At 50.5% G+C, this 71762-nt stretch overlaps 1 protein-coding gene across 6 annotated transcripts; it reads right to left on the reverse strand.

Annotated features, from left to right (window-relative positions):
• Positions 1 to 19547: 19547 nt before the first annotated feature.
• Positions 19548 to 38961, reverse strand: rnf220a (ring finger protein 220a). Of its 6 annotated transcripts, none has more exons than XM_067253016.1 (12): positions 38756 to 38961; positions 38555 to 38597; positions 37707 to 37814; positions 36800 to 36843; positions 35566 to 35698; positions 30852 to 31035; positions 30525 to 30580; positions 30303 to 30414; positions 24108 to 24216; positions 22434 to 22616; positions 22020 to 22094; positions 19548 to 20678 (listed from the first exon to the last, which is right to left on the reverse strand). In XM_067253016.1, exons 1-12 carry the CDS (start codon positions 38783 to 38785, stop codon positions 20607 to 20609), a joined length of 1149 nt encoding a protein of 382 aa, XP_067109117.1. In that variant the 5' UTR covers positions 38786 to 38961; the 3' UTR covers positions 19548 to 20606. The 6 variants fall into 6 exon arrangements, with proteins under 6 accessions (XP_067109117.1, XP_067109116.1, XP_067109120.1 ...); XM_067253015.1 differs by having other exon boundaries at positions 36722 to 36843; XM_067253019.1 differs by lacking the exon at positions 37707 to 37814.
• Positions 38962 to 71762: the final 32801 nt, after the last annotated feature.

Genomic DNA, 71762 nt, shown 5'->3' on the forward strand with positions numbered 1-71762 from the left:
AGTCTTACATTACCTACAATTCAGTTAATGAACCGAATGAATGCAAGAAGAATGTATTCTTGAGTGATCACCTTAGTCCACGGCCAGCAGCACTGGCAGCTTAGTAATTTAGGGCCTGAGTATTAAATTACAGGCCACAGTGTTTTGGCGTGGCCCCGGTTCTACCTGCCCACAGGTGCGTATGCGTGTGAGGGTGTGTAGTGGACGTGGCCCCTGTGGAGCAGACATGGGCCTTGGGCCCAGAGCCAGACTTGGGAGGGAGATACCCTGCTGGGGGTTGTGAGTAGACCCCCTCCTCTCTCCACAGGCTCCCTTTGTCTCTCCCCCTGGCCCCCCGCAGACTGCCCTCAGAAGGCCCCGGATGCCCCAGCACTCACACACACTCTCAGAGACACAGGTGAGGGTCTCTCTCCAGGCGCTCTGAACCCAACCCATGTTCTTTTATACTTGCAGTAAAAAGGGAAACTTCATGTGATTATTGTAAAACATGTCTTTAGACAAGTACAGAGTAAGGTTTTCGGGGAATGAATATTGCTGGAAGTGCATTTGATAACTGTTTGTAAGGGTTTTAATTGTTTTTTTTTTTCTTGTCAAGAAATTCCTTTGCAGATTTAGTTGATTTGTGCATTAGGATGAAAAGCCATTATGTTATCACAGCATAACATCTGTTCTGCCATTGTACAGCAACAAACTGATGTTGTCTCACTAGTCAACTTTAACTGTGGAACGTTTCAGTTTACTCTTATAATTACAGCATAACCCCACATACAAATCTACACATTCCCCCAGAGAATCTGAAATAACTGTCAGTAGTTCTTTTATAAAGAACCCTTTGGCAGCTACACACTGGTACATGGCTTATGCTTGTGATAAGACTTCAGAGGATAATTTGTTAATTACGGCTCAAGTTCCTGTTCGGTTCCTGGCAAAGAGGAAGTGTTTCCATGACTACTCTTCAAATGCGACAGTCCAGTGTTTAAACAACGAAAATAACTGCTGATGTTCCAGAGGATCAAATAAAGAGGTTGTGGGCCAAAAGCAACACAGGCTTTACGGCCTCGGAACAGCAATACGACTCATTTCCTTGAATGCTGCTTCCAGCACTCTGTTCTTGGGGGACCGGCGTATGACGCAAGCGTGGGCACGTGTGGAATATGTATCAGGTGCCTGGAACACAGTACCTGCCCCACTGCAACCATGGGATAAGTCAAGCACCTTGTTTCAGATAAGGCAGTATATAAGTGGTTATACTGGCCCTCTGGTTGGTCACCCTGGTCCCTCACTGCAGTGCCAGTGGGAGCTGGAGAGGGCCACTTAGGAAGTATGAAACGACCTGACCAAGCACATTTTATCCGACCATTCTGAAATGCAACATCATCTCAATGCTGCAGCTCTTACCAAGCTGATCACTGCAAACGAGTGGGAAATGGAGAAGAAGAGAACTCGCTTCTCATTACTGACTAACAAGCTTGCCATGCTGGCCTGTGGGTCTGTACATGTTCAGGTGCAGTTGGAGCTCCAGCTGAGATCTCACAGAGCGACCTGAAGTGGCCCTGAACAGCCTGCTCTCTGGGTGTGGCGGGCTGTCTGCATGTAGTCTGGCTGGAGGCTGAGTCACCATGGTGAGGCCCAGTCACACTGTTTAGAAAGGTGGCTGTTTGGGTGTTGCATGACTCGGATTAATTTAGTTTCAACCAAGATAATTACTGTATTTTTAATGTTGCATAATGAATGTGACACTTTCATATCAACTCAGACTATTCATATCGACCTTTTGTCTCGGCAATAAATCACAACACATTATTTAGGAATAATTACGGATTTATGTATTGATGGTGTGTGTATTTGGGGAGCTCCAGAGACAGGTGGCTCTTCGTACCTTGAGGTGTAGGGATGCTGGGCTGGGTTGTAAAGCCACTCGTTTGCTCCACAGGGCTGCTGGGTCTGGATCTGGAACGGGCCAGGATAGAGGGCTGAGTGAGTGTGTGTGAAGGGGCAGGGTGGTAGGTGTGTGTGTGTGTGTGTGTGTGAAGGGGCAGGGTGGTAGGTGTGTGTGTGTGTGTGTGAAGGGGCAGGGTGATAGGTGTGTGTGTGTGTGTGTGTGTGTGAAGGGGCAGGGTGGTAGGTGTGTGTGTGTGTGTGTGGGGGGGGGGGTGATTGGAGCCAGCTAGCTAGCCAACTGAGGAATGTTGTTGCTATTTAAGAGACCATTACTACCTGCTGACAGTCTTTCTCCCGGGCCTCTTTTGCCTGGGGATCCAATTGGATTGGAGCCGTAAAGCCTTGTGTTTCACGGGGCAGGGCCCAGTGTGTAATTGGAGGAAGACAGGCCCCTCATTCTCTCTCGCTGGGGGGCTACAATCGCAGGCCTGCCCTAGCCTTTGGGCTGCCCAGCCAGAAGCTAAAGAGGGCACCACAGGGGTCCATATCAAACAGCCTCAGCTTGCATCAGCTACCTCAAACATACCCAGCAGGAGCCTCCCACACTTGAATGACTTACTCACTCACTCACTGTCACGCTAGCTATATGGCTGTCAGGGCGGGTTCATCGCAACTTCATCAGACATCAACCCTCATTTCTTGCACAATAGGGACAACATAAGCAAAACCTGTTGACTAGTTTACTTGAAACAGCTGCTGCGTTTTTGTTTTTGTTTTGTGCCGGCCATTTTGTGTTTCGCAGTTCACCTCAGCATGAGAGGCTGCTCTTTCATGTAGCCATGAACGCATGCAGCTTGTATCTGGAGGTTTTGGATGTTTGCACCATTGACATGAAGCCCGTTTAACATTAAGGCTTAGCAACACAACAGTGCACGTCTTTCAGCTGTCAGGGGCCATCTCGTACAAGCTGGAAGTAGGAGGGACTGTCAAGAATATTTGACAAGGGTGAAAAGGACAACTTAAGAAGTCTTCAACAGGGTTAGGGCTGTTTCCAGCAGTCCTGCCTCTACAGAAAGTGACACACAGCCTGGTCATGTGGCAGCAAAAACGGTAGAGGAATGACAGACTCCAAAGGGAAGTGGTATGAAGTCTGTATTGGACTTTTTTGTCAGTACAGTTGACTTACTGGTGATGAGAGCAGCAGCATCATGTTCCTGTCTTGACTCTTCCTGTGTTTTCACAGCTGCCCGCTGGTGAAAGTTGTTTCAGGCACAGGCCAACTGTGGAGGCAACAATCACCCAGACCAGACCAAACCAGTGTCGGTTCTTACATAAGCCTGAATGAGACATAGGCTGTAAAAGAAATACTGGTGTCTCCAAAGACCTGCATCGACTTGTCAAGCTAAATCCTGTGCACGGGATGTATTTGAATACAGTCTCTTAACAACCTTCTATTCTCATGTGAGTGTCATTTTGTTAGTTACCTTTTGGACAAGGCAATGATCTTTTTTGTATCTTTTCTTTGCATTTTTTGAAATGCTATTTCATGAAGTAGAGAAGCTTAGGTATTCATTGCTTTGTAGATATGAATCTACGGCATATGTGTATCTTGTATGTGTGCGTGTTTCCTGAAGGCAACCGTGGAGAGGCCCCCTTTCTGACTAGATAAGGATTGTGCCAGGTTTGGGCATATCACCTGTCTAGTAGTGTAAGCCCTGGGGGCCCAGGATGGTCTGATGGGGGAGAAACCTCTTAAAGCAGCCAATGACTGGTCCTGCAGCATTCTTCTGGGGCTGTTCTTTAAGCTCTCACCCATGAAACCTGCAGGATGTTCCAGAAGAAGCTTGGTGTTTTTGTGTCTGGTTGTAGATCCCTGTCAGAGTTAACATGGAGGAATGCTCCTGTGCACGGGCTCTCACGAGCGGGAGTCACCCACCAACAGACGTTGTGAGATGAGGAGCTTGTGGAGAGCATGGCCAGCCTTCCTGTACTTCTCCTTTACCAATGTATGGATCCCCAGATATTTGTTGTGCAGAGCAGAAATGTGCTTTACGTACAATATTCCAAACGATTATGTGCACGTGGTATAGTATATAATATAGCATATATGGCATTGCTAAGCAGATTACATCTACATAGCTAGGGAGTCAGGTGGCTGAGCGGTTAGAGAATCGGGCTAGTAATCAGAAGGTCGCTGGTTCGATTCCCGGCCGTGTCAAATGACGTTGTGTCCTTGGGCAAGGCACTTCACCCTACTTGCCTCGGGGGGAATGTCCCTGTACTTACTGTAAGTCGCTCTGGATAAGAGCGTCTGCTAAATGACTAAATGTAAAATGACTAAATGTATACAGCTAACTCAGAACACCCTACACCCCCACAGCATCTGGGCCAGCTGCCCTCCTGGTGGGACACACTGCATTCTTGCTCCCCTCAGTTCCCGAGCCACCCGACGCACGTCCCTCACGCCCCGGCAGGTAATTACAACGTTGACCCAGAGGAGGGGAGGTGAGGCCTGGCCCCTTACACACCTCCACACACCTCAGATATCTGCCTCGACCGGATCCGTGACCCCTGGCTGCTCTCTGGGTCTCGTCTCGTCCATCCTCCTCGGTGTCAGTGAACGTAGCCGCAGGCTGCGGCTTTTGACAGACCACCTCAGAGAGGTGAAGGGGTTCGCGTCGATGACACGGCCCTTCCTGTCAACCTTCCTTTCCTTGTCGTGCAAAACGGTCGCATGTGCGTAACAAGGCCTTTGTTTCCTGTGGTGGAGGAATGCGGTGTGTACGGACACTACATTCCTCTGATATCCTTGAGCCTCCAGCCATTTTTTTTTGACCGTCAGTGCACTTGTTCTTGAACATGCACCAAGACAAACGTTGTGCTTTGATGTCACGAACAGCGCCTGTAGTTCGTTTGGCAGTGATCTTGCCAGCACTCTGTCTGATTATGGACTCCAGGCAGGAGAGGGGGACAGGGGAGAGGCCGGGAGAGAGGGAGCTGGGAGGAGGTCAGCGACGAGGAGAAAGAGGAGGAGATGGTTGAGGAGGGAGGGTCGTCGGGGGGGGGGGGGGGGGGGGAGGACAGGGCAGAGGAAGGTGGAGAGGGAGAGAGGGGTTACGAGAGGGGAGGAGACAGAGAAGGACGAGTCCTGATGAGTTATTGTTGTAGCGCTGATGAGGTCCATAGGTCTACTGTGAGAGGAAATGTGTGTCTGGCGTCGCGGTTTCAACACTTGAACTTTGTCAGCTAGAACCTCTCCCTTTTCCCTCCTCTGAGACCTACTGCACGCAGCATGACACAGACTGTAGAGAGCTGCAGAGCAACTCTCGCCGTGATTCCAGCCATGCTGTTTGGAGATTCATCAGCTTTAACACACTGATTTCACGTGTTAAACTGGGAGGAGACAATGAAACCTAACTAAATGTGCCCAGCCGTGACATGTCACCACAATGTGGTAGGTCTGAAAGTGGGGGAAGCCCCTTGTCTGTGGTCCATTACCTAACTCTGATGGAGATCAAGCGTTCTGATCCCTGTAGGACGTGGAGGTGGAACAGGGAAAACCCCTGGTCCCTTTCCCACTGTCTGGCCTACAAGCCCTGGGTGGCAGACGAAGCCAGGCCAGACCAGGCCAGTCTAGACCAGGCTAGACTCTTAACAACCCCCCATGTTGTACCAGTTAAGGACCGGGGGTGTTCTGACGGGGACTGGAGGGCCCACGGTAGCCAGAGGAAGAGGACCGGGTCCCCCAGCGACCAGCCCTCGGCCTGGGGAGGAAACGGCTGTCTGCTGGGGGCCATTAGCTGGCTATGAGGGCCCATTAGGAAGGCCAGACTGCTGCCATGTGTGGCCAGCAGGGCTGGGTTCAACAAACTTTGGAACGAGCACCAATTCAGTTCCTATATCACTCGACTCCATTCAGAATTCCCCACCTTAGGTCCTGAATCTTCCAAGCCTTGTGATATGCCTCAAGCGTGGCTACGAGGAGTATCCATGCTACTCAAACAACTTTGTTCTGCTCGTCCTGGAACTGCTGTGTAATGTTGAGATTTTAGCCTGAGGACCCTAACCCAAACCAACAGAGTAGGGCTATCATGAAACATGAAACATGAAACCTTCTGCCTGGACAACAATGCTACAGCTAATTAAACAAGAGTACCATGCTTGTTTATACTGTGCAAACAGATATTAGCGGGCCTAAGAGAGAGACAGAGAGATCATGTTTCTAGATGTGTGCATGCAGTGCATACAGGGTGAGCCATTATAAAGCCATACTCAGCACTCCGGCCAAAAGGATCAGTTCACCACAAATAATACAAATCTTCTCGATGAAAGAGGCCATGTTCCACTGTTGCTGTATCCAGGAGGAGGGAGAGGGCCGAGAGACACTCTGACACTGTGGAGAGAGAGTGTGTGTGTGTGTGTGGGGGGGTACATCATTCACACAGTAGAACTCATGGGCTGTTTGTGCACTCAATTAGGGTGGGACCTTTTAAGAGTCGGTCGATCATTGTACAATGAGATGCCCAACACTGCATTCTCGATCCAACATTGTTTTATGGACCGCGAGGTGCATTTCAATAAATCACCACCTTGAGTACCTTTGAGTCTGTATTTTAGCTTCCGTGATAAAAACATATTCAAAAGGGAGAACAATCAGAGCACAGAGGTTTTCAACCTCCTGAACAGTATCCTTTCGGCATGTTGTACCACACCCACTCTGTCTGTAGAGGCACATAAAGATAAACTGCAGTGAGAAGTCGAAGCAGGTGACCCAGTGCAGTTCATTCAATATGATGCAACAGAACAGATCAACAGAACCTTTGCAGCCAGGTCAATTCATAACGGCACTGATAATGTGTGACAAACAAAGCAGTCTTCCTTGATTTGTTCAAGACCTACAGTGGATCTTACCAGACCTCCACCTTAGGACCTCCGAGCCCAACCTTATCATCACAACGCTGACTCACTCTGAAGTGAAAGTCGGCCAGGATCCCCACCCAGACAGATTAACACGCGCCCACTCTCACTCACTCACACGCACACACACGCCCGTATACCTTAACTCTCCTCGCTGTGCTTTAATGAGTCAGACCCACATGCCACTTCCTGTGAACTCACGCGTGGCCTCCGCTATCACTGACTCCGCGGAGTCAGATGGCTGAGTGGTGAGGGAGTCGGGCTAGTAATCTGAAGGTTGCCAGTTCGATTCCAAGCCGTGCAAAACGACATTGTGTCCTTGGGCAAGGCACTTCACCCTACTTGCCTCGGGGGTGAATGTACTTACTGTAAGTCGCTCTGGATAAGAGCGTCTGCTAAATGACTAAATGTCAATGTAAATCTGTCCATCTCTCAGCTCCGCCGTGACAGATTGACAGCAAGTCATGTAATCAACTGAACAAAAGAAGAAGATATCGAAGACGGTTGCTTGCGGTTTTAGCCAATCGCACATATTTTCACTCTGAAGGGAGCTTACCTGGTCGTAGACTACTTCTACAATCAGCTTGCATGCAGGCACTGCTCTGTGTGAACAGCGCGAACGATAACACCAGCGTGTTCATACTCCACCTGCATCATGTAACACTCCAAACAAGCACACCTACCCAGCTGTGCAAACGTGCTTCTATCAGGCCCTTGAATCCCCACTCCATCCCGTCTTGACACACTGCGCTGGGACTGTGAACAGCAGGGGAAAGACACCCAGCGGCACTTAGCCACACAATAAAACGTCAATCAGTCCCAACACAGGGTAAGGTGACTGGGGTGTGGATTGTGTCAGTGTATCTACGCTGCTGTGACTCACAATAGTAGGCCACTGGAGAGGCCTGCTCAAAAGGCCTGTGCTCGTAAACACACCATAACAATCAGCATAGCCTCTGTTAAACTTTGACACACTGTTAGGTGCTTATCCCCTCCTGGTGATTGAGAAAGTGTTATTTGTAGAGTATATTGGGAAATTCAAGTGTCTAGCACTTATGCTTATCAGGGCTGACTTACAGGCTATCACGACTCTATTACGGATTAAATGTAAACGATCATATTTATTTTAACACTTATCTAGAAAGGATATTAGAGATGTGATATGGTTTGCATTTGTCCAAAAGTCGTTTTTTGAAGCTTCCTAAAGGGGAAAGCCAAGATTTTGAACATGTGGTTAGTTAAAACAGATGGATTGCAGTCCCACTTTGGAGAATATTAGCTACTGCGAACTACGGATATTGCACAGGTTCTCCACAGTTCCTGGGAAACAGTCACTAACACCTGCATCCTTCTTCTACACCCCCCAGTAATTGAAAAAACAACCGAATGTTCAAAATGTAGGCGTGCCCATTTAAAGGTTTCCTTTGTCATTGTATTGATGGCTGTAGCGTGGAGTCTCCTTTGCTTGTCATCACACGGAAATCAAAAGCCTTCTCAAACTGATGTTTTCCATTTATATACAGACAACTGAGGAATACAGACAACTCTACATATAGTAGAGTTATTAAGATTCAGAGGGGGAAGAAGAGGACCAGGTAATGTTTTAAGAAAAACCGTTAATGTCGCCAGATCACACCGTAGAACCAACAGAACAAGCAGCCACCTGTTCCCCTTTTGACTTGACTCATCTGGTAAAACAAGATATGATTTGGCTGAAGTTTGTTTAGAAAAGATCACCACAGAACTGTCTAGGTTGGAGTTAATCATTTAGTTTGTTCTCAGAAAAATTAACGGCAAAAGTAATGCTGTTCTCTACGCATCAGTTCAAATGTGTGCATGGCTGCGTTTGCGTTTTGTGTTGCACATATGTGCATGTGCGTGAATGTAAGCGAGAGAGACAGGGTGAGAGACGGGAGAACATTTGGGGCTGCGGGACCCAGAGGGCACAGAGGTATATGGCTCTTCTCCCGAGCAGGCCTGGGCCTGGGCATGGGCTACAGCACGTAGCATATCACGAGTCCCCTCGGGACACAGCAATGAGCTGCTTTCAAAATGAAAAAAGGAAATTCAAGGGTTTCGCTCCTGCAAGACTTCAAAGAACTGAGTTGGGACGGCAATTCACTGTGCTTGTTTTCCATTTAGATCGCTATTGCACAAATGGCACAACAGGATGTACCTCGGATTTCCTAGGTAGGCCTACTCAGTATTACAACATCAATTCCAAGATCAATTAAGTCAATAGTGATAATGTTTGCGTAATCCTTTGTTGGTCCACACTTTACTGCTTAGTTAGAATTGTTTCGTAATAAGTGCATAGTCTTACCTTCCTACCATAAAATGTGAGTGAAGTGTTTACAATAAAAGGTCAAAAACACTGCAACATACTGCCCCCGAGTGGTAGGTTGGAATAAAACGTGAATCTAAAACGTCTTAACTATAAATCCATGGATCTTTGTGTGTCTGTCAGTGTGAGTATTGTGTAAATGGTAAATTGTTTCGCAATGTGGGCACTGTATGAAGTTGAAATGCGACAGGTTTTTGCTCAGGACCCAAGGACGTGCCGTGTTGCGTGGGAAGTTGTTAAGCAGAGCGGTTTGCGAGAAATAGCCTAGGCCTGTACACTCGTTTGCTGCCAACGGGCTCCGGCAAAAGGCACTGCATTACTGTGCCTCAAGCAAAGGACACTGCAATAGCGTTCGCCACCAACGGGCACTGGTGAATCTAAAACATCATAAATCACCAGCGATTCCACAGTACGTGAATGCATATGGAAAATTGCAACAAAAAATAAAGAAAAATAGCCAAATAAATACTTTTTGTCATTAAGTCAGGACAGGATCCGGTGTTAGTGTGCGTGTGAATGTGGCTGTGCATGGTTGTCATTCAGCAGGCCTACATGAGCTTAACACCAACACCGGCAAGTGGTTTTACACATCTGTCAGTCAACAGCATCAACTGTTCACCTGTGTGTGTGTGTGTGTGTGTGTGTGTGTGTGTGTGTGTGTGTGTGTGTGTGTGTGTGTGTGTGTGTGTGTGTGTGTGTGTGTGTGTGTGTGTGTGTGTGTGTGTGTGTGTGTGTGTGTGTGTGTGTGTGTGTGTGTGTGTGTGTGTGTGTGTGTGTGTGTGTGTGTGTGTAAGATAAAGAGAGAAAAGGAGGTGGGCTGGGTAGGGGGGACAAATTAAGGGTAGGCTATATCTTTAAAGTTTCAAACCTCGTGCAGTAGGTGCATTTATTTAGGGAAGTTAGTGAATCTACACACAACAACGATTTGAATTAAACAACTTAATTCAGTAGGACGACCTTTTGTAGTTTCCATGTCAAAAAGAAACAACAGCTGATTAATGACACCAGGACACCCAGAACCTACTTCTGTGCTGCTAGCCAGACCTGCCTTCCACCGCACCCTCCTGAAAAGGCTTCTCAAAGTTTATGTTCAACTGGTTTATCAATGACCTACCAAACCTGCGTGTCTTCCTACTGTACATAACCTTGTTATGTAACAGGAGTTAGGTGGTTGTAGAACATGCTGAGGAGATAGGATGAGTCACCAGACGTGGTTTTCTGTTTGGGAGAGATGAACAGATCATGTGGAGATCGTTTGACAGCCAGCGCTTTCGGAACACACTGAGGGGCAGTGTGGAGCAAGGACTGAAGGAGGAGAGAGAGAAAAAAAAGGAAAGAGAGGGAGAGAGTATGCACGTGTGGCGATAGAGACGGATGGAGGAGAGGAAGGAGAGAGGGAGGAGGAGAGCCGGAGAAGGTCCGGTTTCTGGATCCAGACCCCACAGCTATGTCCTCTTAGCTCTGACAGGTAGCAGCACGCTACCCAGTCAGAAATATTTGCATGTTGACGGGGTATTAACCTTTGCTTCTAGCATGCATGCGTGTGTGTGTGTGTGTACATGTGTAGGCTACCTGTATTCGATATGCCTGTGTGTGCATATTCTGTGTCCATGCATGTTTGTGTGAAAATGCATGTGCGTGAGAGATAGAGACCTCCACACCTGAACACCCTATTCTCACGCCACATATCCCTTGTGGTTGTGATGATCCTCTAAAGGCTCACCACTGTATTATGCCTTCTGGCAAGCGCTACTCCTACATCAAAGATATCAAACTGTACGTGTCAATTCTAAAATGAATAATGGTGTGTTACGGTTCCCTCTCTCTGCTCTCCCTGCCATTCACACAGGCTACATCAGAAAAAAGAGGAACACTATTATCAAACGCGCATCAAAAAGAAACAAGGCTCCTGAATCGCAGACCTTGCTTGACTGGTTCAACCTGGAACACACACACCCACACAAGGTTCTACGAGTACTGCAGAGGCACCCACATACACGTTTTCTACGTGGATCACACACACACACAATGTCACAGGAAGTCATGTCTTCCACAACATTTACACAACACACAGTTCCACAGAAATGTGTCAGAGACATCATCCATTGGATGACATCCGGCCCGCTCCAACAGTATTTCCAAACACACCGAGAGACAGTATCAGTCAAACAATGAATATATGAGCCATGAGACAATAAAGCCACCACATGGTCAAACACACACACACACACACACTATTTCTACATGCATTTAACCTTCTGTGGACAAGAGATCACTGAAGCCCCCACAATGGCTCAACTCTTCAACAGAGGTCATGTTCCCATCCCTGTCCCTCTGTCCTCTGGCTACTCTGCCTCGTAGTCTTTGATCTTCAGCCTGTTCTCCAGGCCTGGTCTATAAGGGGCCACGGCTGGTGCCGACCCCCCTGAAAGGCTGTCCTTATCGGGGGTCTCTTCTACAAAGCCTCCCCTTCTCTGGAACAGAGCCTCAGCATAGTGGGATGTAACCTGAACCTCAGCGTGCCATGAATGTGTCTGACTGAAATGTTGTGATCATACCTGCTGGTTGTGACAGGCTTGAGGGGGTGGGGGGGGGGGGGGTGGGGGGGTTGTGGAGGAAGACGATGGGGTGGGGGGGAGGTGGTTGACAGAGAAGAGGAACCCCCCCTCGTGTCTCAGGCTGGCGTTGGAGCTTTGAGTCCAACCAATCAGGAGCTGGAGATGTCTGAGTTGTTTGATCAGAGAACGTTCCCCCAATGCCCCCCTTCTCCTTCACTGTCCCTGGTATTAACATGATCATGTGACGCGCTGCAGCTGACCTGTCCTGCTGGTTGAGTGAGTTGACACTGCGGTGGTTGAGGACTTTTGCTATAGACACAAACACACACACACACACACACACGTACACACACATTATGTGCAAGCAGCCACACGGCCACAGCTGGAGCGCGCACACGCGTGCTCGAGCGAACACGCAGCACGCGCTCACGCGAACGCACGTTGCAAAGTTTCCCATGCAGGTGAGCGGACAGGCATTCCTCGCCGGGTAAGTGTGGGCATGCTGGGACTGGAAGGTGGGCAGACTCCGCTCGTGATGTTCCCTGGTTGTGACTGCAGCCTGTCACCCCGGTTCTCTTGGCTCCATGTCTGATCCTCTCATGCAGAGCACTCCCTCCTGACAGACCTCCGCAACACAACACAACACACACGTCACGTACGAACTCCACACAGGCTGAACGTACAGTGCAGGGCTCTTTCTTAAGAACTGGCTGCTTGACAGAAACCATACTGGCTTAGATGAAGTTCATGAGTCATGGCAGTTTCAATGTCCTGGTTGCTCCATTCACTGTTCAGAAGCAGACAAGAGGTATAGTAGAGTCAATGCCACTCCATAATGGGTAATCAGTGTGTCTATTAAAGCTTTGGCCTGACTTCAATACATTAATACCTTTAAAATCTCCTTCCCAAAAAATCCTGAATGGAAACGTTTGAAACTCCTCCATTATCAAACGCAACAAAAGCTATTGTCCCTCCCTGACAATGTGCACTTTCCAAGGATCCAGTAGAAGACAGGAGAGCCGTATCAGATGGGCACACACACACCCACCCACACATACACACCCACACACACGCACCCACACGCACACACACACATGAGATGGGCTGTTAGACAGTGCACACGTCAGGCAGGGTCACAGGAGACCGTCCTGGCTGTATAAATCACAGCACAAAGGCCTCGCAGGCTCGTATTCAGCAGGTGACATGAAGAACCTGTGGGAAGTATAGGTTCCAGTGTTCCTAAAGGAACACAAAGCTTTCTGGAACAGTATGGCCTGAGGACTAATCATATGACACTGGCAAACAGGAAATCTCTAAATCCTCCATTGTCCAGATACACCAACCCCCCCCCCCTCTTCCATCAACCCCCCCCACCCACAAAGGCACTGCTGAGCTGTTGGGTGGTGGGATGGGGGTGTAGGATTCCAGCTCTAAAATTAGAAATTGTTCGTGCCGCGTGTGGGTTAAAGTCAAAACGGTTAAATCTAGTATGAACTCTATTATGTGTACTAGATTATGTAAATATGATCAATCATAAGCATCAATAAAGATCATGATTAGCATTGACCTGTTATGGAACGTTTGAAGTCAGAAGTCCGTTGACATGAAAAGCATAGCATAGTGTGAGACACGACTTAAGATAACAACAAATATTTGCCAAGCAAACTACTGACATTTCTTGTAGTAGAAAGCAATGACAGCTGTTGAAATAGATTTTCCATCATCGTGCTGTAATCAGAACATTTGCATTTCAACGCTCCTCATGGAAAATATCTTCTTCTGTGCATACAAGTGGGAAATGTACAAATTTTACTTCATAAAAACAGACAGTTTTATTTAGACTTAATTTGCCTTCCCCTCAGTCACCTGTTTCTACTGACCTCCAGTGGCTGAAACCTAATTCTGCATGTAACTCACTTCAGAAGTTTAAACTTTATTTGATTTCAGCAGTTCTACTACTCTACATAAGTGAGACGTTGTCCTTGTGTGCAGGTGTGAGTGTCGCCGGTCCTCCTGGTTCCTCCTGGTTCCTCCTGGTTCCTCCTGGTTCCTCCTGGTTCCTCCTGGTTCCTCCTGGTTCCTCCTGGTTCCTCCTGGTTCCTCCTGGTTCCTCCTGGTTCCTCCTGTCACGGCCCCATGTTGGATGAGAAAGGTCCAGAGAGAGAGACAAACTCCACTGAAGAGACTGTGTCAATATTAACTCACTGATACTCCTATTGACATTCACCAACACACACGCACACACACAACATAACTAACATGAATCTTAAGCTAAAACAGGATGTTTGTTTACTAAGATCCAAGTATAAACTGACACTAGCGTTGAGCTTAGACAGCGCTCAGTGTTCTCCGGTTAAAGAACACAGTGGAGGTTTTGCCTCTTAAGCCATATTGACCAGCCATTGTGTTGCTGTTGTTCGAGCACAAGGGTTACGTTTACTTAAGTATACGAAGATGCAGACACAATACCCGTCTTGTGTGACTCTTCCCCTTAAACACACTCATCGTTGCTCCTACAAGCTCAACGCACGTATCAGTTGTCTCAATTAGTGGAATTATCATCCAATTACAGGAATCTAATCCAGCATACAACCTCCTCCAGCCAGAGCTGCTGTTGGGTTGTGGTTCCACCCTCTGTTCTGGAATAAAAGGCCTAGCAGGATTAGTTCGGGGCAAACATGTCGGCTGTAGACCCATGTGGAGTGGAGCAATCTTTTACACAAACAGTCTCAAACTAGCTTTACCAGGTTGACATTAGAAAGAAAATAAACAAGCTTGTTCAACACCGTTGAATTTACTGTTTGCAGTGCTGTGCAACGCACATGTAAATGTTGCCATATTATTTCCACAAGGATCTTGGGAACATCAAAGAAGTGAATGAGTAGAAGTGAGATTCATTACCACTGGGGGCCACCTCCTCCTCCTTCCTCCATATCTCCATTTGTCATCCCCTCCTTTCAAGGTAGAGAAGGTGGATCCTGTTGTAGGTCCCCCGACACACACAAACACACATACAGACACACACACACTCACACACACTGGCAAGCACACTCGCACACACGCACAAGCATGGATGTACGCTCAACCATACACACACACACACTCAGTCACACACACTGGCAAGCACACTCGCACACAAACACACACACGCATGCATGTATGCTCACTCATAGACACACACGCACAAACACACACACAAATCTTCACACACTCAGATGTTCAGACACTCTAACTACTTAGATGAGTTGCTGCCTTGAGCAACCTTGACTAGCCTTTCCCCACTGTCCCCGTTCTCCCTCTCCGACTAGTGCACACACACGCGCGCGCGCAGACACACACACACACACACACACACACACACAAAACGCCCAGTGTTCCCCTCGGGGTTTGGCAGAGATGAAAGGCAGCGTGTTGAAGGGCAGAGAGATGCAGAGCGGAGGTGGAGGGGAAGATGAAATGACTCTAATAATTGTGGGAGCATCTCTGTGTCTTCATGCTGGGGGCCCAGTCAAAGAACGCTGTTGTCTGTCCGCATGGAGGGGCTCCTTGATGGGGGGGCGGGGGTCCAGGGTGGCTGGCTTGGGGATTGGGGGAAGGGGGGTGGGGAGGGGTTGTGGGTAGTAATGTGAGGTTTGGGCTTCAGGGGGGGTGTACTGTAGATGTTGTAAAAGGTGACCTGGTGGAAGTAGAGTCCAGGGGTGATATAGGGTAGGTAGGAGATGGGGGATATAGGGTAGGTAGGAGATGGGGGATATAGGGTAGGTAGGAGATGGGGGATATAGGGTAGGTAGGAGATGGGTGATATAGGGTAGGTAGGTGATGGGTGATATAGGGTAGGTAGGAGATGGGGGATATAGGGTATGTAGGAGATGGGGGAGAATAGAAGGTAGGAAGGAGACAGAGATGGCTAAAGTACACACATCCTTGACTCAAGTAAGAGTACAGATATGTTGCAATGTTACAAAATAAACTTTTTTTACACATACAACATAACACAAAAATGTGAATTGTTTGTTCAACCTTTCAAATCTTTCTTTCGGTGGAGGGGGCTAGTCAATCGAGTCAAGATCTCAAGTTCCAGGTATAAAAAAACACATCACACTCAGTGACCTAATAGTCTTGCTTTTGGCGCCCTCATGTGGATTTTGAGAATATTGGCTAAACTGGAGAAGAATCGGATGAATCTAAAATATATGCTATGTCAAAGATATAATCAAATGTAATTACTGTGACAAAACACACAAGATGGTTGAACCACTGACATATAGTTGAAAGTGAATCTTAAACACACAGCCCCAACTCTGGCATGAACTCAGTGTTCCTGCTGTCTGCCAGAGACAAGCCACATGAGCTGGCTTACCTGCCAATAAAACATCCCACTAACCACAACCTCCAGGATCAGAGAGATAAGACATACTTCCACACTGTTCTTGTATTGCACTTCTGGCTTAGTGCCAATGTCTCCTTAAGCAGGCATCTGTCAAACCCCATTCCTGTTCTCTCCTCTCTTAGTTTTTTTGCACAAAAAATACATCTTTGCTCAGCCCAGCCTAATGTCATTCTCCAGTCTCTAGTAAGCCATGAATTAAGAGGTGTAAAAGTTTGTTGCGGCTCAGCTACAAGATTAGTGAGAACAAACCGACCAAGAGAGGACAGGAGAAGCCTGTGAAAGGCCTGCCCTGCTCTCAGCTGGGAGAAACCAGTAATGCTGCCAGGCTACAAATGGTCAAACTCTTAACAAATGAGTTACCTTTATGAAGATCCCTATCACAAATAAAGTTCCAGCCAATCAGCACTCAGCAGCAGTACTCAGGCCGACGCTTGAATCAGAAACAGGAAGTGTGCAGCACACATTGGCATCAAGACTTGTGATGAAAGAGGCGTTCCCAACCATCTCAAAGTTTCTCAGGCAGCGGTGGGGCCTGTTACCTTCAGCCCTGTCTCCAAACACCTCGCCCCCTCCCTGAAACTGCTCCTCCAATCAGACGCCTCCCGTTTCAGCACCTCAGGCGGATCGATCGTGTGAGAGGGTCAGGACGGTGAGAGGAGCCCTAATTGAATGAGTTGTACCACCAATATGCTGAGTGCAGGGGAAGATGGGAATTCTAGGGAGGGATGGAGGGAGGGATAGAGGGATGGAGGGAGGGGAGTTCGGAGTCAAATCCCCATGTGAAGGTGTAAATTACCATGACTACAGACAGACGAGGAGGTGGAGGAATTATCCAACGCAGCACTGAGATGCTTATCGATCTGTCTGTGGGATGTTTGTAAACTGGTAATAATGGCTCTAACACACACACACACACACACACACACACTCACTGCCTCTGACCACACACACACACACAGAACCACACACCCATAAGAAGTCCCTCAACAGGCCTCCCGTTTTGACCTCCAAATGCAATTCCTATAGATCTGCTTGGACTGGGGCAGGTTCGTGCCCACCCTGCTTCCTGGGTGGGGCTCCAGGGCCCAGAGCCCAGCTGTAACTCGAGCCCAGCCACAGGCCTCCTAATGGGGCAGCTATGGATTGGCTGGCTGGCTGGCCTGGTCCTACAGCTTCTGACAGGCAGGCTGGGCCTGGGGGGCCTGAGGGGGGGGGGAAACTGTACCTGGCTCATGCCCTCTTATTCAACCATAAAGGAACACTTAATCTGTCCATCCCTCCCTCCTCTTTCACACCTCTCTTTCAGGGTCACGCCTTCCATCTGACCTCCACATTTCACGCCACGGAGAGACTCGGAGGGTTAAACAAGTTTGTGTGTGTGTGCGTGTACACTGCTCAATACTAATCTGGTTGACCCTCTGCCCTTTTGACTAGCTGGTAGTGGAAGATTGAGTGCTGTGTTCAGACTTCATTTCCCAGAGTCCAAAGCTGACCTCTTTTCTGAGGCTAACCATTCCTGGCTTATTGGTCAGGTCAGCTTCTCTAGTCCAGGGTCAGACCAATCACACAGGTCTCTGGTTCAGTATGGGGCCCTGATAGAATCCTTTAGAAACGCAACCTTTCTTCCTGCCTCTATAAGATCTCTGATCTGAGATAACTGGACAGGTGGCTACATGAGCCTGTCTACAGCTGTTATCAATCCACTCATCTAAAATCAGTGATTTTGAAGGAAGAAAGGAAGGAGGAAACGTTGCTATTCTAACTCACGGCTCATTCTATGCCTTTATGGGTTCATTTAATGAAAATTGTCACAAAACTTTGAACGTTTCATTTCCCTCAGGAGTGACAGTTCGCAGAAACCAGCACGGAAAACTCAGAGATGAAGGCAAGACCTGGGTATCCTAGGCTATAACAAGCACCCTGCCGGCTGGTAAATGGACTCCATGCGTGACATCGAAAACAAGAGAAACGCTACTACTACAATATATGTACCTACTTTATAGTTCGTCTGGGACATGGTAAAAAACTGGTTGTGTCATATGCAGTATATTGCATGTATGATACATGCAATATACTGCATTATTCAGTTGGTATTCAAATAAGTATATCTCACAGTTTGGCCCCTGACGGTCATAAAATGTTCCGAAACTCAGCGATGCTTTCATGGCGAGCATTTCTACAACGGGCTCCACGCGCATCATGACGAAGCCCTGGAACACCGAGCGGGAACTTTATACGAGGACACTAGAACACGAAGCCACGAAGTTCCAGAACCTTCCGTGGTTCCAGGTCCTCGGGGGGAGTTCCGTCAGTCGGACGGTACTGAGTCAGGAGTCCTGCTGGTCCCCCCCCCTTGTTACTGCGGCTCCTTTATGAGCACCTGAGAACACTTAGGCGAGGCTGACTGCCCTCGGCCCAGCGGCTCCTTCAGTCAGCAGCCTTCTGCAGCTCCTACTGACGAGGGGATGCACTAGATGACACTCCCTCCAGGGGGCAATGCAGGCTGCTACAACTGGGCTGGGGTCTCTGTAAGGAACCAACTCATGTAAATTCTGTAATTAGAGCTAGGTAGGTATGGATACAACGACAATGGCCGGGTTTCCCAGATTCGTTAAGAAGCTCTTAACGCTAAGAGCTTCTTAGGAGCGTTCTAGAACGCTCTTAGAACACTCCTAAGAAGCCCTTGGCGTTAAGAGCTTCTTAACGAATCTGGGAAACCCGGCCAATGTCAGCATGTAGACGTGAACTTATAAAGCCACTGTTGAGGCAGATGGAAATATCAGCTAAATACATTCTGCTTCTTAACCCCCCCCACCTCGAAGGTACAGCTTCTTCTGTACGTGTTGATACAGGACACAGCCCGAGTCGGCAAGGATCTCCAGTCTTCCACTCAGTTCTTTCCTTGTGTTTATTTTTTGTCTCTTACATCAATACAGACATCACAGGATACATAGTTTTACAAATACAAAGCACACCACCACCTCGCTGTGGGTCCAAATGTCCCCCCCCTCCCCCCCACAGAGCTATAGGAAGGACCTGTCCTTGCGGTTGCCAGGTTGAAGTTTTAGTCTGCGTAGCAGTGCAACACTCAACAATATTTCTTCAAAAGCATCTTACGCCGGGGCGTCGACACAGAGAGAGAAGGGCAGAACAGAACCATACGTGTTCCCATATGAACAAGCGTGTTGCCATGACAACGTAGAACAAGCAAAAGTGGGGTTAACAACAGCAGGTTTGTGGGGGTTTAAAGATGGTGGTGTCGTTTGGCTAGCACTGCAGTTACAGAACAAGTCAATGCCTTCGTTGTTCCTCTTGAAGGGTTAGGGCAACTTCAACCAGACCATTACAGAAAACAACAGAATAGAAAACCCCCAAAAACAAACAGGTCTTCTTTCTTAAAGGTACAGTGTTTACTGTAAACTGTAGCTGAATGAAAAATGTACACCGCCTAAACCTGGAAATTTCTAGTTTGGAGTAGTTTATTATTATTACTTACATTTATTCCTGTACAATGAAATACAACTTCAACCTCAAGACATCAACATCTGTTCAAAAAATACACTGGGCTTCTTTAACGTCAGCCATTTTTTAACATCGCTCCCTGTCCCTCTCCCCATGTCAAACTAAAACTGGACTTTAATCATATATACGTCTGTGTGTATGTTTGTGTGTGTGTGTGTGTCTGTGTTTGTGTGTGTCTTTGTATGTTCATATGTATACAAGTGTGAACTCTATGTCAATTCCACACAACACTGTAAACATACACAGACTATATTACATGTGCTTGCACTGTTGCTTGGGATTTTGGTTGACTTCACTAGAACACCACTAAAGAAGAAAGGAAGGAAGAGGGGGGGGGGGGGGAAAGGGACCAAAAAAGGAGAAGGAATCCCTTGGATGGTAAATATGGGGTGCGTGTTTGGTTTAAAGTTCACCTCCACCTCCACCCCTCCTCAGGATCAACTCAGAGTCCAGCCATGCTGCTAGAGAGGGAAGGGGTTGGCGGGGGGCGGGGTCCCCACAGAGGTGGAGCAGAGACTAGGGTGGGGAAGGAGGACTGTCTGGTCCCGCTGCAGAGCTGGCTGGCTGGGGCCGGGGCCAGGGCACAGTAGAGTGGTCCGTCCTGCAGAGCCGAGGGCTGGGCTACGCTACTGTTGTCCACCTGTAGAGGGCAGCACTGAGGCTGGGTGCGGAGGGGGGGGGGGGCTGAGAGAGGAGGCAGGAAGGTCCCGCCCCTGTCTGTGGCATGCCCAATCCCAGTGGACCGCTGCGTGGAGTTCCCAAACCTGGTTGGTTGACCAGTCTTTCAAATCAGTCCGTTTGGTCTCCATTTGGAGGAGTCTCTCCCCTATCAGTGTCTGGTCTAAACAGGCTCCGCCCACCCCGGTTCACACACCACGCTGCACAAACGAAAACGGGAAAAAGAGCGCAAACGGGGGAATCATAAAAGGAGAGGAGAGATGAAGGGATGGGGCCAGGTGAGGGCGGGGGTGGGGGGGCGGGCGGCCATCTTGCTTCACAAGTAGACACGTCTCAGGTCTCCTGGCGATGTGATGGTGTTGCACTGTGGGCACAGCTTCTTGTTTCCCTGGAGACAGAGGAGAGCACGGTTAGACTGACAGCACACTTTCAGCTGGTGACCTGAGCCCCTGTGTGTGTGTGTGTGCGCGTGCGTGCAGTGTACTAGCCGCCGTATGTGAAACATCAAAGCGTGTATGTTCCTAACGGCTCCAGTGGGATTCTTCCTTTTTCCTTCCCTTTATATATATATATATCTCTCTCTCTCTCTCTCTCCCTCTCTTTCTCCAGTGTCTTCTTGCCTGGCGGCTCGTTAAACAGCAGGGCTGAGAGCTGGGAGGGCCGGGCGAGGCTGGGTGGTCCTCTCTCTCTCCCTGACACGCAGCAGGTCAGCGGCAGACTGGCATCTGCTGTACATGGCGGGCTGGCACACTGGTCGTACACCCAGTGTCCTCTCGCTCCACCAGGGGCCCAACCAGGCACCACACAATCACCCTCCTTTACCGCCCGGGGGTGTGTGGGGGGGGGGGGGGGGGGGGTGAGGCAGGGGGGGAAGTGGGGGTCCACTGTGATGTGTGTGGAGGAGGTGTAACGATGTGACTAATGTGTGTTCCTAGGGGGCCTTGCGGACAGGTAGTCTGGGTCAGGTCTGGGCTACTGCTTGGATGCCTGACCCCTGGCTGACCCCTGACCCTGCCGGAGTTGACTCAGGTGACCAGAGGCAGCTTCTACATGTGTGTGTGAGGGCCCTTGACACACACACACACACTCCACATAGCTGGGGTGCCTGGACTGGAAGTTCATACAAGCCGCCCAAGTGTTGAACTTTAGTGTGTGTGTGTGTGTGTGTGTGTGAGTGACTGAGTGAGTGTGTGACCTCCCTGCACCACAGCACACAGGGTTATGCAGTGGCTTACAGGAAGGAGAGCGATAAATCCCTCATCCGGACAAGCACACACACACACACACTCACACCTGTTAGCAAAGCCCCCCCCCCCCCCGCAGGGCTGGCTCCACGGTGCCTGAGGCAGGGGTCTTGGCAGCGCTCACACACACCCGTTAAGAGGATCTGGGTCTTCATCCCCCTACACAACCTATAGGTCTTTCCCTGACGGCAGAATCCCTGTGTGTGTGTGTGTGTGTGAGAACAGGCAGACCCCTCTTCTCCTCCTTCCCCACACCTCCGCCTGGCTCCAGAACAAAGCACACTACCTGGACTGTGCACACGCTGGGCTGGCCTGCTCGGAGCGCTTAGGAGTAGTTTCCGTGTGTGTGGAGGAAGATGTGTGTGTGTATGTGTGCAGGTCACTGCCAACTAGCTACTTGGGGAAAGCCGTATAGTAAGAGTTGATGTTATGCCGTTGCTGTGCAACAGTGTGTGTGTGTGTGTGTGTGTGAGAGAGGTTCTCACCAGAGTCCTGAGCCAGCATTCTTCACAGTGGACGTGCCAGCACTGGATGGAGGTGAGGGGCATCGTGTATGAGTCCTGGGAGACAGAGAGAGAGACAGAGAGAGAGAGGGAAAAAGAGAACGATTATTACCACAACATTTCCGAATCAACTATAGATGCAGCACGCACAAAACACAAACAGCACAACACCTAACACTTCCTGACAGGTATGTCACCAAAGCACCAGCACAGCTTACAGGCACAGCCACAACCAGCCAGCCGGCCAGCCAGCCGGCAGGGGGCAGCAGACAGACAGGTGGGCATGGTGGCAGGCAGACAGCGGGCGAGAGATGGGCAGGTGGTCAGAGGGGTGTGACAGGACAGGACACGAGGGGGGGGTGGAGGGGGGCGTGAGGGGGGTAGAGGGAGCCTTACCCTGCGTAGCGGGAGCAGCCTCTTAATCCCGCCTCCGCAGCCCATAACGTAGCCTCTATACATACAGTAAATGCTGAGGGGGAGGGGCTTAGAGCTGGCCGCGTCGGCTTTGGGCGCCACCGCCGCCACGAGAGGCCCCGCCCCCAGACTCTTGTCTTCAGCCCCTGATTGGAAACGCTTCCTCTGCAGGAGGGGGGGAGTCAAGAGGCGGCACTGAGCATAGCAAGGTGGTGGCTTTGTGACACACACACACACGTGCCGACACACACACACACACACGCACACTCCCGCAGATGTGACGCCCCTGCACACGCTTAGGGCAGGCGCACATAATCCACTGACACGTCAAGTCTGCCACTCACAAACATGTTACGACACACGTCGCACGCACACAAACACATGTTGTAAGACAAGAATGTCTTCCGCTGCCTAGTGCCATGATATCCAATAGATATATTTCCTGAATATTCCCCTTCACTGTGTGATGCGAGTCTACACAACACCAGTAGGTGGTGCTAGAGATCCACTGCTAGGCAGCCTCTAGTCCAGCAGACCTACACACCTCGGCACACAAACACCCTGGGGTCAACACTATAATACAGATGACCAGAGTATGTCCGGCTGGCAGAGAGACAGAGAGAGAGAGAGGGAGACACAGAGAGAGGGAGAGAGAGACACAGAGAGAGGGAGAGAGAGACAGAGAGAGAGAGGGAGACACAGAGAGAGGGAGAGAGAGACACAGAGAGAGGGAGAGAGAGAGAGAGGGAGACACAGAGAGAGGGAGAGAGAGAGGAGAGATAGAGATGATCTAGGCGAGGACAGGGCACCAGGGCGGGGGTTTATTAATATGCACCCCTGTTCATCCCCATCACCTTGGGGCCTGGGCGAGCTGTGAGAGGGGTGTGTGTGTGTGTGTGTGTTGCGGGGACACACTGCGGGGAACTATGTCAATGTCTAAGATCAGGACATGTGGCCAAGACAGCAGGGCGTCCATCAAGTCTGCCAGCTGCACCTCAATCTAGAAAGGTGTGGGTGTGTGATCGGAATCACTCAGAGCACAAGTATTGATGGATGCTAATCAATCACCAAGGTTACATCAATACCCAAATATCAGAGGTTCTGTTATTGATGGTCATATGGAGGTTAGCTACCATGAATAATCAAAAATTCTTTACAGTAGACCCCCTTTATACAACAGCATCACACACCACACCCTTCGCTTTCCTCTCGCCCCACACACACACACACACAGGTGGACTTCAGGGCACGGCTCAGGGTTCCAGGACCATGCAACATTCAGCTTCCATAGCCAGACTGAACACTGCTCGACACAAGGCTCACACACAAGGACGGGGGCGCTCAGGAATGGCTGGCATGCCGGGGTGTGTGTGTGTGTGTGGGGGGGGGGGGGGGGGGGGGGGGGGGGGAGAGGAGGAGATGGGGGGGGGGGGGAGATGGGAGGGGTAAGAGAGAGGAAAGCGAAGGGGAACACGACACTTGACGTGGGCAACCCCCTTACAGACAGACTGGGGATGAACCAATAGGCCCAAATCTCAGCAGGCAGTTTAAGCGTCTGTACGTCATCTTTATAGGTGACTATAAACAAGTGTGTTGGGGTACAGGTCTGTTTGTGAGAGTGGGGGGAGAGAGAGGTTGTGTGTGTGTGTTGCTCACCATGCAGATGAGACACTTGTAGCGGTCTCCTCTGAGGATCTGTTTCTCCAGCTCTCTGATGCGAGCCTTCAGGGCCTCCAGGGTGGTGGCCGTCGAGTCCTCTGTGATCCTGGGGGAGGGGGAGGGGGAGAGGGGCAGGCTGGGTTAGAGGGTGTGAGACTCGACTGTTCATAGTCGTCAAAAACAGAAACCCCTGCAAATGCCTGAGGCCCGTGACCAGCCTGGTTCAGACCACCATCTCTGTCCCTCGCAGTGGGACACCTCTTTATTTAACCCCCGCCCGCCACCTGCCTGTCTCGACCATCTAATTCTAAGGCCCTACACAAGCCTCAGATTTACAACCCCCCCCCTCCCCACTAAATACCCAGTGATGAATGCCGGCGGCCCCTTGCAGAATGTACATTTAACATAGTCGGCAGCATATCAAGCAGCCATAACTAAATCAATATGGCCGACCGCAGCGCCCGTCACCGCGGTAGGGGCGAGATGTTTATGGTGATCTGCTCATTTTCCAGCCAGATGGAGGCCTGATCTAGCGTATTGATTTGCCGGGAAGGGGGGGGGTGGGGCTGCTGTCAGCGGCACGCCGTCCCAGCGCTGCCCGCCCCGGGGCCTGCTGGGATACGGCTGGACTTTAGCCTCCATGTCCATGTCTCTCTCTCTCTCACTCTCTGTCCATGTCTCTCTCTCTGTGTCCATGTCTCTCTCACTCTCTGTCCATGTCTCTCTCTCTCACTCTCTGTCCATGTCTCTCTCTCTCATTCTCTGTCCATGTCTCTCTCTCTCATTCTCTGTCCATGTCTCTCTCACTCTCTGTCCATGTCTCTCTCTCTCACTCTCTGTCCATGTCTCTCTCTCTCACTCTCTGTCCATGTCTCTCTCACTCTCTGTCCATGTCTCTCTCTCTCACTCTCTGTCCATGTCTCTCTCTCTCACTCTCTGTCCATGTCTCTCTCTCACTCTCTGTCCATGTCTCTCTCTCTCATTCTCTGTCCATGTCTCTCTGTCTATCCCAGTCCAACACTTCTAGGTCTTCGTGAATACGCTTAGAAAAAAAAAATCCTTGGAGCTAAAGCTGTGAAAAGCAGAGTTCTGACTTCTCCTCAGAGCTGCCACCAAGCCCCCCTCCCCCCAGGACAGCCAGCTAGTTAGGGTGGACCCAGAGACCTTGACCGAGGTCCAGACAGAAAGACAGAGAGCACTCCACTGCCCCCCCCCCCCCACCATGGGCCTGTTAAAAGCCATAAAGTCCCCCACTTATTAGCAGGCAGCTAGTAAAAGGGCATTTAGCCTTGATTAGCGTGCTTGCTTATAAAGCAGGAGACTGGAGCTGTCCCTCCAAGCCTGCTGCCTCTCTTTAACTGGTTCATAAATCGCTGCTGCTAGCTCAACCCTACACTGCCATTGGCTAGCGTCACTGAGTACAACTTTTCCCTATAAAGAAGCCAGCTCTCCTCTCCTCCTCCTTCTCCGGGACACGGCAACGGAGATGAATATTCATTTCGCTTGGTTGATTTATAGAAAACCACATTCGAAAAGTTATTTAATTCCCCGCTGCTATAAAAGAGGGTTTTAATCTGTCTTTATGTGGATGTGGCCACTGGAGCGACGACTGGGGTTGGCGTGGTGTGTGTGTTTCTCCAAGGGGCCCGGGCGGAGAGACTTTACTACTATGGATCGAGCAGACAGGATGATGTCACAGAGACGGGAATAACCAAATCAGCATCCTGATGACTCTATAAGGGACAGCACACCCAATGAGGGACCAGCATCCAGTCCTGTAGGACAGAAGGCTAAACTCCCATCGAGTGTCCGTGAAGACACCTCCAGATCGCCACACAACCCTCAAACTCTGCCCACGTTACGAGGCCCTGCTCGCTGAAGCCCGCGGGGGCACGATGGCTTTTAAGATACGAGCCCAGACAGGCGGTGTGCAGGACCGCTGGGGTCCAGACAGGCGGTGTGCAGGACCGCTGGGGTCCAGACAGGCGGTGTGCAGGACCGCTGGGGTCCAGACAGGCGGTGTGCAGGACCGCTGGGGTCCAGACAGGCGGTGTGCAGGACCGCTGGGGTCCAGACAGGCGGTGTGCAGGACCGCTGGGGTCCAGACACGGTCAAGGAAGAGATCAGACTACATGACAACACTACAGGAGAAAGTGTGTGTGTGTGGGACATAAAGCAGGGTGGTGAATCAGACTCCCCGCTCAGGTTTGTGATCACAGTGGGACCTCCCTGGGTGTGTGCTAACGCTGAAGCTGTGGCCTTGACTTAAAAGAAACCCCTATAAAACTTGTGGCTACCACTTTCCCTCAGAAGCACTTACCATGCACCAGACACGCAAACAGGGAATACTTCAGAGATATACTGCTGGTGTGTATGTGTGTGTACATTTAAGTTCTACTCAGGGTGTGTGCATGGTCCATTGTCAGAAAGAAAAAAGAGAAAAAAGGAATGAAAGAGAAGGTAAGTGAGAGAGAGCAGGGGATGGCTCTTGTGTCCTGAGCTGAATGTGTGCACGGCCACTTCTCATTTCATTAGCCTGTCCTGCTCTCCCCCCCCCCACCCCCCCCCCCCCCCACCACCATCCATCTCCATCAAGCCCCTTATCTTCATCTAGCCCCCGCCTACATCTGGCCCCTTCACCCCCTACAGGCTGCAGGCGGGGGAGGCTGCAGGCGGGGGAGGCTGCAGAGGGGACAGGCTGCAGAGGGGACAGGCTGCAGAGGGGACAGGCTGCAGAGGGGACAGGCTGCAGAGGGGACAGGCTGCAGAGGGGACAGGCTGCAGGCGGGACAGGCTGCAGGCGGGGGAGGCTGCAGGCGGGGGAGGCTGCAGGCGGGGGAGGCTGCAGGCGGGGGAGGCTGCAGGCGGGGGAGGCTGCAGGCGGGGGAGGCTGCAGGCGGGGGAGGCTGCAGGCGGGGGAGGCTGCAGGCGGGGGAGGCTGCAGGCGGGGGAGGCTGCAGGCGGGGGAGGCTGACATGGTGTTCCAGGGTGAGGATTCATCCACGCACCTCAAGGGCTGAACGAAACCTTACCCAAACCGACGACGTATCATAAAACATTTAAGTGCGGGGTAGAGATGAGAGGACTGAGGGGGGGTGGGGGGGGGTTAGAGTCATAGAGACTTATAAATAGAGGACAGATTCAATTATTTGCAGAGGAAGCTTTGCGTGGACCTCCAGCATTGTTTCAAGTGGAGCATTACATTTAGCAGCGATCACAACATGGGAGGAGATCCTCAATCTGTGGGAGGAGCAGCCATGGAGACCCTCACAGCCACCTCAACACCTGGGAGGAGCAGCCATGGAGACCCTCACAGCCACCTCAACACCTGGGAGGAGACACAGACAGGCAGGGAGGCAGGCAGGGAGGCAGGCAGACACACACACAGGGATCCAGTCTCTCTCACTGGCAAACACACACATTCATGTACGTGCGCATGCACACACACACAATGTATCAACATAACCAAAGGAGACAAATCTCATTTTCATTTCAGATGGGTGGCCGTGAAAGACCCCCAAATACATGCATTTTCCCCACGAGCCAGAGGGAATTGTTTTACCTGCTCGTTCCAGGGAAATCATTCAATGCCTTGTTTGGTCTCTTTAAAGGGATTCTCAGATTAAAGCGGCTGTGTTCAGGACACAGCCCTGCTACAGAGCTGGATCTCGTTAGGCCAACTCAATATCCAGAATAAAACATGACTGTAAAAAAGGCTTAATATACCATATTAAGCCTTGGACAAACTAAAAGGTTAGGTTTGTGTAATTGGACAAATGAAGGTCAACGTACCTCCATATTTACTTTGTATGAAATACTAGAAGTTGGACTGGACTGTGTTGTGACTGCAGTCTTGGTATACTAATATTACAGTGATACCAAGGAATGGGGAGACATAGCTGCTGTATTCTTGGCTGCAAAATCCTCCCTCCCTCCTCTTCCTCCCTTGTTCCTTCCTTCTCCATGGTTGATTAATGACATCCAAACAGTGATCGCGCTCCCTTCGCTGTATAACACAATCCCCTCCTGCATCCTCACAATCCTGATGCAATCACACTGGGGGCCAGGAGGGGCCAGGGAGGGAGAGACACAAGAGGGAGAGAGGTTGAAAAACAGAGACGGACAGAGAAAGAGAGAGAGAGAGAGAGAGAGAGAGAGAGAGAGAGAGAGAGAGAGAGAGAGAGAGAGAGAGAGAGAGAGAGAGAGAGAAACTAGACTCACGAGAAGACGAGTAGAGAACTGGAGAGCTAGATCCTAACTAGGAGATATTAGATAAACTACCATGTTTGTGTGTGTGTGTGTGTGTGTGTGTGTGTCATGTCTAGGGCTAGGCTAATATGTCTGGAGGAGGGGAGGTAGGCTAAGCTAATAAAGCTGCTTCAGAGCGGGTGTGCTAGCCCCTCTCCCCCTGTGACATCAGCCAGCTGAGGATGATTCATACCTGTCTTGTCCTGCTGGCTAGCACGCTAACGCTAATGCCTTCCTCCTAATGGTGGAGAGATGATGGCTGTGTGTATGTGTGTGTGTGTGAGAGACAGACGAAGCATGGTGTGTGTGAGAGGGGGGGCTACAGTGATGAATCAATCTAAGCTGTCATGCGCCTGCCTCGCCACTTAGCAATGCTGACCTGTCTGTCTTCATCCTGAAACACACACCCAAACACGCTGTAAACCCAGCACGCTCACACACACACAGACACACACACACACATGTAGTGAGCATCCGCACAGTCCAAAAACCAAACACACACAAGAAAACAGTACACACACACACACACACACACACGCACACGTCAGTGGAGGTCAGTGTTCTCTGCTTGTTCACGCCCTCAGTACAGCTGCTGATGCTCTGTCATGTGAGGAGCACACGTGACAGCTGGCCTGCTCTGACTGGGGCTGTCCTATGGAGGTTTCACCCTGGCCGATTGGTAACCTGTGTGTGTGTTTGTGTGTGTGTGTGTGTGTGTGTGTGGGGGGAGCCTGTGATAGACGGCAGTGCTCTTAACAGCAGCCAGGTAGAGATGGCAGAGGGAGAGAGCGATTGACCCCAGCTGAGGTAAAAGGAAGGCGAGAGATGAAAGGAGGGAGAGAGATGGAGAAAGATGGATGGACGTACAGAGGGAGAGATAAAGGGAGGGAGAGAGGGTTAAGCCACTAAGGCAACACAGGGGTCCGGGAGGACAGGGAATATGCCAGACATGCAGAAGAAAGCAATCAACCAAATCCTCTGCTCCCTTCCTGGCTCTCCTCCTTCCTCCCTCGCGCCGTCAGCCACCAGTGCTGCTCTGACCCCAATTACCCATTCAGGGGCGGGGGCGGGGGGGCGTGCGTGCTGAAGGAGATTGTTTTGCGTGTGGCCGGGGAGGGGGGGGGGGGGGCTCTAGTGGGAGAATATGGATGAGGACATGGAGGATGAGGGATATACACAGGCATGTGTGTGTGTTCATACACACAGGTTAGGCTGTTTGGGAGGGAGAGAAGCAGCCTGAACAGGTGTCCACACCGTGTGTGTGTGTGTGTCATTAGGATTCGGGGCCTGTGCCGGGGGCCAGGCCAGACAGACTGGGCTGCAGAAGGATCAATACTGTTAGACCCTCCCTGTGATCACAGCAGAGGATGAACAACGCTTCCACACACACACACACACACACACACACACGAGGAGAGAGCCTTCGGCCAGAAAAATGACCACACAGGATGCATCATTTATGACCTGGCCAGGCGTTGGAGAGAGAACTCATCAGAGAGTCATAGAAACCTGATGTTGGAGGAGTGGGGCAGGGGGGAGGGAGAGGGGGATGAGGAAAGAGAACGGGGGAAATGTGGAGGAAAGGAACAGAAAAAGAAAAATGGAGGGAGGTGAGAAAAAGGAACAGCGTCTGGGAAGATGGAGGAAGATAGAGAGCGGGAGAGAGTTAGGCGAGGCGGGAGCAGGGATGGAGAGAAAGAGGAGAGAGAGAGAGCAGGGATGGAGAGAAAGAGGAGAGAGAGAGAGCAGGGATGGAGAGAAATAGGAGAGAGAGAGCAGGGATGGAGAGAAAGAGGAGAGAGAGAGAGCAGGGATGGAGAGAAAGAGGAGAGAGAGAGAGCAGGGATGGAGAGAAAGAGGAGAGAGAGAGAGCAGGGTGTGTCTAGGGGATGGGGGGAGAGGCTCAGGAGGAGGTCGGTGCAGGTAGAGAGAGGAGAGCCTTACTTTTCTATCTCGCTGTTTTTACAGGTGCGCGGTACCAAAGAGGAGCAGGATGTGGAGGCGGCGGCGCCGGGGTCCGCCTTGCTGCCCTCGCCGTTGCTCGTAGACGGCATCTCTGTGGGGAAGAAACGACTTTCAGGTCCAAAGCTGGGACTGCCAACTCCATAGTTAGGGAGAGTAGGACAGAGACTTCAGGGGCCGCTGGGGTCCAGCAGCACCACTCACCATCACTGGCCCATTTGGAGAACTCTGGCGTTATTCTGTTGGACGGCATGCCCCCACTGAGGACACAAGACGGGCAGACACAAGGTCATGAGTGTCTGCAGAGAGTACAGTAGAGAACTGTGATGACAGAGTAGCAGAGTAGAAGAAAGTAGAGTAGAGTACAGCAGAGTAGAGTACAGTAGAATACAGCAGAGTACAGCAGAGTAGAGTACAGCAGAGTAGAGTTCAGTAAAGTACAGCAGAGTAGAGTTCAGTAAAGTACAGCAGAGTAGAGTTCAGTAGAGCACAGCAGAGTAGAGCAGAGTAGCCGTGGGCGGGGCGTCCTACTTGAGCACGGCTCCTCGCAGGGCCTCCCTCTCCTTGGCGTCCCCCTGGTCCTCTCCGGAGCAGGGGATGATGTCAGCCTCCGTGTACTGGGCCTTGCCGTACTCCAGGGTGTCGTCACCGTCCACGTCCAGGTCGGCGTCGCTGTCCTGGCTCTCCTTGGTGCTGCACATGGCGAAGCCTGTTCCTGGAGGGCGAGCAGCGGGGTTACACAAGGGAAGCCATCGAGCGCGCGTGTCTGGGTGTGTCCCACGGTGGGAGTGTGGAGGGGGACAGGTGGCTGACTGGCAGACAGAGATACCTCTCCAGACCTGGCTGTTGGATGAGATTCAGACTAACTCCCGCTGCTTCCTGACTGGGCCTTTCAACTCCACTTACCTCTCTGTCTCTCCTGCAGGCTGAAGGTGTGTACGTGTGTGTGTGTGTGTGTGTGGGAGAGAGAGAGATGGGGGATGCGTCTATCACTTAGGGCCCTGTCTCCACACAAACACCCAACCCCCGGCAAGGCCTGAGCCCTGATTGACCGATCCAGCAGATAGGGTAGCTGTAAGCAATATATTGAAATGTGCACGTTGTCTGTCAGGAAGGGCAGGTTTAGTTAGCTGCAGTACGAGTCATCTCCCTTCCCCATCCACTCTCTGGTCTGGGGGACTAAGACACAGGAGGCCAGAGGCTAGGGGGGGCGGGGGGGGGACCATGGATCCAGTCATTCTGCCAGAAATCCTTTGGTAGGGAATATAAAAACGCTCCAGCTTTTAACAGCACACCGGTGGGGGTTTTAGTGATCATATAAAAAGGACCTTTTAAGTTTTATATGGTCCCTGCTGTGTCGGTCTGCCTGGAGTGATGTGTGGCAATGATGCCTGCCTGCTAGCCGCTACTGCTAGGACCCTAGGCCTGCCCCGCCCCGCCCTGCCCTGCCTGGTTCTAGGGGGGGGGGGGGGGGCTGGGCGGGGCACACAGGCGACAAACTGCCAACGACGCCCAGCATTTCATCAATCTGCTGCGAAAGAGAGGGATGACACAAAGGAGGGGAAAACAGATATATAGATAGCCCAGGCTGGTGACTGCTAATACAGGAGACAGAGACAGAGAGAGCAGAAATCACTGTTAATCTAATCATCTGATCAGAGGATGGATCCGGTGGCTAATTGTGCATGTTAGGATCGGTTCTGAGGGGGGGGGGGTGGCTAGGGGGATGAGGCAGGGGGCGGGTGGGGTTTGAGGCAGAGGCAAACCATCTGAGCTATGGTTCTGGTGTACATTTTTGATACACAAGACCAGTGTTCCTATGGGTCCCAATTTGAGCAGTACAAATACCCTCAATACAGCTCTACTACAAGTGTGAAGATATGTTGCTAGCCTGCCGTCTGTGTGTGTGTGTTTGTGTGTGAGGTCGCTGATCCACTATCTGTCCCTTTAACCAGTCTTGGCAGGCAATCTAATCTGGTCTGAAAAGGTCAGCACCACTATAACTGCCTTTCAGTCACATTATGCACGCTGCACCCCCCCCCCCCTCTCTCTCTCCTTCTCTCTCTCTCTTTCTCTCTCTCTCCATCCCTCAGGTTCCTCCTTCCCTCCCACTGTCTCCCTCCGTTTCTGGTCCTCTCATTTTCTTGTTTCTGTTTCGTCTTCCTGCATCTCTTCTCATCCCTTTATCCCTTACTCTCACTAGCGTTCCTCCTATTATCCATCCTCTCCCAAAAGTAGAGGTTGTTACCGATTTCTGTGGCTGATCAGGCAGGCACGCGCACACACACACGCACACACTCACTCACTCCGACACCCCCATGACTCCATAACATTTCCAGACTCATTATCATAACCAATCTCGTGCATGTCGTTGACTTTAACACGTTAACTACACATGTTCCTTTCATGTAACATGCACCTGACGATGACACAGAACACCTATCTACATATGTCACCATGGAGACGAGGACAACGCCAGGGTTCTAAGCTGCGAGGGTCAGGGGACCAATCAACATGACAGGCAGCTGTTGCCATGACGCTTATCAGTTTGGGGGGGGTTAAAAGGTGATCCTATCTGTATGGCATTTCATTTACAGGACGACCCTGTAGAGATGGGCCAGAGAGACAATACACAAAGAGGCAGCCATGTTTGAAGTTCCGGTACAAAGTGAGAGGCTTGGTTCTAAGCCTGCCTAAACCCCACTGCTCTCTCTGAGAATCAGACAGTTAGCCTGCCGTCATATCTGCAGCTAGGATCTCTCGGTCCCCTTCATCACGATACTGTGGGTGAGTGAGAGTTAAGAGTCCTCTCTAAGTCCTCTGAAGCCCGGCACACAGGAGGTCCCAGCCCAACAAGAAACTGAGCCTGTTCGATTTCTCTCCTCCTCCTCCCTCCATCCCATCTCCCCTCTTCAGGTCTGTTTAAAGGGCTTCCCTCCATCTTTCTTCCCTCCTCCTCAAAGGGACTGTGGTGGGCCGGCGGCTTCACAGAGGAGAGCTCTCTTATCCGATTGAAGACCCTCAGCCTCCCCCCCCCCCTCCCCCTCCCTCCCCCTGTCCCCTGGCCACCCCTCGAGGTTGGGTGGATCCTGTCTGGCGGGTCCATTGAACCATAGCACAGCTTTCAAAGCAAATCCACCCTCTTGAGCTTCTCTTTCTGTGTGTGTGTGTGTGTGTGTGTGGTCTTTCAAGTGCTCTCCCCAGGCTGGCCCGACACCTCCAGGCTTTGACCAGCGTTATCGGTGTCACATCAAGGAGGCCTATCAGAGCCTGCCAGAAGGGTTCTAGCGCTCATTAGATGTAGGGAGGGACAGAGGGATAGATAGCTGGACAGATGGATGGATGGACTTGGGCTCATAGTTGGAGATTTTAACATTGATCTGTGGCTGCTCTCTCTGTCAGACTTGGAAAGGGGCGAGCGAGCGCGGAGAGAGCGAGAGCGAGGCTGGCATCTCCTTCTCTGGTCTTTGTAATTCCGTTTTCCAGCAGATCGAACTGAGGGGACTTTGGGGCTAAAAGAGTTTCTAAAGAGCCTCTTTAAGACCAAGAGGGCTCTCCAGTGCGCTGTGACACACACACACACACACAGTGTCAGCTCCCCTTCCTGCGGCAGATAAGGGCCTATCCTGCTGTAATGACCACCGACCTACCACCACCACACACACACATCTACTTCCTCCCAACTCAAAGCCGCTCGTCGCGATTGATCAGCGGGTCGACGCCGGTGAGATCTTCTCAGTGCGATCCCCGGGGAGGTCCTGACTCTTCGTAAGCCTGCGTGAGCCTGGATCAAGACCCGTCACATGACAGCAGGCTGTAGGATCAAACCCCGGCCCGCTTCCCCGGCTGTCTAGCAGGGCCTAACATTGACGATGTCACAGAGCTGTCGGGCAGCGACCTATCCCCTTGTGCTGTTCATCAGTATTGTCAACATCTCAGGATCTCTCAATGATTACTGGTAATGGCTTCCTTATTGAGCTGCTTCTTTCCCTCCAGCCATCAATAACGTAGGGTAACTATGGACGGGAGTTGAGAGGGACTAGGAATTAGCCAGAACTAGGAAAGAGAGGGAGAGCTGTGAGAGAGAGAGAGAGAGCTGTGAGAGAGAGAGAGAGCTGTGAGAGAGAGAGAGATGTGAGAGAGAGAGAGAGAGAGATGTGAGAGAGAGAGATGTGAGAGAGAGAGAGATGTGAGAGAGAGAGAGAGAGAGAGAGAGAGAGAGAGAGAGAGAGAGAGAGAGAGAGAGAGAGAGAGAGAGAAAGAGAGAAAGAGAAAGAGAAAGAGAGAGAGAGAGAGAGAGAGAGAGAGAGAGAGAGAGAGAGAGAGAGAGAGAGAGAGAGAGGGATGAAATTGAGATACTGTATGTGAAAATGAGAGAGAGATGGAGAGAGCTGGCTAGTATTCCCCAGTGGCCAGTGACCAGGTCCAGGTCTATAATTGCATTTTGGACAGAGGAGAACCTGGGGGTCAGCGGTTCACCTCTCCCTCCACACTCTCTCCATCCCTCCTTCCACACCCCTTCCATGCTGCCATCCCACAGGAGCCGTCGGGGTCAATTGCCCAGCTAAATGTGTTTTCCTTTCCTGCTAAAAGGGCCAAGGCGGGCCACCCTGTACTGACCCTGTCTGGACCAGGGCCAGGGACCCCGGAGTCCCCCCCCCCCCCTTGTGTTCCGGGAGGGCTCTGATGACGGGCTGGGGGTGTAGGGCCTGGCTGCTCACGCCCCTGTCTGTTTAACACAGACACTGCAACGGGACATGTCTGTCTGCTACCGTGGCGATGTGGGATTCAGGGGCGGGTCTGTTCTATTCATTCAAAGTTCCTCCTGAAGCCTCCCTCCAGCAGGGTGGTGGTATGTGTGAGTGTGTGTGTGTGTGTGTGTGTGAGTGTGTGTGAGTGTGTGTGTGTGAGTGTGTGTGTGAGTGTGTGTGTGTGTGTGTGTTGTACCTCTGAAGCCTCCCTCCAGCAGGGTGGTGGTATGTGTGAGTGTGTGTGTGTGTGTGTGTGTGTGTGTGTGTGTGTGTGTGTGAGAGTGTGTGTGTGTGTGTGTGTGAGTGTGTGTGTGTGTGTGAGAGTGTGTGTGTGTGTGTGAGTGAGTGAGTGTGTGTGTGTGTGTGTGTGAGTGTGTGTGTGTGAGTGTGTGTGAGTGTGTGTGAGAGTGTGTGTGTGTGAGTGTGTGTGTGTGTGTGTGTGTGTGTGTGTGTGTGTGTGTGTGTGTGTGTGTGTGTGTGTGTGTGTGTTGTACCTCTGAAGCCTCCCTCCAGCAGGGTGGTGGCTCGGACCCTCTTCTGGCCGCACCACTCGTACTCTTCGAAGCGTGTTCCGTTCTCCCCGTCCATGTCTGCTGAGTCGTCCTCCGCACCAAACGCACCTTCTCTCTACCAGAGCAAACACACACAGGGTTAGCAGTGGGCCTCAACACACAGCACACACACACACACTACTAAGCCCAAAGTACAAGGATCAGAGTAGAATAGAGAACACAATGTCTTATTTAAGTATAGGAGCGTGCAACCAATTCCCAGAAAATTATTATTGTGGAAATTAATTAAATATACTACTCTTTCTAGCAACGATTCGGGTAGTTATTTATCTTCTTATCTTATCCTCAACTTAAGGGATAAGTAGGGTTTAGTTGAACTACAACTAATGGATGAGTGAAGTTGGGAAAAGTTCTTCTCATGACCAACATCTACGGAGAGGAACCAGGAGATATTCACAGTTCTACAGCAGGAAGTCTATCTTCCTAGTTCCAGAACTGACTGAATCTAAAGGCCTGCTCACGAAGCCTGCCGACCACTGAGAAACAAAAGACTGGGAAGAGGAAGAGAGGAGAGAAAAGATAGAGAGAAGAAGACAGCCGAGAGGAGAAATAAAGAAGAAAAGAGGAAGAAGAGAGAAGCAAGACAGGAGGAAGATGGAAAAGCTCCCACAGGAATAGAGAGTCCCTTCCCCTTGACCAGGGAACAGCTGAACATCTAGCAAAGGTTACGGAGAAGCTGGGAGAGGATGGGAGTTGGCCGAGCTCCGAGTCTAACAGTCAACATGGGCCCTGGTGGGCTTGGATACTAGACACTGAACTGAACTGTAGAGGCCTAGGAATGAAAATATCTGCCTGGCTTTTACAAGGATAACACTGTACATTGGCTTAGTTTTACAGTGGGAGAGTTGTGTTAGCCAAGTTGGTGTTGAATGCTAAGTAATGAACCGTGATGTCACTGGTCATGGGGAAGGAGCAGGCAAGCGAGCGGAGCAGTGTGAAGCAGGTGTCTACAGGAAGAGGTGGCGATTGGTCAGTGGTGTTCTAGAAGCTAGTGGTGATTGGCTGGTGGGGGCAGGAGGCCCAGAAAGAGGGAGGTGGTTGGTCGGTGGGTCGGTGGGAGGGGCAGTGTGGTTTCTACCTTGAACAGACAGAGTTCCACATGTCTACTCATCTCCTCCTCGGAGCCTTTCAGGGGCGCGCTGCATAGAGGACATACCTGTCCATCCTCAGGCCTCCTGCGCTTCATCTTCCCAATCCGGGCTGGAACACACACACACAGGCATGGTTAGAAACACACATATTTTTTTTTTATAAAAAACATTTAAAAAAGGAAAGTGAAAGTAACTCCTCATTATAAACTCGTGAAAGAAAAAAAAAAAAAAAGAAAAAAAAAAAACTGGTTCTGCAGGACACAAGCTAATTCGTTCTGAATTCCCACAGAAGGCTGTGGAATGATCCCTGTCCTACAGCATCCATCCCTCTCCATGATGGATAAGGACAGGAGACCCAGGACAAGCAGGGAGCTGTCCCTCCATCCCTTCATCCCTCCCTCTCTTCATTTCCACAACCCCCCCCCCCCCCCGCCCCCCCAAGCCCCACGCGCATAATTAGAAATTTAACACAGCAGAACAGCGGGCTTTGCGCCGTAAGTCTCTGTCGTTTTTCCTTAACTGCAAATGGCGTGTGGGGACATTAATTTTTAGGTGGCTGTGATTACAGACGGGGCCAAGGGGGACCTGGCAGGGGGAACGGGGTGGTGGTGGGGGGGCGTCGGTCTGTGAATCGTGGGGTGAAGCGTCATAACTCCGGGGAGATATCGAGGGGCGCTGTGTGTGTGTGTGACGGTTCCACAGCTGACGCTAATCGAGGGGGGCGTCATTAGATAGTGAGAGAGGAAAAAGACGATTAATTAGGCACGGCAGGAGTTTCTACCCCCCTCCCCTTCAGGTTCCAAACCAGGGCTGATGGACAGCCGGGGATGAGGGGAGGGGCGGGTCTTAGGGTTTGGGTGAAGCTGACTTGCTAATGCCTGGTCAGTGACACAGCCAGAGTGGACCTCCAGGGCTAGTGACGGGGTGACATACAGTGTTGGGGTTGTACGAGGGCGAGGGGGCGGGGCTTACCGTGGCGCAGGCAGCAGGGGGCTAGGCGCGCTCCGTTGGGCTGTCCAATGGGAGTGCCCGTTTTGAGACTTTCCTTGGCGTAGCGCCTGCACCAGCAGAGGTCCTCGACTGTTGACATATCAAGAAGGTCAAGGGTTAATAGATCCTCTGGTGGTGCCGGCGCTAGGTCAGGGAGGCATCCCAACCGACAACCTTCACAGTGGGGCTAGGAGGGCAGGACCACTGCCTCAGGACCGGGGCAGGGCAGAGCGAGGGAGCATGGTGGGAGGGGAGTCCAGACAGACACCATGACCTACAGCCATGGAAAGCTGGAGCTGGGGTGGAGGTGTGCCTGTTTCATCCTAGCTTTGTCATCACAGTGCTGGACATTCTGGTGCCAGAGTGGAGGCGTTGGGATCAAGGGATCAGGAGGGCAAAAGTGGCTTCTGGTGCCCAGGTATGCCCTGCTTAGCCATCAGTAAACACAATTTGGCTAACAAGCCAGTGTGTTCGCTCAAGCTATTTAGTATGGTGAGGTGACCGCCTACAGGCTTTGGCCCAAGGCCAATGTGTTGAAGCAGACACAAAGTCGAGGTCTGTGACCGCTCAGCACAGTCAAAACAGCCTGATCCCACACTTACCTGTCTGCCAAACCAGGCTTCTAAACCAGAACCCAGAACAGCTTGTGTGCCTTAGTTTATGGTTCCTGAGCCCTTCACTTTCATTTACAATTCATGGTCTGTTAAGTATGTTTAAGTGTTGTGAAATGTCTTGCATTTTAAACAAATGCTGATTATTTTTACTTAACTTTATAAATTACGAAACACATAGTTGCAATAAATAATAGGGAAATGGAGGTGTGTACATACCATTCAATCGTGTTTGTCTATTTGCCCGCACTCTTAAAAACGTCTGCAGGAAGTAGGAAAGGAAACACATGAAATATGCGTTAGTTTTGGACATTTTAATATTTTTCATGGAAACATCTTCAAGTCACTGCCGAAAGCTGGATTGCGTTGGATTGTTCAGAGTGCAAGAGCAAAGCATCTCGACTGTAAACAAAAACCTACTTCTCTGTTGGTCTCTATCGTCTCTTCCATAACAGGGTCTGCAAGTTCTGTTAAAAGCCGTATCACGCCGCAAAACTCAACTGTGTCCCTTAATAATAAGAGTCTTCCGCTGCAGTATTTGACTGTTTATACAGTGAAGTATTAATAATTTGCGAAGGATGCATTCGGATTGAATGAAGCGCGCACATAATCGTTTAGCCCCTTTTCGTCGCCATGTTGGCCGCGGTCACATGACCAAAACAGACGTGAAAGTTGAGGCGACGTCAAGCGTAGTTACCGATTCGACCACTAGGAGGCGGCAACACGTGACTGATTTTCACAATAGTCCTAATTAGTTTTCAGTGTCTCTATATGTATTTAGAAAATAAGATCTTAAGTAATATGTGCAATAACAATGGAAGTGTATCATGGATTATCAACAGGAGTTTGAATTCATAACCATCAAGCCATATGCTATCAGTAATTAAAAAAAAATACCCTTCCCTTCCTTGGCAGTGTGTGTGCTAAATACTGCACAGAGTGCGAATGTGTGTGTGTGTGTGTCTAGACTAGCCCATTCTGTATGTGCTGACTTGAGCAGAGAAAGGTTGAATATGTTCCAAAGTGCCAGTCACAGCGATGGATGCCCACTCATTGACACGGGCACAGTCAGCGGGCGCGGGTTCAAAACTCCTGGAGAGAAGATCGTCCATCAACGAGAGCCATCAGGCTCTGACACGCGGATACATGAGCTATAGCCTACTCGTTACCACATACGCAGCAATGAAACGATCTAGCAGCGGGACAAAGTGTGTGAGAGAAGTAAGTTGTAGTTTTTTAATGGAAAAAAAAATCCCCATTGACTTGATCATGTGTATAATATAGGAGGTTTCAGCACCTTTGCTAATGATAACATATGGTTTAACCGCAGGCTTTAAAGAGGTGTGTCAACGTGTGGGCATTATGGTGCAGCATACACTCAATAGTTTCTATTTTATGGGATGAGGGGAGAAAACCCACTTAACCCAATCATGCATCACCCCCATACAAAAAAAAAAAAAAAGGAAACTTGGACTGATAGGAATCCTAAGTATGTAGAGAGTTAAGCCACAAGGCTTGAGCAGCGAGGCTACCTTAAGTCTAATCTGTAGCAGTGGGACCTCCAGGAGAAAGGAGGTGGAGGGGGCATGTCAAGGACGCCAGGAGATCCTATCCCCTTCCTTGGGGGAAGACTGGAGCATAGCTGGGGGCTAAAACTCTGGATGAAGGTGATTACCTATCCGAACAGGAAAGCCATTACAGCCGGGCAAATCTTTGCTAAAGATAGTGGGTGCAGGTAGGGACTAGATCCTGATTGGAGGGGCCTTTCTATTGACTCCCAGCACATAGACTGATCCCACTGGGCGATAAGATGTAAGTGTGAGATGATTGGAGAGAGTCAAACATTGAGGGTGTGTGTAAACACTGAAACAACACATTAACCTGTTGTCTCTTGTTATCTGGGCACCTCTCGGTTAACCCAGTGGGGGGAGGAGCTTGAGCTTCTGCACTCTACGATAGAGAACGGCTAAGCCTGTCTACAAAGCCACATCCAACCCTGGTGCTTCACCTCAAGCTGTGTGTGTGTGTGTGTGTGTGTGTGTGTGTGTGTGTGTGTGTGAATGTGTGTGTGAATGTGTGTGCTCTTGGCCCACCTGGTATCTGTCGGAGTGGTGGGCGTCCTCGGAGGAGAGGGGGGAGACCACTGGTGACTCGCCCTCACGCTTGATATGCACTGACAGCAGCAGAGACTGAGGAAAGGAGAGGAGAGGAGAGGAGTGAGGGAGAGGAGAGGAGAGGAGAGGAGAGGAGAAGAGAGGAAGAGGAGAGGAGAAGAGAGGAGAGAGGGAGAGGAGAAGAGAGGAGAGAGGGAGAGGAGAAGAGAGAGGGAGAGGAGAAGAGAGGAGAGAGGGAGAGGAGTGAGGGAGAGGAGAGAGGGAGGGGAGAGGAGAGAGCACAGGACAGGAAAGGGTCAGCAACATCCAGGACATGGACCCTCTAAGGCTGGAGACCGGAGCCAGCTTCTCTAGGGAGGACTAGAGGCTCACTGTGTAAGTCACAGTACGTGTACAGATAGAAAGAGAGAGGGGGGGGGGGGGGCTAACCAGCTAACATTACAGGACATTGTGACCATCAGTAAACCTGTCTGAGAAACCCAGACGTTACAAGCCTGTCCCTATGACAAACCTAATCTAGTTAAGTTCTCAAAGGAACAAAGGGGAGGCAGGCATACGGCCCTGCTTTACAGGACGTCTTGACAGAGATCCAGCTCTTTTACGAGGCCGCTATGAAATATTTGTGTTTACAATCTGTTCCTATTAATCAAAGAGAGAGGGGAGAGCAGGGGCTTAAGTGGGCGACAGCCGTAATCTAATATTAATATGTGAGAAATGACGGACCCTGAGTGTGCAGACAGTAAATTACACATTATGCATGGATTTTATACTTCCGGATAGAAGGTTCAGGAAAAACACTCTGTCTCAAAGTATAGACACTTTTGGAGCAAGTGGAATAATTCAGGTTTCTGGGTGGTATTTGTGTGTGCACGTGTGTGCACTCGTGTGGGTTAGGCGTGTTAGATGTGTGCATCTGTGAAATGACATAATTGGCAGATATGTATCGTGAACCTTTCCAACATTAATCAGTCTTGCCTTTCGAGTGTGTGACCAAGTTGACTGATAAACACACGTACTTGCTTGGCTAGACACGTGTTGCGCGGGCGAACACCTGAACATAATGAGGACTTTCGATCTCGCCGGCCCTGATTGGCTGCCCTCGTCCCCGTACGGATTAACAACCACCAGCTGGCACTGGGTCGCTATGACGATGGGCGTCTGAGAGCGTGGGCGACGGCGGGTCGAGGCGTGCGGGGTTAATCCCCGGCGGAGCCGGCACTGGGGTCCGGTGGAGGGGCAGCCCTGTGTCGAGCCCCTCCATTCTCCACGGGGTGAGGTAGAATACTAAGCAGCTACTGGATAATGCTCAGTCACGCCTCTCAGACAGACCCTCGCTACCTCCCTCGACCCCTCGCTCTCTAGCTCCCTCCTTCCCTCTCTACACACCTCTCTCTCCCTCCCTCTCTTCTCCCTACCCGTCTTCTCCTGTTCGGTCTGCATGTGACCAGCCGTACTCGCGCTCCCAGACTTCTAGAATGTTTTAGACCTGCGTGTGTGTGTGTGTGTCATCGGTAGATCTCATGGAGGAGCCCCCATCAGTCTGACTGTCTGACTGGCCCTGTTCCAAACTCACTCACTCACTCACTCACTTGTCTTCCTCTCTCTTTTTCTCTCTCTCTTTGGTCTCTTTTGACAACCCCCCATACATAATTCATGACCATCAATTGCCATAAGTCACATTTCAAGTATATAGCTGTTAGAGACCACACTTCCTACCTTCCCCTAAATCCACTGGAATGTGTGCAGCTTGGTCAGCCGCTCCAAATGTAGTGGAGTCACTGAATAAGGGGCGAGCAAGAGAATCACTCCCTCCAGTTCTTCCAGTGGGGGTCCCAGATAATGACACACCGCGCCCCCGTTCTCCTCACTCTCTAATTGGGTGTTAGCCAGCGGTGGGACCACACCAGTGCTTCTGTGTCTGGGCCGCTGGCCAGGCCTGGTGGGGCGAGGACAGCAGCTCCAGCTGTTCTATCTAAAGAGCCAGGGACGCTGCTATAGGGAGCTCTGAGACGCTGCCTGTCAGTCTGCGCTCTGCTGGCCTCGGCCCCCCTGCACCTGCACCAGACTGGAACAAGGATCACGTGGGCTCCTGGTCACCACTGGACCAGACCACTGGGCCAGCAGCTCGTCTTTTAAAGCCCGGAGGTGGTCCAGGAAGGCTGAAGCTGGTTCATACGGTTCTAGAATACTGGAGCTGCTTCATAAGGTTCTAGAATACTGGAGCTGGTTCATAAGGTTCTAGAATACTGGAGCTGGTTCATAAGGTTCTAGAATACTGGAGCTGGTTCATAAGGTTCTAGAATACTGGAGCTGGATCATTAGAATACTGGAGCTGGTCCTGAGAGTTCTTATCTTACCTTGGGAGTTCCCGGGGTGGTTGCTCCATCTTTCTGTGACGGGGTCTTACTGTAAGCAGAGAGCAGAACAGGTGCCGTTAGACATGTTGTAATCTTCCATGCAGATCTGGGCCAGGTTCAAATCGGCCATTTCACGGTCATTCACCAAGCCAGTCACACAAATCAAACCCAAAGCATCCCTCCTTCCCCCCCCCTCTCCTCCCCTCTCCAGCCCCTCCTTCCACCTCCCTCTGTGCCACTCAATCTGCCCACCCCCCTGGGTCCAGCCTGGATTTGAAACAATTACAGCTCAAAGTACCACTGCTAAGCAGATTTGGGTATAATTTTTTTATTGAAGTAATCATTCTCCCGGATGTAACAATCCGAGATCCCCCCTCCCTGCAGCCCCCCACCCCCCCTACTTTCCCCGGCCCACCCCCCCCACCACCATGCAGCCAGCCAGTGCCAGGCAGGAAATAAATGATTTTGCCGTTATTTGATTTGTCAGTGAGACGCCCTGGGCACTTAGGACTTTGAAATATGTTGAGGACAATCCGCTGGCTTGTAAACATTGTATTAAAGAGGCGGAGGAGAAGGGAGAGGGATGGACGAAGAGAGAGAGTGAGAGGAGGAAGGCGGAGGGGGCCGGACTGTCCCTCGAGCGTCGTGGGAGGGGGGGGGGGGGGGCTACATAAAATTGTAGCCCCCATTGACATGGTGATTGAAGATGAATGATTAGAAAGCCGGAAATATTAAACGGGCCGGCTAAAGCTTCCGCCGACAATAGGGAGAGACATATCAAATCAGATCTCTCCCCCAGACATTCATATCTCTCACTCCGCCTACACCGGTAGGAGTAGAGACACACACACACACACGCTCTCTCTCCTTGATATCTCTTTTTTTCTCTCCTTTATCTCTGATTTTCTTCTGGCCTGTCACGTTCACTGTGCCTCTATCTCTCCTCTCGCTCTATCTCCTATCTCTCTCTCTTCCTTTGTCTTCTTCTTGTCATCTCCGTCTCGTGATCTCCTCCTTCCCACCAGACACAGATAGATTTTTATGCAGCGGGTCGTCACAGTTGTTGTCACATTGTCATGTTTGCTTTGTGACACTTGACCAATCCCAGCCACAGAGAGGCTGTGATGAGGTGCTGAGGTCCTGAGGATCTTGACAGCAGAATCCGGCAGCCAGCGTGTCACCTGAGTGGATGCGGGGGGAGGGGGAGGCTCGTACACACGGCAACCCAATTTCAGCATCACTATTGGCGGAGTCATTTCACAACGGCAACAGCGATTTGCTGGGGGCTGTGAGGGTGTGTGTAAATGACAGGTACGGGTGGGGTTCAACAGCTTGTCCCGCCTCTTCCTGCAGGTAATAAGCCTTGTCTCCTCCCCCCCCCCCCCCCCCCTCCCGTGATTGATCTGTCCACACAAATCAGGCCAGCGGCTTGAAGGGGGATAAATCGCCACGGCAACCGTGCGGCTGTTTGCGAGATAATAAACGCACTCCGCCACGCCATAAATCTGCCCGACGACCAGCCGATGCGGTCGCCGCAACCTCAGCCTCGTCTGGCTGGGGCCGCCGCACTCATCTCCCCTCTCATCCTTCGCTCCTCCTCTCCTCCACCACCACCCTCCCCCCCCTCTCACTCTTCTCCATCAAGGTGGCAGGGTTAGGGGGGTCTCTGGCTTTTAGTGCTACTGGAACTAATGCAGAGGGCCATCTATCTGGGGGAGCCCCCTGTCTGGCAGGAGGGGATGAGGACGGGGGCAGAGGGGGGATGGTGGGGGTGAAAAGAAGTATGTGTGTGTGTGTGTGTGGGGGGGTGATGCTGTACACTTACACAGATTAAGGGGTCATATCGCTCTGGTTCTCTTCCTGGATGGGAGAGTTGTGTGGGGAGGGCGGGGGGGGGGGGCGGGGGTATTTGCTGTACTTTAGCTATACATTTAATGTATACAGTAGAGCCTGGAGCCAAATGTCCATCGTTTCCTTCCACACCCTGGGTGTCAGTCTGGTGTCGACTGGGAGACGGGATCAGCTCCTCTAACAAAGAGCACAGAGCTCTGCTCCACAGTCAGACGCCGTCGAAATCTGGAGATCTGCCGTCTATCTGCTGTTCCCGTTCACCCTCGCGCTCCTTCATTACCTCAGAACAACAACAGCCACCGCGACACCAGCAGCTGACTGACTGCTTGTCGACTGTTTGCGGTGGTTGGTTGCTGGCACGGTGAAAGACAAGGGGAGCAGGGCTATGCTGTTGACAAAGTGACAGGGGCTCTGACAGAGAGAGAGAGAGAGAGAGAGAGAGAGAGAGAGAGAGAGAGAGAGAGAGAGAGAGAGAGGGAAGGCGGGAGGAGAGATGAAAGGAGGCAGAGACAGAGAGAGAACGGGATGGGGAGAGAGTGAGAGCAGGTGCACGCCGGCGTTTCTTTCAGCTTCATACGTGAGCCCGTTTCAATGAATTTTGATGGGAATGCCTGGATGAGAGTCTTCCAGCCTGTCATGTCAAACCAGGACTGGGAGTTGTGAAATGAGCAACAAAGCAAGCGGAGAAAAGAGAGGAGGGAGGGAGGGAGTGAGTGAGGGAAGAGAGGAGGGGGGGAGCGAGAGGTTGCCAACAGGAGATGGAGTTAAGGTGTGTTTTGTTAATGTGTTTTGTTAGAGAGTAGCAAAGGTCTGCTGACAAGACCAGAGAGCTACATCTCTGTACAGCTGCACACCTTAATGGGAAGTGAACATCTTTGATATTTCGGGCCACGACTGAACAGTGTTGCTTCTGTCATCTGATCATATTAATTCAGATCCCCTCTGCCTCTCTCTCTTTCTCTCTCTCTCCGTCTCTCTCTCTCTCTCTCTCTCTCTCTCTCTCTCTCTCTTCTCTCTCTCTCTCTCTATGTATCTATCGATCTATCTATTTCTCTCTCTTTCTCTCTCTCTCCCCTCTTTCTGTCTTCCTCGTTCTTTTTCTTCACCTGGTTTTACAGGGAGGGAGGGAAAGACTGCAGAAGAGAGGGAAGGAGAGAGGTTGGAAATTGAATAAGTCCCTGTCGAGGGGTGTGTGTGTGTGTGTGGGGGGGTGTGTGTGTGTGTGTGTGGGGGGGGGGGGGGTAGAGTGGAGGAGGGAGGGGGGCTGTAAGCTCCAGATAAAGATTGCTTTTCGCCTCTCGTGTCGTCCGCCACCGAGCTGTGGTTCGCTCCGATGGAGGCAAATTGATTACGCGGGGGTGGAGGAGGTGGAGACAGGGGGGAGGAGGTGGAGAAAGAGAGAGAGAGGGGAGGGAAGGGGATGGGGGCATATGTAGATTGCTCTGCCCACCCACCCCCGCCCACCAGCCCTTCCACCCCCTCAGGATGTGAAAAGGCCATGATAGATTTCCATTTCCATACATGAGGAGGAGAGGGGCGGAAGAAGAGGAGTGGATGAGGAGGCAAAGGAGAAGCCAGGAAGTGGAGGGGGGGGAGAGGCGGGCGGGCGGAGGAGAGGAGCGGAGGAGAGGTACGAGGAGGAGAAGCAGGTGGAGGAGAGGAGGGGCAACAGAGACACCTAGTCCTGGATTCTGGGTCGCCAGGGAGCACACTGGCGCTCTGTAGCGATCCCAATCCCACACACACACACACACACACCTTGAGGCCCCTCCGAGACTGCCGACCCCCTCCATCTGCCTAATGCTACATCTTGAATACGCCTCTCCATTCTACATGCTCTCCAGTCTCATTTGGGCCAGAATGAAACACTATCATTAAAGGGAGATTTACTACAAATTGCCACAAATTCCCTGTGTCACTTTCAATGATCTGTGTGCCCATGTAGCAGGCTGTCTACCCTGCCCAGGATGTCAGAGCAGAAGGAATGGGACAGCTCTGTGTGTGTGTGTGTGTGTGTGTGTGTGTGTGTGTGTGTGTGTATGTATGTGTGTATGTGCATGCATGTTGAGTGTGTACTCTCCCTCACACTGCAGTCTTACTACAGATATCCAAAAATCCAAACAAAATCTTTGCATCACCGCCATCAATACTTAAGACGTGCATTTAGAGACTTTCCGGAGAGTGTACAGGGTTCCACAGGGAGCGCAGACACAGCGCCATGCAAGGTTTAAACAGAGGTTGGAACATCCATCTCTGAAACACACTTTGTCTATACAGTCCAGGCATTAATGAAACGCCAAGGAGCTAACTGACCAGTGTGCCAACCCCCATTACCCAGCACCACTCTGCGTGCACACACACACACACACACTCTCTCTTTCTCTCTCTGTCTCTCTCTCTCTCTCACACACACACACACACACACACACTCTCTCTTTCTTTCTCTCTCTGTCTCTCTCTCTCTCACACACACACTCTCTTTATTTCACACACACAGACACACACACACACACACACACATACACACAACCTCTCTCACACACAAACACACGTGCCCATATCCACACACACACAGATTAAAGCTCCAACGAGCTCCCTTCGCAGATTCATCATCAAACGGAAATCATTCCTCCCATTAAAGCCAGCAGTGATTGTATTGGCCTAAAGTCAGACCTTGGACTGGTTGCCGGGGGCAAGGACACTTGGAGAAAGGGAAAGACGAAGGCTCTCTTCTCCTCTTTCTGCTTCTATTCTTTTCCTCTCAGTCCCCATTTTTTTCCCTCTTCCTTTCCATCCCTTCGTCCAAATTCTCCCTCTCTCTTTTCATCTTCCTGACTCTTAAAAATTCCCTAATGTATCCCTAACCTGGCATGTACTGTATGTGCGTGTGTGTCTGTGTGTGTCTGTATGAAGGGGGTGGATGGTTGGATGGATCCTGTCCATAAGTCACCCAGCAGCAGCTAAGGGGTTAATGGGGATCGTAGCTGGCGCGGCTAAATCACCGGGCCGTGACGCCAGCCAGTGTCCGACCCTGACACACCAGGAGGGATGACGCTATTTCTTTAAATAACCGCCTGACTCCCACCCACCCACCCACCCACCCTCCCTCCCTCTCTCCCTCTCTCCCTCCCTCCCTCTCTCCCTCCCTCCCTCCCTCCCTCTCTCCCTCCCTCCCTCCCTCCCCAGAGCTGCGGACCTGCAGTTCCTCAGCAGCAGCAGCAGCAGCTAGCCGGGCCCAGAGGGAAGGCCAGTGTGCTCTGCCCTTTATTAATTATTAAATGATAACTCCTCATCCTCCAATGACACTGCTGATGGATGGATAGCACTCAGGCTAGGGGTTCCCCCCTCCTCCTCTCCTCCCCTCTCCTCCTGTGGCCCATGTAAATCTCTCTCTCTCCACCCCCCACCCCCCCCCCCTCTCTCTCCCTCTCTCCCCTAGTTTCCCCGCCCTCCATACATGCAGACCCCCAGGGCTGGCTCTGCAGGCATGTACCCCACGCACTACAGCAGGTGATGAGGTGATATATATATATTTTTTTATTATTCGTTTTCTCTAAATTCCCCCCCCATGTCTCTCTGCCGCTGTAACAACCACATTTCCCCACCTGGAGATTTAACAAAGTGTTATCTTATCTGGTCTCAAGAGGGGTGAGGGGATGGAGGAGGGGAGGAGGGAAAGAGGAGAGATGGGGGGGGGGGTAAATGAGTGTGTGCTCTGTCTGGAGTCCAGTAGGCCTGGCCCTCTCCTCCCCTGTGGTCCAGGCCTACAGGTTAATGGTAGGGACCATAAAGCAGGGGTGTTTAGGGAGCACGTCGGTCAGGGGATCAAGGTGAAATATGATTTCAAATGGCTCCCCTCCCCTCTTAAAATGGTCTGCTCTTGATTTATCGCCTATGAAGCGGTTTAACTACCCAGGTTGTTAACTAGCCACCAGAGCTCATCTCTGCTCTCCCCAGACCAGGTCACCCTCCCCAATCAAGCCCTGCGTACAGGGAGACACCCCCTCACACACTCTGGTGTGAGGAGAGTGACCTGGAAAAGTCTAAACAGTAAAACACCAAAGCTAAACTGCAGACTGGCTGGAGAAATCATGTTTCAATCACTTATCCAGCTCTTGGATCTAGTATCTTCAGGGTCTACAAGTCCCTGTCACCAAGCTATAGAGCTACAAAGGAATCAGGCAGTGAAGTCATGGTGTCTGACTTTTGCCTGGGTTAAGGAGCCCAGCTCAGACAGACTTCATCCCCACCCTGAGCTGCGGTCCTGCAGCAGGTGTGTGTGATCTACTCCCCACACCTGTCTTACCTGGGCTGAGCCCTGGGCAGACCACAGCTGATTTATCTACCTGTCTCCGAGTGTCTGGGTCCAGCTGGGATTTGTTGTTTCGTCCCACAGAAGCCCTTCAGAAGCCCAGGTATCACCACAGCATTAGGGAAATACCCGTGTCTGAGGGGAGGAAAGGGGGGAGGCTGGCCTGTGTGTGTGTGTGTGTGTGTGTGCATGTGTGTGTGTGTGTGTGTACCTGAGGTGCATGTGGGTGAGGCGTTCCATCTCCTGCTCCATGTGTTCCTGCAGCTCTCCTGGACGCAGCAGCACCTGGCAGATAGGACACACTGGAGCCTGGCTGTCATACAGACTCATCTTCTTCTTACCTGGAGAGAGGGATGGGGGGGAGAGAGAGAGAGAGAGAGGGGGGGGGGGGATGGGGAGAAAGATGAGTTTTATTAATTAGGTATTTAACATCATAACCTAAACTTAAGATCCTTTCTCTCACGCACATGTGACACTGCTTCCAGAGCCCCCCCCCCCCCCCCCCCCCTGTGAGCGATGAGGTCATGCTGTAGGGAGGGCCAACTCTGCACCAGTTCATTGTCCTTGCCTTGGAAAACCCACGTCTGTGCGTGCTGTGTGCAGGAACAGGTGCACAGCAGTGTTGTGAGGGTGCGTGCGCTGCATGGCCTTAGTGCCTCAGTGTCTCAGTGTAAAGAATAGGACTGTCAAGGGCTAAAAGTGTCCGCTAGTATAAATAACCTTGAGTCAGAACTGTGTGTGTGTGTATGTTAAGGGGGCTTCCTCTCTCGCCCCTAGCCCCTCTCTGCTTGGGTCCTGATTCGGCCAATCAAAAGCTCTATTCTTAGCCCAGGAACAATGAAACTGACCCGAAACAGGATATCCTGTAGGGACATGCTGTCACCGCGGTAACTGGTCTGGTAGAGGCAACAGACAGAGTCCTTGTGTGCCCTCTCTGTCTGCCTGACCTGACACAAACACACACACCATGCACGTCCACACACACACACGCGCACACACACACACGCACACACACACGCACACACACACACGCACACACACACGCGCACACACATGCACACACACACACGCACACACACACGCACACACAAACACACACATACACACACAGGCATATTCTTATCGGCCCACAGTTGTAGACCAGTGATTTTGTCCTAATAGACAGGTGATGGCTGTGTGTGAGTTTACACAAACCAAACTAAAACAGGTGCCAGAGTAGACAAAATAACATTTATTAAACAGCCACTTACTCACTCAGGCACTGGGGAGGACAGCTTGTTTAGGGTCCTGTCTGACTTCGAGGACCCTTCATGATAATAGGGTCCACAAACAAAACAGGTGCCACAGCAAAATCACATCTTTCCAGCTTCTGGCCCATTTACTTTCCCCAGGCAGGCAGTGAGAGGGCCAGCTTGTTTGGGGTCCTGTCAGACCAGGAGAACTGAGGACCCTTGTTGATAATGGCTTCTAGGGTCTGTCCTAGCTAACTGCTCAGCTGTAGCTCTGATGCAGTTGGACAGGGCTATTACAGGGAGGTAAGCTGGGGCGGGCTAGCCATCCCCAGTCTTAAACACTACAGAGCCGCTGGTCTGTGCTCTGCTCTGCTGCAGCTTAAACCCTTAAGCCCAGAACGAGCGTGTCCTTGACTTGAGAGGGCAGTATTGTATTTGTCTTGTGATGTGATGCTGCTGCACACACACACTGTTTGAGCTGCTGATGGATCAGTCTCACCAACCCCCCCCCCCCCCCCCCCCCCCCGATCTGTGATACAAACAAACACACACGTGTACACGCACACACTCGCACACCGATACACACAAACATGTGCATGCACACATGCGGACATGCAGGCACACACAGACAAACAGACACACACACACACACACACACACACTCTCTCTATCTCGATGCCTCTCCACCCCCCCCCTCCCCTCTCTGTCCAGTCAGGCGTGCCTGCGCATACTCAACTCCCATTCCCCAGCACTACTACTTAACAGCCCCACACTCTGGACACTTTAAGTGACTTTGAAAAATAGGTAATCGATTACAATTCTGCGTGTCTGTGTTTCTGTCTCCTCCCTCACTCTCTCCCTCCAGTCTCTGCTCCCCACATCTATTTCTAATTTTCTATTTATTCTCCCAGCTCTGCTCATCCCCTCCATCTATTTCTTTCTTTTCTCTCTCTTTCGTTCCCCCCCCCTCCCCCCTTCCTTCCCTCCCCCCTGCAGTCCTCTCCCTTTCTTTTTTATATCCATCCCTTTCTATCTGTCTCCTTCTCTTTCTTTTTGTCTTTGTCTCTTTTCCCCCATTTTTTTCCCCCCTTTCATCTCCGGTGTGGTGGTTGTACCTGTCTTTCTCATCCCTCTCTCTCTCTCTCTCTCTCTCTCTCTCTCTCTCTCTCTACCTCTCCCTCTTGCTCTCTCTCTCTCTTTTGCCCTCTCTCACTCTCTCTACCTCTCTCACTCTGCTCTCACCACTGGTCAGCTTTATTGCCCTGACAAGATAATTTGAGTCGTGCCAAAGCAATCACCGTCTGCAGGAGTAAACAAAACCAGATCCAATCCCGGCCCTCTGCTGATGAAGCTCTTTCCATTCTACTGGCAAACACACCTGCAAGGCACACAACTCAACTTTACTGTCTGAGGCTCGTTTCATTTTTTGGTGGAGACAATTTTTAAGTAAATACTGATCTTTAGTTTTAAATTGCTGTAGGTCTGTATCATAGTTATTCTATTTTAATTTTACAGTATGTGTACTCAGTCGGGTCTAATTTAGCTTGTATCGAAGGAAAATAATCTTTGGAATATTTTATTTATCTCATGTATTCATATTTGTCACGGAAGTAACCACAGCATGTGTTTATGTGTGGAGTTCCTCTCTGAGGACAATAGAAGTTTGTGTCTGTGTGTCTGTGTGTGTGTGTGTTCCATCTCCTCTCCAGCCAGTTCCTTTAATTCATCCGTACACAATCAATGGCTTTAGTAATGGAGTCCTGATCACTCTACCAAAGACCTGTCCTAGCCTTAACCACCTCCCTGTCACGGCCCTACACACACACGCACACACACACACACACACCAGTGCTAGGCCAGGCTGTGTAGTTTCTAGGGACCTCAATTCACACCACTACACCTTTTGGTGAAATGTGATTGACTGTTTGGTTGTCTATGATTGGTCGTTTAGGAAGTGTAGCTGTCTTTGATTGGTCAGTTGGAAAATGTATGTGCTGTCATGTCACCAGGGAACCAGAAGCAACCAGAGCAGTCAGGACAGCCAGGCTGACTAATGAAAAACAAGCTGACACTCCCATCTCTAGCCTGCTGACTGATGAAGTAACACACACACACACACACTCTCTCTCTCTCTCTCTCTCTCTCTCTCTCTATTTTTCTCTTTCATACTCCTCCCAGTCTGTACATACTTTCATCTCTCTGACCGTCATCTTGTCCTCTTTTCACCACACCCAGACGAAGAGGATTTCTGTCCAATCAAAGCCCCTGACACTGGCCTAATGATATGTCTCTGTCCAATCAGAGGAGTTGACACTGGAGCATCTTTCATCCCACTGCAGGTAATCTCTCAACCTCACCTATGATGTCACATAAGACACAAGTTTTCCTGCTACGTCAAAATGCTCATCAATAAAGGCTTGCGGCTTGTGTGTATGTGTGTGTGTGTGTGTCAGGGCTAATGCTTATCCTATAGACAGACCCATAATGTGTGTGTGCAGCCCCCTATGCTTGGTGTCCACATCCTCCCTGGAGAGGATTGACTAGATGGAGACAGGCTGTGATTAATCACACACACACACACACACCACACGCACACACACCACACACACCACGCTGCTTTTGACTACTAAAACACCGAGACAGTGGGAAGGAGAGAGAAAGAAAGAGAGAGAGAGAAAGAAACAAACAGAAATAAAGGGTTTCGTGCTTCCTTTACATACATTTACCCTAAAGTAGTTCCACGTCATTTTGATCTCCTCATCTGCATTATTGTTTAAATAAAGGATGCAAAGATCTCTCCCTCCTCCCTCTCTTCACCGCGGCCTTCTCTACCCTTCCGCGGGAATTCTTCCGTGGCCCCTCCAGTTCGCTGTCAGTTTCTGGTTCTCTCTCTATCCCTTTCTCTCATCCTCGCTCATTCTCATCCCCCTCTCCCCCTCCCCTCTGCTGTTCCTCTCTCTGTCTCTGTCTCCCTCAGGGAAGTGAGTGATGGGAATTGGTGGACAGAGAGATAAATCCTGGCGACTGAGGGGGGGGCGGGACACGAGGCGCTTGTCAGCGCGTTAAAGATGATTAATGCGGGATGCCCCCCCACCAACAGACCCCTCGGCTCTACCCGGAGTAGGGTGTGGGGGGTGGGGGGGTGGGGGAGGGGATGGCAGGGGTGGGGAGCGTTTAATCTACAGGAGCGAAGGGGACACCTAGGCAGGCAGGGAGGTGAGGGAGCGAGGGATGGATGGATGGATGGGGGGAGCGAGAGGGAGAGAGAGGGGGGGAAGGGGAGGGGGCAATAACAGGGAAATAGGCCTGACAGAACTTTTTAGTGCTGAGATTCCTCACCAAAATGCCACAAGGCCAGGGGGAGGGAGGGGGAGAGGGAGGGAGGATGAGGGAGGGAGGATGAGGGAGGGAGGATGAGGGAGGAGGGAGGGGGTGGTTCGACCGTTCCTGACAGTTCTGATGGAGTATGGGCTTGATCCCTTCTAATGCGGTAAGATGAATCTCCTCTTCTCCTCTCCTCTCCTCCTCTCCTCTATAATCTCAACCTCAATCTTAAATCTATTACCCCAGTGTTTGAGTATAAGTATGGTTGTATGATAATGACAAACAGACACACAGACAGGCCGACAGAGAAGAGGTAATTATCAGGCCTATTTCCATCACTTAACCCCCTCTTCCTAAAATCAATGATCGGAGGTGTTAGGAGAGAGAGGGGGAATCCAGACAGACGATTAGACGACAGATGGCAGGGTTAGAACGTGCCGGAACGGAAGAGAGCGCAGCTTGATGGGGAGAGAGATGGAGAGATGGAGAGATGGAGGAGGAGATGGCTCTCACCATATCCATGTCTCTGATATTAAATCCTGTCATGGTCTACTGGCTGTCCTCTCTGAGACGCCTACCTTCTATAATACAGCCTCAGATAGCATGCTGCTGGTGTGTGTTTGTGTGTGTGTGTGCGTGTGTGTGTGTGTGCGTGTGTGTGCGTGAGGTTGACTTTGGTTAAGTTTGCTGGTCTGTCTACACTGTTGTTACCTGCAGAGAGAATGAGAGTAACAGGCCTGCTCTGAGTAGTGTGTCTCAGGATGTGTACGTGCATGTGTTTGTACTGTGTGTGTGTGTGTGTGTGTATGAGTCACTCCAATCTTGGCTTTCCTCAATGCTTAATGCACTGGCAGCAGAACAAAGACTCTAACTAACTAACAGGCACTCTGGGACACGGACCAGAGCCATATGCAGCCTGTTAACATGTTGTCTCAGTGTGTGTGTGTGTGTGTGTGTCACCTGGGAGCTCCTGACCTGGCACAGCTGCCTGCCTGACGCCTGTAAACCAGCCTCTTTTTGCTGACTACACACACACACACAAACACACACACGCGCGCACACACACACACACGGCTGACACGAAACATTCCCACATGTACTTTACCTCACGCGCACGCTCATTAACGCCAATCTCACATCGCTCTGTTTCTGCTAGCCGAGCAGATGTCTTTTGGCGGATCAATTAGCATCAGTTACAGTCTGACTCCATCCAAGGAGCTGCCGTTGATCTGTCACGCATCTGTCACTCGGATCTCAAGATGCAGGAAGCTCCACAGCCCTCCTCTGCTCTCTGCAGGAGAGCCTTGACCATCCGTCTTTTAATAAGGAATCCTGCAGGAAGCAGGCCTCTTTATTTATCATCTGGAGCTGGCTCTTTGAGCTCTCTCTCTCTCTCTCTCTCTCTCTCTCTCTTTCTCTCTCTCTCTCTTTCTCCCTATCTCTCTCTCTCCTGCTCTGTGCGGGCCTGCTTCCCAGGTGATGTATGAATCAGTAGATCTCAGATAGTGCAGGCTGGGAGGTAGAGAAGTGTGGGGAGTGCCTTGAGGACATCCTTCACCGGTAAGAGCAGCCTTCTGTCCTCATTCATGTTCTTTAGTGCTCTCGGAGAAAGAGCTGCATCCTGCCACCATTAACTGGGAGACCAGTCGCTTCTCTACGCTGCTGCCGTCACACACTCAGCTGATGGGAATACGTTAACTGAGATGATAGAAGTCTGCCAAGAGGAGGGAGAGAAAAGACGAGTGAGACAGGGACAAAGAGATGGAGGACAGTGTGCTTGTGGGAGTGCGATAAAGTAAGAGAAAAAGAGAGAGAGAGAGACAGACAGAGAGAGAGAGAGACAGAGAGAGAGACAGACAGACAGAGAGAGAGAGAGACAGAGAGACAGAGAGAGAGAGAGCCATGATATAAACAGTGTCCCAATAAGAGAGAGAAGCTGCCATCACTCGGTCTAACCAGCACCAAATAGAATTACCCAGCGTGCGCACACACACACCACACACACACACACCACACACACACACACACCACACACACACACCACACACGCGCGGCGGCGGCTCGTCTCTCCGTGCCCTTGAACAAGTCTCTTCTCCTCGTCCTCCGCCGTCGCTGCCTCCTCCCTCCTCATGTTCGTCATGGCGGGCCGCCCTAAATGAGTTTCCCGACATGCATCAAGTGTTTGCGTCCCTCCCGCTCCTCTCCCCGCCCCGCCCGCCGCCTCCCTCGCCCGCCTAACACCCGCCAACATCAGTAAACAAGGAAATCTCTCAGGCCAACCTGAATGTGTAACCACATTACCCTGCCCGATAACGTCTTCAAATAATGTGCGATAAGGGGAATTTGATTTGATTCGTGGTAAGGCGTCTTTTTTTCACCCTTTAAGAGATCCCTCCTCCTTCTCCTCTGCCTTTTCTTCTTCCTGTCCTCCTTGCTATAGCCTGAGGATGTACATCACCTCTCGCCCCCCCCCACCTCCCCCCTTTATTCCCCTCTTCAAAATGACATTGCCTCGCATGCACAATCAAATAAATCCGCTGTCCTGTCAGCCTTCATTTTGGGCTACCCAGCACCCTAAATCAATGCAAGGTGAGTCCGCAACAGCTATCTCCATAAAGGACAATATGTGCTTTAAAGTCGAAATGAGGGAAATTAAAGATGAGGGGGGCTGCACAAAGAAGCCTGTGCATGTCTGTGTGTGTGTGTGTCTGTGTGTGTGTGTGTCTGTGTGTGTGTGTGTCTGTGTGTGTGTGTGGTGTAATACGGTATTCTTTAAGTGAGGCATGTTTTGAGCAGCCTACACATTTACTGGGGTGATTGCTGCTGTGAGGGGAGGATTGGGGGTTGGGGGGGGGGGGGTGCTTGTTCATTCAAAGGACGATGAAATAGAACGAGGTCGCCGTCAGTTTGTCCCCCTCTCCTCTCCCCTCCGCTTCCCTCCTGACAGTGATACATGGTGTGTTTAAATACCAGTCTTCCATGGCCTACTCACAACCAAACACACCTCTCATTCACTATCCCAGCCTTCACTGTCACCTTTAAGACTGCAAACACAGGCTGGAACCATCCTGACAAGGGGAGGTTGGTTGGATCCGATGTCTGTTTAACTCATGTACCGGGGAAAGGCTACAATAAAGGCACCCTTTTCCGACTGGGATTCAATTGCGAGAATTGAAAGGTTTGATACCATTGATATACAGATGCAAGGATGCACATTGAGGTTTTTGAAGCCTGATGATGCACCCAGACATTGAATTATGTGAGAGGAAACAGAGAAAAACAATGTGATAAATCACCAGCTAAGTGATTTACTCTCTTTGAACACCCTAGCTGTGGGATGGCCTGTGTGTGTGTGTGTGTGTGTGTGTGTGCTCTAGGGGCTCTGCGGGGTGGTATGTGTGTGAGTGAGGATGGGCGGGTTAGACAGCAGAGTGGCTGTGATGGTTGCAGGGTCGCTCACAGTAGTGACAGCTGTTTATTCAATCAATCACCTTGTCGACGGGGGCAGGCCTGCCTAGCAGGGAGGACTGGGGACTGGAGATTGAGTTTTACCTCACAAGGGAGAAAGGAGCAAATTAATAGACCATTACCCAAGCGCTGACCCGGGAAATAAGGGTGATACTGCTGGGTTAGATCTGCCTGCCTGTCTGCCTGTGTCTCCACTCTGCTCTGAGCACAGATTCACACACACACACACACACACACACACACACATACATACACACACACGCCACCATGGACACGCCAACCAACACACAACACACCAAAACACACACAGTTAGAAGATAGGAGGATTCAGCAGGGAACTGAACACAGAAGCCGTAGCCATCACCCCCCCCCACCCACCAACCCCCTGACCCACCCCCCCTGACACCTCTCCCCCGCACCCCTCATCCCCAGGGGGGAAGGCCATTACACCTGGCAGGGGAGGGAGACAGTCTGTGTGGGGGGGTTCTAGTTAAACATGGATGTATTTCTGAGCTGTGGAGACAACATGGTTTCCTAAAACAGGTGTGTGTGTGTGTGTATGTATATATATATACACACACACACACACACACATATATATATATGTGTGTGTGTGTGTGTGTGGAGGTGAGCAGCTGTGGCAGTTTGGTCATTCCCCTGACGTTTCCCTGAAATGCTGTTCCAGGGTCACTGTTAGGCTCTCCTCACTAATGGTTACATTCAGGGGGAAGGTTAAGCTGGGTCAACTTCACGCTGAAGGCTGGAGGCCAGGGGATATGGGCTGGAGGCTGAGGCACAGTATCTGCAGGATGGGCTGAAACAGAATGGAGACTTCCTCAGGCCTTTATGTCACCTCTCTCTCTCTCTCTCTCTCTCTCTCTCTCTCTCTCTCTCTCTCTCTTTTCCCCCTTCCCCCATGCTCAAGCAAGGGAATTAATTACCAAAGCCAATTAACAGTTTATTCTCTGATGTTTTAACTAATTACGTCTAATGGCCAGACAACAGCACCCTGCGCTGAGTTAATTGGATTCTAACGCTATTATGCTGCAGGTTGAGAGAGAGACGTGCAAGCGCTCACCATTACACACACACACACACACACACACACACCATCACTTCCGTCTAGTATTTGTGTTGATGTCCGTGCTGCTGGCTGGCAGTGTGCAAACGGTCTGCAGGCTGACAGCCTCGCGTGTCTCTCAGCTCTGGAGCTGAACACTGCTCCCCCAATCAGCCATTAACATCTACATGACACTGGGAGGGCTTAATGATTTGAAAGTTACAAGAGAAAGCCCACAGGCCTGGGACTATCCATCATATCTAGCACCACCTGCTACGCCAAATGGCCCTGCCTCCTGACCCTCCCTCGGCACACTGGGAAGAGTGTGTGTGTGTGCCCATCTCTAACCTTTCCCCCGCCTACCCCCACACCACTGAAACAAGGTTCCTCTTACACATGTTAACCTGGTGACCTCCTCACTAACACTGATCAATAACACTCCAAACTACTGTATCTCTCTCTGTGTGTGTGCGTGTGTGTCACTCAGCACCAATGAAGCTAGGGAGTTCGCTTTTCAACACTTTGGCTAGATTGAGACATGTCTTGAGGCACACACACACACGTATACACACACACACACACACACAGCAAAGTCAGCCAGAGTAAAAGGGAATAAGAAAGGGTGAGGAGTGGCAGACAATGTGTCTTCTCACACACATGTTCATATTACCCTATCACAGCCCAGCCCAGACTAGACAGGAGAGGAAAGTGAGCCACTGATTGATTCGTCACTGGAGACCTCCCTTCGTGTGAGTGTGTGTGAGTGTGTGTGTGTGTTGCCTGCCTGCCTGCCACACACGGGCCCAGCCACGGTCCATCCAAGCCTACCGCCTTGGAGGCGCTCCCTCAGGACCACACACATGCCTCCCACCTCATCCCTGCACCACACACACACACACACACACACACACACACACACACACACACACACACACACACACACACACTGACACACACACAGATTGCTGTTGGCCAGGAGGGGGAGTAGGGATTTCCTGTTCCCAGGCTGAGCTCATCTGTCAGCTCCTGGCACTCTGACACCAGCTAACACCTCCATCGCACAAGCCATTTACAGACTAAGCCATGGCCCTAGACCTCTCTCTCTCTCTCTCTCTCTCTCTCTCTCTCAGACACACACACACACACAGATCCTGACACTCCTCTCCTCCCTTCTTGTCCACACGTTACTGTTACCATGACACTTTATAGTGATGAGGGGGAAAACGAAAAATAAGAAATGCCGTACTAACACGTTGTTTCATCCACACTCACGCACATGTTTGTACGGTCAGGCTACCCTCAGTGAACCTGTGGTATGTGGGACCCAGGAAGGTTTTTGTTGAGGTGGACTCATGGTCAACATCAAGACATTTGTGTCCAAATCCACTGAGAGAGAGCTCAGGGCTGATAGGAAGAGAAGGCATAACTCTGAAAGCCAACATGCAAATCTGAGCTATTTCAAATGGCTGGCTCTCTGTTTAATGTTCTGTTTCACTACTGTCTTCTTTCTCAAGTTATTGTTGGATGCTAAAACAAGGCTGCTCTCCTTATTGGTGTCTTCTTATTTCTCCCCTATCTCTCTCTTTCTCTCTCCTCTCTCTTCATCTCTCTTTCTCTCCTCCCTTTCAGGGATGGATTGACACCACTTGCTCCATCTGGTCTGAATGCTCAGTCCTGCATAGCCTCTCAGCAGAAAGAGGGAGAGAGAGTAAGAGATAAAGAGATAGATAGAGAGAGAGAGGAATGAGAGAGAGAGCGAGAGCATCTTATCGGGCCTTGTCACAAACAGGGAAGCAGGATAATCCCTTTGGGAAACCAGCCTATCTCTGTCTGTCTCTCAGTTCCTCTTCAGTTGGGGAAGAGAGAAAAGAGTGTCAGTTTTCTGAAGAGGCTAGAGAGGTTTGGAGAGGCTGGGAGAGGAAGGGAGAGGCAGAGAGAGGCTGAGCGAGGCAGAGGCAGAGGAGAGGCTGGGAGAGGAAGGGGAGGGACGGGGGAGGCAGGGAGAGGCAGGGGAGAGGGTGGAGAGAGGAAAGGGGAAAGGCTGGGGAGAGGAAGGGGGAGAGGCGGGTAGAGACAAGGGAGAGGCAGGGAGTGGCTGGGAGAGGAAGGGGGAAGTTGGGAGAGGAAGGAGAGAGGAGGGAAGCAGGAAGCTTACAAATGCCTGCAATGGTTGAGGTTAATGAGAGAGAGAGAGAAGGAGAGAGGAGGAGAGAGGAGCAGAGTGGAGCAAAGAGAGTGTCCGATGCTATCTGCAGTGGGTATTACACTGGACCAACCTGAGACTAGGCGATAAAAGGAGAATGGGGGTCCTGGAGGACTGCCATGGACCCTAGGTGTGTGTGTGTGTGTGAGAGAGAGAGAGAGAGAGAGAGAGAGAGAGAGAGAGAGAGAGAGAGAGAGAGAGAGAGAGAGAGAGAGAGAGAGAGAGAGAGAGAGAGAGGCAGAGAGACATGGACATGGGACAATCAGACACGGTCCGATTGCATCACACGGCTGCAATTGGACATCATTGTGATCTTATCCTCTGCTATCTCCTCACACGTCTCTAGGGCTCAGCCTCCTCTCCTCCACTCTCCTCCCCTCCCCCCCCCTCCCCCCCTCCCTCTCTTCCTCTCCTCTCTCCATTCCTCCGACTGTCATATCATTCTTAACAGTAGAGGGAGACATTACTCTTTTGTTCCATCTGGCATTTTAACACAATACTAATGACTCCTATTCAACACAAGAGTGTGTGTGTGTGTGTGTGTGTGTCTTCATATAGGTCTGCGCCAGCCTCTAAAGACTAGAGGAGAACAGAGATTCTGTCCTCTCCACATCTGTTCCTATCCTGACCAGCTCCTAGGGCCCAGTCTCTCTCTCTCTCTCTCTCTCTCTCTCTCTCTCTCTCTCTCTCTCTCTCTCTCTCTCTCTCTCTCTCCCTCCCTCTCTCTCTCTCTCTCTCTCTCTCTCTCTCTCTCTCCCCTTCTTTCTCCCACTTTCTCTCTCTTGGCCTCTGGACTACTGGATCAATAGAGAATTAAGGAGCTGAGATGGTTTCTGCCTGCTGCTCCCATATTAACCTCACTCTTCTCCCTGACTCTCATCTCAACTACTAACTACTGGCTACCCGGTCCAGTGTGTGTGTGTGTGTGTGTGTGTGTATGTATGTTTGTGAGTGTGTGTCCGTGTGTGAATGTTTGTGAGTGTGTGTGTGTGTGTATATTTGCAAGTGTGTGAGAGAGAGAGAGCTGGTGGGAAAAGAGATACAAAAGCCCCAGAGCGATTGACATGAGATGGTGGGGTGTTTAGGAATTAAGCATTAAAAAAAGTCAAAATAAAGAAATGGGGGAGTGGGATAGCGAGGGATGGAGAGAGAGAGATACGGAGGGAGAGAGAGAGAACGAGAGAGGGGGGATGCGCCTGTCTGTCGCCTGGTTGTCTGGGGACTCAAATCTCAGAGCAATTTTCAGCCTGGGTGATTGGCAGCTTGATGTGTATTCTTCCCCTGCAGGACCCGCTGATAACTCTGGACCCATACGCCCCATCACACGCACGCACACACGCACACACACACACACACACACACACACACACACACACACACACACACACACACACACACACACACACACACACCCCTCTTCCTCTCTCACTGGGCCTGTTGTGGAGCTATTACAATGACAACGGCGATAAGGGACATTTATCACTGGGGCTGTGGGTGACGGAAGACCCCATCAACAGGTCTGGAGGGAAGGAGATTCAGTCAGCCAGTCAGCCAGCCAGCCAGCCAGTTTGTCAGCCAGCCAGGCAGACATTTAGTTAGCTAGCCAGCCAACCAGCCAGGCAGGAGTGGGGTCGGCAGTAAGCCTGTATTATCAAGCACCAGCCAGAAAACAATATGTTCAGCCCCACAGACACAGATGAGGCCCACACGCACACACACACAATAACAGCCACTCTCGCAATAAACTACACATCTCAAAACCAGACACACAAAGGACAAGAAAGGCTTACTTTTCCCCATTTCTTATTTTGCAGTTGACTGGGGACAATTTCCTATAATTCAATTTAGCTGAAAAATGAAACGTGCACTTGCAGTAAAAACCACAACAGTTAATGTCACAATTTATTATTTCTAGACCAGAAAAGCAGTTCTTTTCATTCCTAATGCTCCACATCTATCAAAAAATGCATTGATCTGTCTCATTGTTTTACTCTAGTGTATGACTTAGTGAGAGGCCAGGCTGGCAGACTGGCCTCAACAATACAGCCCATAGAGGTAAGTCAGAGGGGTTGTGCTTGGTTCTGTGTGTCTTTGTGGTCTGGTGATAATGGACCTATTGTGTGTGGGACCGTGGTACCAACTGATCCCCAGCTGACACTGGTGCTGGGCCGTGGCAGGGCCTGTGGACAAGGAGTGGGAGGGATGGAGGGATGGAGGGGTGGAGGGGTGGAGGGGTGGAGGGATGGAGGGGTGGAGGGGTAGGGACATTGACCGAGGGAAGGAGAGATAGAGGAGAGGAATGAGAGGTGGTGCTGTGTATCAAGTAGAGGGAAACATTGTATGTTTTTAAAGTGTGCGTTTCTGCGTGTTTGTGTGAGTCTTCTCCTCTCCTCATCTTAAACACATACTTTAATCTGGCTAATGTAATAGCTGTTTGGCAAGCTACAAGGGGATTTAAATGCAAACAATTTTTCTGTTTGATTTCTAATGTTTAAAAATGAATATCATTTACAGCAGTGTGGTTAAACCGATTAAACTTTAGCACAAAGAAAATAAGTGGAAATCCTGTAGAAGAAAACATGAATCCGTTTAATGAAAAAATGATACCAACCATTAATTTAAGAGCTAAATACATGAGTTGATGTGACAGAAACTCTACCCTCACCCACGCCCCCATGACAACCACACACAAACATACGCATGCATGCACACACACACATACACACGTACGCATGACACACACGCATAGACAAAACACACATGGGGACACCTTCCTTCCTGCAATCTCCATTTATCACAGTGGGTTGGCCCAGTCTACAGAGTACTGGACAAACAAGTCCTGTGTGATGTATGAGGGCCTTTCCAGCAATAAAGTTATTAACTTTTAACTATCAGCTACCGCTTGGCATGAGAACTGTGTGTGAAGAATTAACCCCCTGGGTACCAGTCTATAACTCAAACTGCAGTCTCCCCCTCCCAACCTATCCATCTGCCTTGATAGCTTCCATAGGGCATTAGTCCACAATCTATTAGCCATTAGCTTAGCCGCTCCTTTACACTGAAGAAAATGGCCTGAGAGGAGGGAAAATAGGTCTGGATTTGATGTCAGACAACAATCATTTCCTTTCCTTTTGGTGTATGAGTGTGGAGGTTTGAGGGTTCAAAGGAGCAAGGAGATCTATTAGAGCTCTTATGTGTCATTATGGGGGCTCAGTGCCAAACGCCTGAGAGGGGCTGAGAAGGGGCTTGTGGGTCTTGTAGTCGGTCCAAACAGTAATGACAGGTGTTAAGCCGAGTGGACTCCTGTTGATAAGAGGCTCGATTCACTCCACTGGTAGAGAATTGATATCTGATTTCAACAGTAGAAACACTGTTTTATTGAGTTTTGACTTCAGTTTAAAGAAGCTGAGTTAAGATGGTCAATGTGTGACACTGTGATAGGAATCCTAAACTGGAACCCACGCCTGGTTCCGGTGTGGGCGTAGGACTGTGTTGCGACGACTCACAGTGGCATCATGACACTGTGGGAGTGCTCGCTACTACCTAAGCCAGCACCCACATTGCAATGGCTGTGTGTGTGTGTGTGTGTGTGTGTGTATGCTCATGCGTGTTTGCCTTCTTGCGACCCATGCCTTGTTTATTGAGCGACTCCAGTCTGTCTGGAGTTCATCGCCTGTCTCCATAATCTCGCCTCCCATGATTAAAAATTAATTGATCAGTGCAACCCTATCTTAGCCATACTCCCTTCCCAACCAACCTGCCTACCAACTCAACCACCTCAGAACACACTATGACAAGGCTAGATAATAAATGGTAATTACCTCAGGCTTCCAAGCCTAGCAGGTGTATAACCGCTGTGGGTGGTTGGTTCTGCCAGCTATCAGGTAGTAAATTCATTAGCCGCTAACACACCTAGCAAGGGCAGCTCATTTAGCAATGACAAACAAGATTAGGACAGGGGTGAGGGTTGATGGCTACAACTCCACTATCTGAGAACTGTGACACACAAAAACACACACACACACACATATTCACACACACACAAACACAAAACGTGCAGCGACAGACACAAGGAGAGATACATGCATGTATGCACACTGTAAACACACCAAACACAGAAATGAAGAGAAGGGCCCCTATCTGTGACAAGCATTCCTCATAAATACAAGCCCCCCACCAATACACACAAACACACACAGCCCTATGGCTCCACCACAGCTGCAATTTGGGACACATCCCCAAACAAGGTGACAGCACCCCGGGTCTGTCACATTAAATTGGCAAATAACACACGAGGCCCAGACAGCAGACTCCTCTTTATCAGAGATTAAAAGGGCCAGCGCGCTCGCACCATGCCAGGCTGAGAGGGAAAAGGGGGGGGGGGGAGAGAGAATCCAAAAATCAATCAATCAGGCAGGGCTTATCAGACACGTTGGCAATGACAGCCATGTCTGCCTGTGTCTGACTGGTTTTCCCTTTGAAAAAGAAAACAAGCACAGCGAGGAATCAGGCTTTGTTTTTTATCAGAAACTAATTTCAAAGAAAAGAACCTTCTATACCAGCAGCATCTATGCATGTGTAAAACCTGTTTTGCTCCCAGCACACAGAAAAACAACCTACACAGACACAATGGGCTGATGTACAGTAGGCCCATATCAATAATGATTGCAACTAATGGTTGAACAAGGAAGTTTATGGCTCTGCTATACTTTAGCCAGGTTTATTGGATGGTGCTAGATATAGCTAGCTGGGTTGAGAAAGGGTTTGTTTTCTGTCCCAGAACCCAGGAGAAACAGGCTGCTGATCCCTAACAAACACAGACCACAGTTGTGTTTACCGTGCTAAATGACAGCTGCCTCCCTCAGGCTCAAGTGCTTGAGATGTCTAAACTCCCCTAAGCTCTCAATCAGAGAGCGACACGGTGCAGCGCAACACAACCCAACACAAAAGCAACACAAAACAACATAGCCCAACCGAAGAAGAAAAGAAAGAAAAAAACACAACACAGCTCGACGCGACAACAATAAAACGAAAAGCAACCCGACATGACACGACCCACACAGTTGATGAGAACACCCGGGGCAAGTCAGGCTAACACTATCCCAGTGACGTGTTGGGTAAAGGGCCAGAAGACCACAGGGGGAAGGGGGGCTGCAGGTTTGGCTGTTAGATTGCATGGCTTACTTGGCAGCAGTGGAGTGGAGAGTGAATGTGGTGTCAGCCAGCCTGGTCTACAACAAGGGCACATGTTCCAGTAGTCCTCCGCTGGACTGTGGCCTACTGTGAGTGGAGACAGAGAGGGGGCGGGGGGAGAGATGAGAGGATAATGGATGGAGTTGTGTAAGAGGAGGAAGAGGTGTAGCTCAGACTTGGAGACTAGGGGCTGGACTAGAGGCCGGGGGCTGGGCCTGGGGTCAGAGGCTGGGCCTGAGGCTAGGGTTGTTTAAGAGGCCGACTCACAGGGACTGTACCTGAGCCTGGGCTCAGAGGCTGGGGGCCTGGGGTCTGTGTTGGTCCGTTAGCTAGCCAGAAACCACAGACCCCCTTCCTTTACTGTAACCAACTGGCAGGTGCTGGGGGTTAGGGTTACAGGAAACTGGGCGTGTTTCTGTGTATGTGTGTTATCACACCACAGATCCATTATGTCAACGTAACACAGCAGACCTAAATAACCTAACCACCAGCCAAGACACAGGGAGAGAGAGAGAGACAGAGAAAGAGAGAGAGCGAGAGGGAGAGGGAGAGAAAGAGAGTGCGTGAAGGAAAGATTGAATAACATTGTGGGTTTAGAGAGGGAAGGAAGGGTGACAGAGTGGTAGACAGAAGCCGGGCACGGCTGGGAAACACACCCCTCCTCTGTCAACCGCCACCACCACATCAGTGTGTGTATGTGTGTGTGTGTGTGTAAGTTTGTGTGTGTGTAAGTGTGTTTGTGACAGGGGCAGACATAGTGTAATTCCCATCTCTTCGTCAGTGCTAAGCAGCAATCATTAAAACCATCCTGATTCATTAGTCAGCAGCTGAGCTTAATTAGCCAGCCAGCTCATTCAAGTATTCTCAGCACACACACACACACACACAAGCAAACACACGCAAGTGAGCTAACACACAAACGCACACACACACATACACACACACACACATCTCTGTCCTATTTTGCCTCTGTCAGAGGCGATCCACATAAAGCAGCCTCTTTTACTCTCTGCCCACTCTCTATAATATGGCCATCACCATTAAAGCTGTCAGACCTGTAAGCACTGAGCGTTACAGCCATACATTACAGCCTGCTACCCCCCCACCCCCCCCCCCCACCCCCCCCCCACCTCACCCTCCAACCCCCAGGGCCCTTTGCTTCTCCCCTGCTGTCCTCTCCTCTCTACCCCCACCCCGGCAACACCACCCCTAACACTCCCCCACCTTCAAACCCTTTACACCCACCCCGCAAGTCCTGTTTGTGTATGTTTTTGTGTATCTATTTGTGTGTGTGTGTGTGTGTGTACGTGCATGTTCGTCTGTGTGTGACTGTGTGTGCGTATCTATGTGTGTTTTTTATCTGTGGGTTTTATTCCTGTGCGTGCGTATTTGTGTGTTTGGTAGGTGTCCTACGTGTACATGTGTGTGTGTTTCTGTGTGTATGTCTCTGTGTGTGTATCTGTGTGTATTTCTGTGTGTGCGTAGCTGCTCCTCCTCAGCAGGGTGCACCAGACATATCGAGGCCCCTCTACAATTTACTAGCTGTGTTGTGCACCCCTGTCTGAGTATAAATGCATATTTCATGTCCTCCGCAAAGGAGACTTCCTTCTCAGAAAACATCTTTTAAGAAATGGAGGTTGGCAGGTCGGCCATTTTAAGACTATAAGATAGGGTTGTGAGAAAACTGTAATTTGGGGGTGAGGGCGTCAGGGTGACACCCACCCACCACGGGAACAGAAGAAGAAGAAGAGGACATGACATCAGGAGCCGAAGAGGAAGACGGACACAAGAGAAATCTTGTCTATTTTTCTACAACAATTCACAAATGACAGTACAACAGAGGAGATGTTCCTTCCACCCATCATTGTACATCATTGGCATCATAATGTCCGTGTTGACAAATCACTCTGTGTGTTTATGTCTTTTGGCTGGTATTTTATCACCTAATTTTGAGGAAGTGGTTAGTTAACCATAATAATGAAGCAGTCAGTTGAGTAGGCTGCATCTATCCTGCATCTAATCTCTGTCTTGATTTCACCCCAGAATGAGATGAACCAGGGCAGCCAAACCGTTCTAGCCCAGCTAAGCAGCGCCTCTCCTTTATTTCAGAAGATCACCCGTCACATCACCCCTTGTCATCTGAATGCGTCTCACAATGCACTCACACACGCATGCATGCACACACCCCTCTTGGTCACTACTGACGTATTTATCACGTTAGTATTAGACCTTCTCCCTGTCATGCCTCCCTCCACAGCTGGTGATGACATTGTACCCCCCCCCCCCTCCCCCATCAAGCCCCCCAGGACCCCTCAGGGAGGGAATCTGGCTTCCTTTCCCTTTTTATCCCGTTTCCCATTTAAAAAAAAATCTAAACACCCCCTCCCCCTCATCAACCCTGCAGCCCCCCCTCCTCCTCCCCCATTTACAAAAAAAAAGAGCAAAGAAATGTACAAGGGCGTGAAAAAGGAGGAGGGTGGAGGTTTTTGCAGCGCGGGGACTGAGAGGAGACAGAGATTGTTGATGCCAGCTTCCATATGACATGTGCCAGGGTTATGAAGACGGACGCTGCCTGAGATGGGCCTGCTGACCTTTTCCAAATGTCACATGTCATCAGGGCTTTATGTCACCCTCCAAACAATATGTCAGGGGCATAAAAAATCATTACGCCCCGGAATTATGTTATACCAGGGCAAAAATAATAATTACCATTACATTATTCAAGGCTAAGTAGGAGTTTGGGAGAATTTATGGTTCGCGGTGGTTGAAGTGGATGTAACAATGTTTCTTTTGGTTCCCAAACGTATCTGAAAAGAATCGGATTCGCTGATATCTGCAGGTTGCCATCAGTCTGTATCAGTACCTGTCTGTCTCAATCTATCGTTGAACAAGATAAACCTTCCCATAGATACAGAGCCAGTGGTGATGTACTTCTGTGCTGCTTCCCCCCACTTCCATCTGCGTCTGGAGGGCCCGGACCAGCCTGACTCCAACACACCCAGCTGATGTCACCCTCACTGCTTCTGGCATGATATTCCACCCAATTGATGGATGTGTCTTACCAAATCATCGATGAAGCGCAGAAATAAAATCTGTGAAGAAAATGCAATTTCGCCGTAAACTGTCCTCGGGACAGAGCTGTGGCCATGTGCCCTATATATCTAAAGACCGGAGCTCAGCATAGGGGACAGGTAGGAACCACCTAGAGAGCCACATACGGGTGGTCGTGTGTGTGACTGAATGTGTGTGTGTGTGTGTGAGCACGTCAGCGCAGGTGTAATAGTCCATGACATCAGTACTCTGGAGCAAGAGTCAATATAGATGTTCCTTATCCAATCAGCACTCTGCTGCCTATAGGGGTCAAGGGTTGCAGTGATGTCATGCTTCCTGACAACACAATAAAGCAGCATGGAGTGTGCCCCCCCGCCCCCTTCCCCCCCCTCCCCCTCACACACACCTACACACACACATGCCTACAAAGCCCCTGTCTTCTCCAAATCTGAAACCCGGCGATAAAGCACTCAGTGAAATCTTTATTGCTTTAATAAACAAGAGAGGGTGATTAATGTTGGTCTTCTTCTTTAGTATTTCTAATAAATTATGACAGATTTATATCAGCGGTCAAAGTCGCCATAGCCCTATTAAACACGTCTAAAAGGATAGATAGCCTCCCACTGTGACCGCCACGCCAGGAAATTAGCTAAACAATGCCCAGGCTTGTTTTTTCCCGCCTGCGCAATAACAATAAGCACAGCCGTCCACAGCCTCGGCCAATTTGCTCTGACATTTAAGATTCACTCTGGAGCGCCGGCTCTGTCCCTGTGATTGTTATGAGATTGTTTCCCGTCATGTCTTTGTCTTGCAGTGCCAGCTGGGAGGCTATGAGAGCCTCGTAAAGCAGACCCAGCGCCTAACATTAGGCTAGCGGCCTGGGAGTCTCTCTGGAACAGCCCAGGACTCTGGCCCCCGAAACCATGAGTTGGACCACAGTGTTGATGAAATGAAATCAGATGAGAGGAAAAGCGGGGGAGAGAAGGAGAGAGGGAATTGTTCTCAAATTGAAGTTATGGATGTGTGTGTGTGGGAGAGAGTGTGTTGTGGACGTGGCAGGGTGAGTAATAGAGAGCCTATAATAACAGTTGTACACAACAGGCTGTGTTATGGCTGTCTAATTGGCTGTCAGTGGAACAGACAGAGCATGAAGAGGAGAGGAAAGGAAAAGAGAGGAGAGGAGAACTTCAGTTCACATGGTCAACTATAAGCAGAGGCTGTTTCTTGTATGTTGTCTGTGAACTTGTCTATGAACCTTGTGTTTTAATGTCTAACTATGAAACAAACAGCTAAGTACTAATATGACCCAATAAAATATATTATGAGGAGGTTTCTTGGCTAAGTAAGCTCTATTACGGCTTCTCTCCACTGTTGTCATCTAGAGGAAAGTTCTGCCTGCCTGCCTGCCTGTACCTGTGAGTCTGTCGGTCCGTTGGCATGAAAGAACAACTTTCCCCTGCATCCTGAGTCTGGCGCTTGTCTCCACGTCGGACGTGTTTACAGGACGGTTTCCTAGTTTACAGTCGCCCCACCCTACCAAGACAAGACCCCCGGGGTCTAGACTAACCACAGCGCTACCCGTTAACCTTCCGCCAGGCTCCCACCCCCTACCTCTGCACCCTAACCCCCTCACCTACACACACACACACACACACACACACACACAGCCCCACCCAGCCTTTTATAGAGCTCTGTGTTCCAGTCTGCTGTTCCAGGAGGCAGGAATGTAGTCATTTAGTTTAAAATCAAACCAGATATGCGGGCGGCAGCGTGAGGCGAGGAGAGGAGAGGAGAGGCAAGGCACCCTGCTGTGGGTTCATTCATTGAAGTGGGCTTTTATTAGGGTCCTGGCTGGCAGGCTGGCAGGCTGGCGCGCGCCAGGGGGCGGGGGCGGCGAGGGACGGTGCTCGGTTAGGGGAAAAATAAAAGAGAGGGGAATTTATCCGAATTACAACTGGTGGGGTTAGTGAGTGGGTGGTGGTGGCTGTGGTGGTGTGCGATGGTGCTGGTGGTGGTGGTGGTGGTGGGGACTCTTATTGTGAAATGAGGACAGGGTAATTGGAATTCAACGGCAGTGACATCATGGTCGTTGTTCCTCTGAGAGGAAAGCCAGAGGGATTAGGGACGTTAGACGTTCATGTGAAGTGGAAAAGCACAGCTGTGAGTCAGGTTGGCACATACTGGGACATTGTGTGTGTGTGAGTGCTTGCATGTGTTGGTAAGTACCTTAAAGTGTAAGTAAGTGTAAGCCTATGATCTAAGTAAGTCCTAAATCATTTTTAGTTTGGAATCTTCCATCCTTCTGTGACATCAAACAGTGTCTGTCTCTCCCTGTGCCTGTCTCTCTGTCTGTCTCTCTCTCTGCCTGTCTGTCAGCCAGTACACCAGGAGATACACAACTTGAGTCTTTCTTGTGATGGCTCTCCTTGGGCCCAGAGAGACCAGCTCTAACTGTCCATCTTCACAACAATAGTAGGAGAAAATGTGGGGAGTCTGCAAAACTGTCAATCTGGAAGCTTTTACAAGCTCGGGATACTTTCTGCTTTATATGAAAAGGCTATTAAACACTTCCCCGAAAAGGCAAAGAGGGAGTACAGGTACTAGGCCCTCTACTCCCTCTGCGCCTTTTCTGGTTGCAGTCCTGGAAGAGGCTTGTGCTACTGGCCAGCCATACTTGATACAGACCAACCAGTATAATGGGCCTAATATACTGATGAATATGAATATACACACACACACGCATACAGAAAGATCCAAACATACCTTGCTGGATGATGAACCTTAAAAGCAACAGTGGGTTTTTATTTTCACTCTACTGTACGTGCCATCTGGGATTTAGCCCTTCTCTCTCCCTCTCTCCCTCCCTCTCTCCCTCTCTCTCTCTCTCTCTCCCTCTCTCTCTCTCTCTCTCTCTCTCTCTCTCTCTCTCTCTCTCTCTCTCTCTCTCTCTCTCTCTCTTTCCCTCTCTCGTTTTCTCTGTCTGACCACGATGGCCTGCAGTTAACCAGTAGAATACATTACAGCCAGGCCTAATAGATAGGATATTACATCCATACAATAATTCCATGAAAAAGTCAAGGGGGATCATCGCTCTTATTAACTCAAAGAGAAATTGAGGCTGGAAACGTTCAAACAGAGAGCGTTAATGCCACGCTGTACTACACCTAATTGTCCAGACATCCTTCCCCTGGCCCAGATAGCTACCTCTTTATTAATAGTAATTGAAGGTATGAATTATGGAATGGAGTGATTTTCTCTCCTG

The sequence above is a fragment of the Osmerus mordax genome, chromosome 16 (genome assembly GCF_038355195.1).
Source record: "Osmerus mordax isolate fOsmMor3 chromosome 16, fOsmMor3.pri, whole genome shotgun sequence".
NCBI classification, from domain to species: Eukaryota; Metazoa; Chordata; class Actinopteri; order Osmeriformes; family Osmeridae; genus Osmerus; species Osmerus mordax.

Bases quoted from the DNA above. Each gene is read 5' to 3' on its own strand.
- rnf220a (XM_067253015.1), bottom strand. From the start codon at position 38,785: ATGGAAGAGACGATAGAGACCAACAGAGAA. The intron at 35,699-36,721 runs GTAGAAACCACA...TTGCTCTGGTAG, and splicing joins TGGAACTCTGTCTGTTCAAG to AGAGAAGGTGCGTTTGGTGC. The intron at 24,217-30,302 runs GTAAGGCTCTCC...CCCCTCCCCCAG, and splicing joins AAAAACAGCGAGATAGAAAA to GATCACAGAGGACTCGACGG.